Raw genomic sequence first — 71,272 nt, forward strand, 5'->3', positions numbered from 1 at the left:
AGCCACACCAACTATTCTGGTTGACCACCATAAACCCTTTTTTGGAAATCCATATCAGTTTCAAATTGGAGTTTTTAATTGAGTCGGCGCCTATATAGCTGACCATGAAAAAAAAACATTGCTCGAAAAACTCAATAAAATTTTAAAAGTATCAAATATGAGTTTCTTGTTTTTATTTGGTTTTTTGTATTTTTCTGGAATAAAAAACTTTCACAAATAATGAACAGTTTTTTTTGGTACAATATCATCAATAAAGACTTCTTTGATTATGTGCTCTCAATAAAGTTCTGACTGTGTTCGCTTTCACAAAATCGGAAATGGTAAGCAACTTTTTCCAAAAATCTTTGGAGCCTTGAATTTTTCAAGTTGTTTTCGCTTTAAAACAAAACAAGCCAAAGCCTTATTTTCGAGATTTAAAAAAATTAGAAAACAACATTTTAAAAAAAACAGAATTTACCCAATCTTCCAATTCAAACATAATAAACTTTTCTGACAATTGAAACGTACAAATTTGCGAATTTTCTCTCGCAGTTGTTTGTGAATTCAGGTGGTAGATCATTGATGATGTTTTGCTTCAGGACCCTACCTTTCCCAGTGGGTAGACTCAATAGCAACTTGTGATCACTTCTGTGGACCATACTCAGACCATTCCTGGCCACTAAATGGTTCGATTGGGGGTACCAGACACGCTCTTGTGTTGCCCACGAGTGGGTTGAGGAAAAGGACTCCTGTGTGAGAATAAAAGACGAGGAGAGGGGCTAAAAGATACTGTCACGGACATGCAGAGTATTATAAACGCATACATTGTGATAGACCTCCACCTTGTGGTAAACAACAAGTCATGTTTTTATAGTTTTTTTCGTGTATATATACATATATATATATATATATATATATATATATATATATATATATATATATATATAAATATATATATATATATATATATATATATATATATATATATATCTGATAGAGATACTCAATCTTTTTTCGAGCCAACATATTGTCCTTCTGTTTCATATCATTGACATGATTCTAGTGCATTTGATGCTATCTTTGTACATACGGGGTACTCAACACTCAGTTTAAAGTATCCATGAACCCCTAAAAAAGCACCGAGCATTTGTTAAAAGAGAGCTATGAGCAGACTTAAGGTCGACCGTACTGGATATGAAAAGACCATTGGTCGACTTATGAAAAGAGATTAAGTCGACGATATCAGATATGAACAGACTATTGGTGGACCAATATTGGATATGAAAAGACCGTTGGACGACTTATGAAAAGACTTTAGGTCGAATATCACGAAGGAAGTCGCACGTGTATTTAAGGTAGGGAAATTACCCCCCTTGTCAATTTTATAAGTCTTTCATAAAGTCGACCTCTCAACTGGGGTGTTCAACCTTCCCTGAAGAAAAGGAATATGATTTAAATCTGGATGCTAATTTTGTACAATTCACTAATTTACTAAGAAATCAAGATTAAGAGCCAGATTATAGGATCAATTCTTCATTGAGGCGTTCGCTTACATTAGGGAAGTAGGTCAATTTTTTTTCAAACCAGAGAACGCCATTAAGTTTATCTAAAGATCAGCCAAATGAACTCAAGCTAACAGAGAACTCATATCTTTTCATAATTATTTCTCATAAAATAAATTTTCTAAATACTTACAACAAAGTTCTGGATTCCGACTGCATCCTAGTTTGAGATATTTCTATCACAATTTTTTAATTTAAGAGCTCAAACTTTACAGCTTTTTTGTATCTTTTGGGTTCATCTTCGAGATAATTGTATCTGACAAGAGCATTTGCTTGAACAATTTTGAGAGATAGCCGAGATTGGTTGATCTGCACATTTGATTTCTAGCCAGACACTTTCTGGATCTTTGCTTCATGGTAAACAAGGATGGCGTTGAAGTTCAATTTTTTTCTCCTTATTTTGAAGCAGAATGTGCATCTCTTTATGGACCTCCGTACTTCACGATTTGATCCATTTAAATTAAACTGCTATTTTTTTTAACAAACCTTACAGAGAAAACTACTGTTGAACTTAATATCAAACATTCCAAGTATCCTAACTAGTTTAACTTCTCGAAATCAAAATTCATACTTTGTTAATCCGGACTGCAGTCACAGACAAATTTTGTAATTTATTTTGACCAGTACTATAATCGTGTCATATTTTAAACTTTTGATGGTAAGAACTGAACAAAAATTAAATTGTTACCGTTTTCAGCCTGCACCATTAAAATTGTACAGTATGCGAATAGACTTGCCATCAAACAAATTCTCAAAATTGAACCAAAACAGCCTACGATAGGAGCAACAGGGTCTGCATCGGCTCACCATAACCAAGAAGTTTTCTTTCCAAGCTCATTTATGGAATAATGGCAGCAAAAGCTCATATCAAAGAGAATAGTTAAATTACAAAAATAATTAAACAAATCAAGGAGCATGGCTTTATTTCAAGTAGTCAATATCTTCAGAGTTTTTTGTAGATTGGCATCCAAAGAATCCAAAAAAGAACCAAAAGCATCATTTTGTGTCCATAGCAGAGCATTGCAACCCATTAGCTATAGGCGTTTCGCATGAGGAGATATCAGTCCAGCGCCCGCCAGAACAGAGCCAGCAACCACAGCTACCTTTTTTTTATTTTTTTTTCGTTTTCAGCCACACACCAAAAACAACGTTTCTTTTACTAAATTAAACTTTTTTTTCAATTTTAAATGAAAAATGAAGCCAAAGTAAAAACAAGTTCAAAGTAGAGAGTGCAACCCATAGATAGTGATATCTAAACGGCAGCCCTTTCCCCAAGTATTTTTTTAAAAATACAACTCTTCAATTTTTTTCTCATACCAATTTGTTTTAGGAAAAAGTACATTGAATGTAATCAACTAGCGCTGTGTACGAAATTAGGTACATTTGTAGCTACGGCCTTTATCCATATAATTTATATATTTTCTTAACCTAGTCCCATGACATATCAGTACTGAAACGTGGTATTCCAATTGTATAACGTCGGCTCATAACTGTTTGTGCTTGAATTGAGCTGAAACTAAGACATTCATACAATCTTATAGTCAACTAACGTTCATGTTCTTAAGACAACGCCTGTTTTAGCATTGCAATTGTTCATAATGTAATAAAAAGCAAAGAGAAAATTTTTGAAGAAGCAAAAAGATGAGCACACCTCATAAAAATCAATCATGTTTTTGTGCGAACAGCAATGAAAAGTATCCAAAGTTTAAAAAAGATGCAATGCAAGATAAGCGTCTGTAAATGATAAAAAGAACATCAGAACAGAGCAATTATTGTTATTTGCAATTAGGTAATTATCTTTTCAGTTTTTCAAAAACAAATCTTTACATGAGTCGAATTCAATATCTTTTGCGTGATTACTGAACTAAAAATTTTTTATCTTAACATCATCGAAACAACCTCTGAACCACTCGGCGCAATAAAGACTAAATTAACCATATATCATATCAAATCCAAATAGAAGATCAGTTAGTTGTCTGGATAAATCTGGATTCTCTTAAAATGTTTACAATAGTTTTGGGTTGTTTGTTTGTGTTTGTTTCAGTAATCACCATGTTTGCAATATCAACTGGCAGCCCTGATTCAGAGTCAATAGGAGGAGTGGAAAAGAGTGACTACAAATTTGATGTTACAAACAGTCCAGTCAGAAATGAAAACAACACTCAAAAAGAATGTATTGTAAAAGATCTGTACAGTGAACAAGAGCAACACACTGTTGTCAATGAGTAAGAAAAACCTACTCAGCATTAAAAATTCATCAGACAGAAAACAACAAGTCTATCACAATTAGTCTGTTGTAATAAATTTAGCTGAAAGCATTCTAATAATTTCGAACTGTGGGATCAATATTTGAACAAATAATAGCCATAGAACATACCTGGGTTCATAATTCATAACTAAAAATGAGGAAATTAAAATCCAGGCAGATCGCATATCTTGAATTAGCCGTCAATGAACATTTAATACAAAGCAGACCGAGAAACGAGATTTCAAAATGCCTAGATCTGCTAAAATGTTTGAACAAGAATGTGTAGGTAAAGATCTCCCATTGAAAAGATGACTTAACAAAGAATATAATAATAATAAAATAGTAATAATAAAAATAATAATAATAATAATAATAATAATAATAATAATAATAATAATAATAAAAATAATAATAATAATAATAATAATAATAAAAAAACTAAAAATAATACTAATAATAATAATAATAATAATAATAATAATAATAATAATAATAATAATAATAATAATAATAATAATAATAATAATAATAATAATAACAATAATAATAATAATAATAATAATAAAAATAATAATAATAATAATAATAATAATCATAATAATAATAAAAATACTAAAAATAATACTAATAATAATAATAATAATAATAATAATAATAATAATAATAATAATAATAATAAAAATAATAATAATGACAATAATAATAATAATAATAAAAATAATAAAAATGAGTTCAACCAAACATAGTTACAACCAGCTCGGTAGTCTCCAGATTAGTGGAAAATCAAGTATCAATAATTAAAGTTTCTCAAAAACTTTCCATCCTGAAGGGCAACTTTTATATTTGAATCTTTTCACTGCTTCCCCCTCCCTTTCACTTTCACTTATCTTCGAAATTGACATGGATTTTTTTGTGTTGAATAGCTAGAAAAACTGTTTAGTTGAGACAAAGAATTAATGAATCGGGCTAATCTGTTGAAGGAAGGCTACTCTGTTTCCGAAGAGTTTTTCTGCCTTCAATAAAAAACTTTTCACTTGATCTGGTCTCTTGAAAACCAAATATTATTGAACAGTGGTCCATATGTAACATTATTAAGTTCAACCTGAAATGAGCGTCGTTTTTAGAGTATTTCGGAGCCTTTTCCCTCACAAAAATAATGTTCGCGCAAAAACGTTCGCCTCTGTGAAGTTCCTTATTTCCTTTTTTTTAAATTTGCTCTTATTCTCATTGCGAACCACGATATGTTGTAGATAATTGGCATTGGATAAAAAACTTTTTTCATCTGCTTTATTTACTCTCTAAAATTTTAAAAAAGCAGAACAAACAATTTTACGCTAAACTCAAAGAATTTGCTATTGTTTTTAGCAACTGCATTTCACTACTTTTTGAACCGGTATGCAATTTTTTTTGTCAGTAAACAATCGAGACCTGTGTTATTCTTTTTCTCAAAACTCATTAAAAACAGCCTTTGATTGCCCAAAAAACCAGAGCCAAAGTAAATTAGAAAGAAAATGAAAATAAACCCGATCGGCCCAGGGAAAAACCAATAAAATGTAAATCTCCAACTTGGTTACTAAATTGTGTAATGTTTACTTATTTATCAATAATTGCTAGCACACTTTGAGCAAAATTTTTCAATTTAAGCTCTCGTGGCAGCAATAAGAAGTCGCGAGATATCAATCTTTAGTATAGACAAATGCTGGCTTCAAATTTACAGTAAGACTCTTTGTGAAATTTTTTGACAGAATTCTGCCAAACTGGGGTTGTTTTCTGGAAAGAAGCTTTCAAATTGTCTCTAAATTGGGGGTGGATTTTTGTGTATCTTTTCTCTGAATAATTTGTTTAATTGAGGCCGAAGTGAGCAGTACTTTTGTAAGAAACGCTTTTATTTTCTTTTGATCAAATTCTTTTGATTTTTTCTCTCGTTGACGAAGTTGCAACCTCATTTTTTAGAGTCAGTCATCATCTATTCCACTATGCCGTTGATTCCTGAAGTTCTTCCTATTTATTTTGATATTTTAACAAACATTTTTGTTAGTATTGGGCTTAAAATCGCTGAAATGCACTGAAATTAAGCAAGATTTATGCTTAGAACTAAAGGGGTGACATAATTTTAACTCTTTTCAGGTAATTGCCTACAAATAACCATCCAAATAGTTTCAGAACTCCAAAGATCAAATTAAATTTAGAAATCTTACAAAAAACACTTTTAACTGTTGCACTTCCGATTTTGATAGTATAAAGCTGAAGTTCCGTCACATTAATTGAATGTGAATACTGTGATCAAATGTCAGAAAGTAACTCGGTCAATTTCAGAGTGCACCTAATTTTCAGTGTCCTATTTTTCAAGATTGAAACAATCGTAATAATTTTAACTCAGCGCAAGCAAGCTGTATATGTTGTTGTCCGATTCATGCGCGAGGAACAAAAACCGTTTCCTAATCCATTATATAAGCTGATCATCAATTTTTTTCACCCAATTTATAAGGATTCTTGTTTTTTCGGGCTACTTCTCACACGACCTAGTAATCATAACGATGAAAAATGGGTTCGCAAATTGATAAAAAAAAAACAATTATTTTTTTTTTTTGACCGAACACGCCAAATAGCAGGAAACTCACCAAGTTTGTCCAGATGGACTAGAAATTTGGTTTGCTATGTTTAGCTATGATGTGTTCTACCCAGACAAGACTTGTTCGAATGAATACCTTCGCTTGGATGCAACAGACAACTCCATCTACAAGTACATTGTGTTTCGCCATGTGGACAATTACGATGGCTGGAAAAACACCACGGTCAGTCAGTCTCAATCGAACCTAATGGGTTGGATATAGTGCGCTAGAAGTCTTATATCAACAGACTCGAGTGGGCTCATTCCACCTTCCAGACCCTGTAATTTCGAGCGCACAAAGGTCAGGTGTGCGCTCGAAATAATGGTCTGGACCAGGACGATTTCGAGCGCACACCCCGCCTGGGTGGTTTCCATTCTCGCTTTTGACTGGGTACTGTTTTTAAAAGAATAAATTACTGCGACTGCTTTTAAGAGTGTTAGGGGGGTCAAAGCAGAGGTAACTTCTGTGAAATTGGACCAGTACTGGATTCGAGCCAGCATATTTTAGCTGCAGCCTACCCAGGTTGAAGTCCCAGATCTTATAACCCAATCGCTTGCTACTTTTTGCTCCTCGAGCATGGTTCCAAATGTGCGCTGAACAAGTAGAGCTTTTGTCAGGTTATGTCAAACTTACCTTGTGCTCAATTTACATTAGGTTGCTCTTTTTTAACTTTCTATCACAAAGCATGAATAAATTGCTTCTCTGTTTTTCTTGCAAGCAACAAATGTCAAAAATCAGATGTTAATAACCGACTGCGTTAACCTGGATTTCAGTGTCCGTTGAATTCAGTAAAAAGATACCATAAATCCACCTCAAAGCAAGAACAGATAAAATTTGCTATATTCGTTATATTTGCCTAAACGCAAAAATAGGCACATGCGAACAGGTAGAATGCTTTAGTTCTGTCTTTCGCGTCAACAAAATGACTTTCGAAAGACAAAGGCGCAAGTTTCAAATTGCCAGATCCTACATTTTCAGAATTTCCATTTCATTTTTGATTTTCCAGATTTCCGAACTCGTTAAGGCGAAGAGTTGGTATTTCCAGCAAAGTTACGTGACTCCTGGAAAGTCAGTTGGAAACTCTGGCCTGTATCTCAAGCCAGGTTTTCTCAGGTGATTGCATCAGAGTCACGTGACATACACATCACAAGATATCTCAAATCACAAATTTTGCAAAATCAAATAAAAACAGCCTCAAAAAACTAACTGTGTTAAACAGAGTGAAGTGGAGAGAAAGTTTTCAACTACATTATCCACAATTAACGCGTCCCTTTAAAACTGTCTGCCTCAAGAAAATAAACTCTTGTTAGCCTGGTTTACAAAACCCTGTCTTCCGAGAACAAAATTAGCTGAAGTTTGTAGAAAACCAAATTTTGTACCGCTAATTTTAACAATTTGTCATTCTAGTACCTATTTCATTCAACCATCTAACACCTTCAATACCCCTCTGGCACTCACATGGGTCTGATGGAAGGTTTTTGTCTCTTGTTTTAATATTGACAACAGGGAACACATGTCAGTTCCCGGGTCGAGGTGTCACCGCCATTCAACGCAAAATTATGTAAGATAAGCGGTTAATGCGGAAATTTTTGTAAGATAAGCGGTGAATGCGGTGAAATTACTAAAATCAGGCGGTGAATGCGGTGAAAAAAAACTTTATCGCCTGGTAGCGCTGAAATTACATAAATTCACCGCTTCAAAAAAAAGTGTCCAAATTATGTAAGATAAGCAGTGAATGCGGTGAAATTACATAAATTCACCGCTCAACTTAGTGGTGAACTTACATAAATTCACCGCTTAGGAAAAATTGTTAAAGATGTTTGAGATCAGCAAAGAAAGCGGTGAAATTAATGGTGAGTGTGGGAGGAATTGTTAGATTTGCCTTCCCACTAAAACTACCCCTTAATCTTACATCTTTTTGACACTTTTTTCTAAGCGGTGAATTTATGTAATTTCACCACTAGAGTAAGCGGTGAACTTACAAAAATTCACCACATTTCAACGCTAAAATATGTAATTTCATCGCTAAAATTTGCAAATCTTACAAAAATTCACCGCACAATTAACAGAATTAAGTGAGAGATGGCGCAGTGGAAGAAGAAGTGGATGACATGCAGGAGGTCAGAGGTTCGGAACCTTGTAAGGGCGGTGAAATTACACATTTTAACGGTGAATTGTGGTGAATTTTTGTAAGATCACCGCTTAGTCTAGCGGTGAACTTACATAATTTCAGCGCATTCACCGGATTTCACCGCAAAAATACGTAAGAAATTTGCGGTGAAAAAACTCACTTTTCACCGCTTATCTTACATATTTTTGCATTTTTTTCTCGACCCGGGTTGTCTATTTGTGTTTAGATAAAGCTGAGAATCAACAATAAAGTGGAGGGCACTTACTCTGTACCTTATTGGATTGAGAAATATTCCACTCGAAAACACAAATTTCAGCTCACAGCACAACTCCTGTCAGTGAGAATAGTTAGTTGTCCCTTATGTAAAAAAATTGTACATTTTTGATCTTCGATTTCTGTGCCCCCCCCCCCCCCCCTCCCTCCCCTCCTTGCTCAGCTGTAATAATCATAAGGATTCTCAGATATAGAGACTGAAGCGACCGCTGGTAACAATGTTTCCTATTTCCCAAAGTACGCTCCTCTTTAAGCTCTCAGCTCATTTCAAACGTGCACCAAAGTTTCAATAGGTGGTAAATTTGATGACACGAAAATGTGCGCATATGTCGATTCAATTTCAAGGTCATTTAATCGGCGGTTATCTTATTCGCTAACGTATATTGAAGAGTTGCCGATTAACCTAAAATTTTCATTGTATTGCCTCAAATTGTCCATAGTTTCACAAGATCGAGCGCAAAAGTGGCCGCTATCTTATGATATACTCTTCCAAGTTCAGCGAGTCTCTAATACAAAAAGAAATTTTGAGCATTTCCCAATTCATAAGCTCATTTTATCATTTTAGCATCAACGTGCGCAATGTTTTTCTGCAATTTTGTTGCGTTAAAATTGAACCACATAAAATGCTGACACCTGGAGGGTACAGAGATACTAGTTATTCAGTTTCGATACTCCAACTAGGAAAGGTTTGAAAATTGGAGCTAAATGATTGTTTCAAAGGCCTCAATGTAGTTCTTTCATAATTCTCAGCAAACTCTTGAGCTCTTTCGACAGATTTTTGACTCACGTGTTGTGATTTTTGAAAGTGTAGATTCATACTACAAATCATATCGACTGAATTGAAAATAACAATTCGGCAGTACTACTGAATCAAATAATTTCGAGTTTTGTTATGAAATTGCACTTGCCTTGGGACTTATCTTTGCTCATTGTATTTTATAAAATAATCATGAGTTCATCTCTTATCGAAAAACGTCTCTAATAAACCTTGCCCTCATGTTTTTTACAGACTTTAATATATAACCAGTTTTTCAACTGCTCAAATCAAAACAAATGTGAGTTGATGTGAAACAAAAATTGTTTTATTTCTGGGCGTGAAAAAAATTTTTTGTAGAAAAATGACCAAAGAACCCGAGGACAAAAAAGTTTTTTTTTAAATTTTGAAATGCGAGAAGTCTTTAAGAGAGCAACTTAATAACATAAATTTGACGAAAACAGCAATCATTTTATTCTGATTAATTATTACTACCTTAATTCAGGCCAAATTTTTTCAATATTTGTGCCGCAATCAATAATAAAAATGAGTGGAAGTGAAAAAAAGCCTTTGTTTGTGAGTTTGCATGGTATTTTTTATTGATATATGACGAACAGAAAAAGATTCGAGAAACCGCAGACATAAATGTTTGTTTAAATTCGAAAAGCCCAGAAGAGAGCAATTCAGAAACGTAATGTTGAGAAAAAGAACAACCAATTAATTTTGACTCAGTTCAATGAGGCCAAAAACTAGGTTTAGCGATGTAGTAGGTTGATTATTTGCAATTAGAGAGAGACAGAGAGAGAGAGAGAGAGAGAGAGAGCAAAGGAAAAAAGGTTCAAATTTTTCTTCCGAAAATTAACAAAAGTTTGTCTGATTTGAAATCAACAATTCTGCAGTTCTAATGAATCAATTAATTCAGAGCTAAGTCATGAGATTGAATTTGGCTTGAGACCTATCTTTGCTCATTGTACTTTAGAAAACATTTATGAGTTCCTTTTATGTCGAAAAGCATATTTGATCCACTTTGCCCTCACTTGTTTACGGACTTTTACATATCACATTTTAATTATATATTTGTGCCGAAAGCAATATTAAAAAAGCGCTTAAAAGAAATAAAAACTTTTCTTTTTGGTTTGAAACGTATTTTGTTGACATATGTCTAACAGAAACGGATTCGAGAATCCGAGGACAAAAACATTCGTTTGAATGCGTTAAGTCTTGAAAGAGCAACTTAAAAATATAATGTTCAGAAAAGAGCAATCACAACACTTGATTACTTATTACGCCTCTCAATTTCAGTGAAAAATTTATTGCTATGTTTTACCATGATCTTGGCAAGTTCAATCAAGAGATTTTCTTGATACAGCTTGATGTACAAAGAATTTTTGTGCTATCAAGATCTTGGTAAGAAAATCCGTGTTTTATCAAGGCTGTCAAGATCTTGCATGTCCTGGCAAGGTGTATCAAGTTTCGTTTCACGGGTGTCAAATTTAGTCACTGAGAGACGCTTACTGGGAGGCTAATTTTGAATCAAATTCTTTGCTCTACCGTTTCCTTATGATAAAAACAAAAAACGAACAGGATTCGAACTGCAGTTTGTTTCGAAGATCTTGTCCTTGATAAACGGATCAAAATTCTTGGAATATAAAAGTGACTTTTGATGTTAAAAGAAATTGATGACAACTGTTTGCATGTTTCAGATCGAAGAGGGCGAGAAACTTGATTTGAAGTGAGTGGAGAAACAAGAGAATGTCACATGCGGTTGTCTGCTGTGAAATGGTGTGGGTTGTTCATCAGATTATATCAGAAAAATTTCAATTCAATTGGAAGCCAGAAAATATTTTTTCGCACAGCCACTAGCCAAAATGTGGGCAGCTAAATAATTGGAAAAAGCATTTTTCTTGTCATAGAGCTATTGGTCCTAAAGGCCTTACATTTCCTGTTTTACTAGTCGATTCACCGAAATTTGAAAATAAAGTTGTGAAATTTTAAGATTGAAGCTAGAAATTGGAAAGAAGAAAACTTGAAAGAAGTTTGAAATTCGAAATAAGAGAAAATCATTGATTTTAGACAAATGCTTGGAGATGATTGTCAATAGCACCCCGCCAAAATGAGTGAAAAGATACGACAAAATTTCAGGAAAAATGTTCATCGTTGTATGTACTTGAAAAATCATATGGCTTATATACATTATAAGGTAGCAAAACGAGCTTCTCAAATAGAATTAATCCAAAACAATTAGCAATGTTACAAATTCTTATCAGACATCTTTTTACGTGTATGCAGTTCTAATTAAATTTTTTCTCTCAATAAGTACGTTCATTTTCTAATCGGCTGGTTTAATTCTACGAACAATTTCTGACAAAACCATATTGCTAATAGCCTGTAGGGGGATGAATGGTCTTATGAGATCTGATAAGACGTTTGTGAGGTTTCACACGGTATAAAACTCCTCTTATAAGATCTTACAAGAAATAATTTTATATCTTTAATTTTCTTAAGAGAAGTTTAGTTTTTAAACCGGTTATTTTTTATTTTCATAGGAGCTTGACTACGTTTTACGGCAATATTGATATCATTGAAACTTGTGCTTTCATCGTGTAAGACCTAATAATTGAATTATTATCTTAAGAGATCTGATTAGTATGACATCGAAAGGTTCTCGTAGGTAAATATTTTTATGGTGTAAGACCAGATAAGATTGTACAGGATAAGGATTTTTTATCAGCGTCTTATCAGATCTTACACGATAAAAATTCGTAAATCACTGTTGTAATAATAATATAATTTTCTGTACAAATTTTCATTTCAAGTTTACAGGGACTGGGAATTGGTAATCATAAATTAAAATCTGAAGTAGTTTTTTTTGGTTTCGTTTCCTGCAGCAAATACTGTTTGATCCATCACTATTTAGTGGCAGAGTGAACTACATGCTCAATTGTTTTTGTTCAATCATTTTTGGCTTATCTTTTCTCTATCTTAGAGGTTAATGGTATAGCTATAAGTGTTGAACATAAAACCAGTGCATTTGTTGAAATTAAGAGTCATTTACAAGGAGGAGTTATCAATGTTCAAAATTTTAATTTCCACATTATTTTTGTTGAATCTTAACGGCAATTTTAACCATAAATTTCACTCACTTATGTTAATTTTTTCAGCACAGGTACTTTTTTTAAAGGGACGCAAGTTGTTTTCAAAGGAAAATAAATGAAATTCTAATTCTGACATAATTTTTAAATTCTTGTTGTCCTTCCCTTTAAACTCATTAGTTAAGGACTTCAGATTGAAAAAAAAGAAAGCTTATGTGAATCCAATCTTTTTTTTTTACTTCTTGTACACATTCACTATTTAGTTTTTTAAAATTTCTGTTGGATTGTTCAGTTTCTTTTCTGCTTAAACCAATAGTTATTCTTTGGTGACTACTCAGTAAAAGTTTCCTTCTTTTGTCGCTTATTGCCAATATCAGCACGTCTGATCAGCCGTCGGATGAAGAATAATCCAACCTAACTATTACGGATTCCGATTTTTAGTTTAGTTTCGTCATCAAAAAGCTATACTTTTCCAAAAGGTTTTAAGTTTTCAATCTGCTTTTTTCTTTCTTCCTGTTTATCGAAAACGCGTGTTTCGAAATTTATGAAAACCGTATGTTATATGATTTGAAAACGAAGTTTTTATATATGACTCATTAGATAAGTCCATAACCATGCATGACTGACTCAAACCTTATCTCGTGAATATAAAGGATGGTTGACCCCCTCTATCCAACTTGCGGTTTAATTGGACAACAGGAAAGATATTGATTTTTGGTCTCATTCCATGTTGTTTGATATAAGTTAATTGTTTAATGAACTACTTTTGTCTAGCTGACAAAATTGTATTCTACTTAATTTCATAATTGTCTTTCCGTTTAAGTTAGTTTTCATTGAGCATAACTGTTATGCCTATCATGTCGGTAATTTTACGAATCAATTAAAATTTTTAAAAAGTTTTGCTACTTTTTTCATTGTAGTCTCTGTGCTTCAAGTGTTCAGTTTGTGGAAATCTGAGTCAGGAATGTGGCTGATACTGGTTGGTAGATAATGTAAAAGACTCCTTGTTTAGTATGCGCTTAAATTTTGTTAAATTTTTTACATTTTTCAAAAGAAACTTTTAAATTTTTGAAGAGAGAGTTTTTTCCACTTCATTTTTGTTTTGCTTTAGAGACTAGTTGACTAATTTTTGTGCATTAAGTTGCTTTTTTCTGCTCTTTTGCTATCCTTCGTTAATTTTATTATTACTAAATGCTGTTCCTGAAAAAAAATCAGTTCCAAATTAACACACACACACACACACACACACACACACACACTTACGCTCACTCAAACAATTGGATGACAATCTTTTCTTCTGCTTTTCGTCAGATTTCAGTAAGATTTCTCTTCACCTATCAATTTATCCATCATGCTGCACAGAATGATGCTTCAGCTCATTTTTCCCTTTACTGTTGAACAAATTTTTATTTTGAGAAAACCCGGGTCACAATTTCTGTCTATCAAAATGAAAGAGTGGGCTGCAATGGGAGGATTTTTTTAGAAAAAGCAGCTGAAAACTCTTAAATCTTTTTGGGCAGCAATGGGATTCCAAGAGGGGTAAAATGATGTCAGGGTATCGAGGTTAAATTAACCCCTGTCTCTTACTTCTTTTTGGTATGTCAATGAGGATCAAATGATGTAAGAGTCAAGGATTATTTCTCCTTTACACCCAAACTCTTACATCGTTTAGGAGTTCTTGACAGTTCAAAAAGATGCTGGAGTAAGAGATTAATTTATCTTCTACCCAATCACTGTTACATCAGATTACCCCACTTGGCAGCCTATTGCAGCCAAAAAAGATGAAAGAGCTTTGAGCTGCAATTTCGTTGTGAACTTTATCATAGCATTGCCACTCTCACATCACCAGTCTTATTCATACTCTAAGCCGGTTCTCCTCCTCAGCTTCCAGACCATCATTGCATGCCCAATTCTTGACGTTCTACCTATATAAAAAATATTTGATAAATTACTCCTCTCTCAACAATTTATCGCTCACACTTAAACTTTTTTACCCACCTTGAAAGCCCAAAATCTAGGTCGGGCCTACTTTGTGCCTGCAGCACATTGCAGCCCACTCGCAATTTTGACAACTTCTCCGGCTAAATATGTGTATGTTTCCGAAGTTTACTCACTTGTAAGACACGCGGTATGTTTAATTTAATGAAGTTCTTTCGGATTTCTCTACTGTAGCTAAGAGCATTTATTTTGAGAGTTATGCGAAAAACATTTTAAAAAAATGACAGGTTTATTTGAAGCCCATAGAAATGACACTTTTCTAAAGAGAATGGTCTACATTTGACAGAACGAATTCCAGCCCAAACGAGAAAACTCGATTCTTTATACGGTAACAATAGTTTGTCAAACAATTTCAGATGCAAATTTTGTCTTTCTCCATCTCATGTTATCTATACTTTAGATCATACATTTTTCAACGCAAAACAATCATTAGTTTGATCGCGCTGGTCAACCAGAACAAAACGCTTGTTCACGGAAGTAGAAATGACATCAGTAGACGTAGAAACCCATGAATCTATTTGCTTTTCTTCACTGGGCTGTTCACTCCTTGAGGAATAAAAATTGTCTTCAACTTTTTTTACTTACAACGTGCGGACCGTTTCTCATACGGTTTAGACCGATCCCATTTTTACCTCATCAAATGGAAATTTACTCATTTACCGAAGCTAAAAAATGTCCTTTATACTAACTTTCTCCATGATTTTTTGTCTTTAGCATTTGTTGACACTCATGCCTTAATCGTCTTTCGAATCAAAACTTAGCGTTTTGCAAAGTTCAAAAGTCAATATCAATCATTTTGAAAATCGATCATTCTACATAAGCAAAAGATTTAAACGTCAAGATAATTATGCTTTTTCCTAAAGCCGTTTCAACTGATAAATGAACAAAATCTTGTGCAAAAGAAAGGAATTAATTGACGTAATTTATTTAAAATTGAACAGTATATCAGTAGATTTGTACAATAGCAGTTTGAATATCGTACTTTATTAAACAAATAGATTAAGTTTTTTTACTACTTATCCAACCTTATCCAACCTCAACCAATAGTTCTTTTCTTTTGAACTTAATTTTACTTGTCCTTGTTTGATAAGCGATTTCAGCTTCATTACCATGGATAGACGAGCTGAAACAGTAGAAATAATTACTGACAATAATCGGAAACCCAATGTGTTGATTGAAAAAAGAACCAAGAATATCTGTTTTGTCTTTGAATTTTTGTTCATATTTTTGGCTTCTAAAAACGACCGACAACCCCAAAAAACAACTGTCTTCTGTTTAAAATTGGTTCCATTTTTGCTTCTTCATTTTCTTCTTTGATGCCGCCATGCCAAATCTTGACTACATTTCATTGACAGCAATCTTCTTCCTGTTGGAACTGTAAACCGAGTAAAATCAATCCTGAAATTTTTCTCAAACTTTCCGACATTTTTTTTCAGCTTGTCTATAAACTCTTCATCAACCCCTTTGAACAATTATGCAAACACATTCCTGACTACTTAGCAAAGGAAGCAGGGAGTTATCATAAAATAAGTTACCTAATATTCAAGCTTGTAAAACCTCATTTCTCAGGGCGACAGATTTCCACGTGATTAGAAACTTTGTGTTTCTCTGGCCACAACACTTTTCTTTGTTTTTGGAAGTTTTTAGAGACGCTCAGAAACAAAGGAGCGTCAAATCTTGTCAGCAAAATTGTACTATTTTTCTTGCTTTCTGATTAAATTTTGGTTGGGTACAGTTTGCCAGATGACATCTATAGACGAGAAAAAGTGGAACACAGAATGTTAGTTTTGACTAATCTAAGTTACAAAATTATTCAGGTTTTAATCCTAAAAAACACACATTTGCAATTTGTGACTAAAGTCACCTCTTTTAAAGAAATATTTTTTAGTTCTGATTGATAATTCAGCACAACAAACAAATAAGCGTTTTGCAAGTGATAAGAATTCAAAATTGAATCAACAAACTTCGGCCGCATTTTGACACTAATATGACTATAATTTTCATTTTCGGTAGAAAAAGGAGAAAAAAATTGGATATCCTGCATGGTCATAAACGGTAAACAAAACAATGACGGAGGCCAAATGTCCAAGTATAATGTAGTCAGAGTGCAACTAAAGACTAAGAAAATAATCGTACTAAGAGAATAGTAGGGACAGTTAGAAATCTTGTTTGATACTTTTATGAAATCACAGAGATTTCAACCCGGGCTCCCTCTTGTCCAAACCCCTCCTCACTCGTTTAACCTCTCTCCGTACCCAACTCTAGGTCTAATTTGGTACTGACTCAGAATCCAAATAAGGTCAAATTTTTGTACTGAACTGATTCAGAGCTAAAGCTGAGTGAAAAAATCTGAATTATCTTCTGATACAGAAGAGTAACGAATTTCTCTTCGAATTTTGTTCTGATTCAGAAAAATTCAGAAACCATTTCACACTTGATTCTGAATCAGTACTAAATCATGAAAATTATCTGAATTTGTTCAGAATCGGTACTGATTGACATGGAACCTGAGGTAAGCCCCCTTGAACTGGCTAGCCCCCCCCCCCCCCCACTTTACAACTTCCCCTTCTTGGCTACCCCCCACATGACTACCCCCCTCGACTAACCCCTACCCCAGAAATGAATTCAAACACTTCCCCCCCCCCAAATTTTTTTGTCCCTGTGACCCCTACTTTTTACAAACCCTCCAACCTCCCAAACCCCCTACCTTCCATCCACCCCAGGTAGATCATCCCTCCAACCCCCACCCCACCTCGAATTCGTTGACAGTTGTGTACAATTTGCTTTAATCTGTTGACTGCAAAAGTTAATTTGCACCAATCCAGTACCCGGACCCTAGTCCCATAGTAAATCAGTACTGAAACATTGTATTCCAACTGTTTATCGTCGGCACAGTACCGTATCAGTGTATCCTAAGTCTATTTTGCTACCACATTATGTGCAGTCTGTTCGCATAGATACTTTTTTTTCTGAATATCCTCACGCTAGGGGCACAAACTGACAAGATCCGGGAAAAAATTAAAGAATGCAGTTCCGCACTATTTGCAAATAATTACAAACTACACGTAGACAACGAAATATTAAAAATATTTATGAATTATCCGTTATTCATTGCTTCTGTTTCCTCTTAATCGCTTTTCCCGACGTTTTCATCTTGTTTTCCAGGATCAATTTTTTTTTGTCTTTTCATGTGACATAATATTATCTGGGAAAAATTGTTTTACAGCTATTCACGTCTATTATTGATCATGAATTGTAAACTCAAATGTTTCTTTATTGAGTGATGTATTCGTCCTTCAAACGAAATACTGATCGGAACTGGAAGTAAATGATGACTCAGTACTGAGTCAGAGTCCAAATTGGGTCACATTTTGTACTGAAATGATTCAGTGCTAAATCTGTGACAAATTCTGAATTATCTTCTGATTCAGAAGATTAACGAATTTCTCTTTGAATTTTGTTCTCATTCAGAGAAAATCAGAAACCATTTCACAATTGATTCTTAATCAGTACCAATTCATGAAATTTCTCTGAAATTGTTTAGAATTGGTACTGATACAATTTGCTTTAATCTGTGGACTGCCAAAATTACTATGCACCAATCCAGTACCCGGACGCTAGTCCCATATTAAATCAGTACTGGAACATTGTTTTCCAATTGTATATCGTCGGCCCAGTACTGTATCAGTGTATCCTAAGAGTGTTTTTCTACCTCATTATGTGCAGTCTGTTTGCATAGATACTTTTTTCTGACATTCTGCACGCTAGGGACACAAACGGACAAGAATCGGAAAAAAATTAAAGAACGCAGTTCCGCAAATTTGCAATTATTTACAAACTGCACGTAGACAACGAAGTATTACAAATATTTATGAACTATCCTTTATTCATATTAAATTTCCAAGATTGACCACGGAAATGCTTCTGTTCCCTCTTAATCCGTTTTCCCCGATGTTCCCATCTTTTTTTTCCACCAGTATCAAATATTTTTTTTTCTTTTTTTTTTAAGGTATCACGTAAAATTAACTGGGAAAAATTGTTTAACAGCTATTCACGGCTAATCTTGATCTTGAATTGTAAACTCAAATGTTTCATCATTGAGTAATGAATTCATTCATCAAAATAAATTAAGAGCAGAAAAGGAAGTTAATGATATCACGAAGAAAAAAAATTTGAATTCTACTTTATCTCATTGTCAACGGTTTAGCTTAGGCACCTGTTGGTTTTCAAAAGAAGTTCAACATAAGCAGTAATAAATTTCCTTGCGAAGTTCACTGTCATACTTAGAAAAATTCTTTGAACGTTTTGACACATTATGATGAGGTAGACTTTAGGCGTAGTCCTAAAATGAACATTTTCGATGTTCATTTTCAGTTTTTGTTATAGAGACCAATTGCGTTTCCAGTACGTTACTATGAGAAAAATATACGTTTGATTAGGGACGTAAAACTATGGACTTGAAGCTGATAGTTAAGTTGTTATGATAGACCCGAATTAATTGCTCTCTAACTTTTTTGGTGGATTGTATCTCTGATTTGACTCTGTCCTTCTTGCCCTTCTTTCCCATCCACACCACTCCTTTTCCATATGTAGACTGGACCTTGTCATTCACTCGCAAGTCCACCTGAAAGTGTTCACTTAACCACTCAGGCAATTGTATACATGGTTAGAGCTTGACTCCTTTTGATTATTTGGGCCAGAGATTTGTGAAATGTCAGTTATTTATGGTTTTATAAGGCAGAGGACTTTAGCAGAATTTTTCAATCAATTGACCGGGACTGTTTTTGGGTTTGTATGCCCTTTCATACGTTCAGAACACGGTTTGGATAATAGTGATTTTTCCAATCATTCAGACCTAATTGTGTTCCAGTTTCTAAGAAGCAATGGATCAAAATTTGCCGGGTTGACCTTTCTTGAGAACTAAATCAAATAACCATAAAAGGTTCTGGCCATGCAAAAGTTCCTAATAAATTCTTGATATGGTTGCCAAAGTTTAGATATTTTGTTTCGTTGTTTTGGATTTCTCTACATTGACTTTTATGATTTTACATAGCACCATGAATATGTCTCGGATATCTTTTTTCCAAAATATATAAAGTTTTATTCTTTTTCGTGTGTTGTATTGATGTTTTCCCCAGTGCAATACTTATTTGTTTTAATAATTTTTCTAGTATTGCTGATATTTTTCATGGTGTTGCCAAGCTACCAAAATTTGGCGTTGATATGGTTACCAAGAAAATGTCATGGTGATCAACCCTTGTTTAACGTAGAAAAAAACTCGTTTTAATAGCAAAAGGCGCTAGGTTAATTTGACTCTCAAACTTAGTAATACTTTGAAGAGTCTTAATATTTTTTTCTGGATATTGAAAGATTTCTAATTACCTCATAAGCCGAGAAAGCGTAACTTATTGGCCTTTTGGCTGGTACTTCATAAAATTGTAATAAGATGCAATTACAAAAGTATGAGAAATAGCAGACTTTAAATGCATACAATTTCCAGATTTGCCTGATTGCGGCCAAAAACATACTTTGCTCACAATTTTTTCAAATAAATGGAGACGAAATTTGATTTTTTACACCTTTCAGAATAACTGGACTATGATATTGTTATACCGTAGTATCCCGTCCCCTAGTGTTTTCTACCTTCGAGCAACCTGATCGCAATTTTAAAACTAGTCATTTGAGAAATTAATCTAGCAACTAAAATTTTTTTTGATCGTCTTCTTGAAAAAAAATTGCGGATTTTTGACACCAGAGACAGGTTTTGGTTGATCTTCTATCAAAACTTAATATTATTCAAGCAAAACTTTCTACTGCTTAATTTTCTCAGTACATCTCTACCTGTACATTAAATTGGATTTTTGCATACGTTTCAAATATTTTTTAGCTGAATACATTTTGTGACTAAAAAAATCAGAAGTGTTAGAAGTGTCAGAAGTTGGCAGAGAACTTTTTGCAGTCTTTTGTGCCCATGAAGTAACTTTTATCTAGCAGTCGACATCATTTGTATTAAATAAGTCCCAAAGTTATTAATAGTAGATTTTGCAAATCAAACTTCTAAAACAAGCCAATAAATATAGAAAAATGCTGGATGCGGCGTAAATAATAACATTACCTCGCAGAGGTATACCCAAATCGTGTATGCCCGATGCGTGTATCTCGTGTTCGTTTTTACTATGTTAATACATTGAAAGTGGAACAATATTGTGGAAAATAGGTACTTCAGCAGAAACCGGCAAAACAGAAGGAAAATTAGTAACCCGTGTTCGCAAAGGTGTCCTAATCCTAGCCGAGAAATACAATTACAAACTTTAAAAGCTATTTTTTGCACGGCTTGTACCACGCATCCGCTCCATTTATGTATCAATTTTTCACACGCAATGTAGCTCGATTTCGCATATAATCCGCAATTAAGCCCAATTTATTGCGCTCTGAGAATAAAATTGATTATTAAAGCTTTAATACTACCTTGATATTACTTATCAACGAGTTCCTAGCTGGTTCATTTAATCTTCACCAGAACATAAACATACCGTCATAAAAGTTTTTTATTATTATTTCACGATATTTGAAACGGAAAACATAAATTTTTATTTGTCAGAATAATTTGTCACGTTGAAGCATGACGTACAAGAATGTAAGCATGCTAAAATTTCAAATTGTTTTTTTTTCGTTGTTCTGGTTAGATCTTCGCAAATTTAAAAGGCGGTAATTCAAGTACTGTTTCATTTTCACATGATGAGGAAGTAGTATTTTGTCACAATTTGAACCATTTTTTTATTTTTTAATCGATAATTCAAGCAATTTTGGACACTTTACAATTGTTATTTCGGTTAAATTTACGTTTAGTTTGAAGGTTTGTTCAAAATGACGTAACAAAGTACCTATCCAGACCACTTTTGACAATAAAAACGCCCAGTCAGAACAAAGTCAGTTATGGAACAGATATTGGCGGGTTCAAAATTGTTTACAAAAAGACACACCGCTTAGGCCAAAATCGGATATGAAACGGTTTCAAATTCTAAAAAAACTGAGGCAGACTTAAAAACTTGAAGATCCCAGCTTTTACCACGATATTGTTCATGAGAAGACCGCATTTCAAAAAGGATCACCATAGGGCTTGAAAAAAAGAAATAAGGCTTTTTTTCCATTGACAATTAGGCATTCGTTTTTGTAAGTTGTCATCCCTTTGTTCAATATTCTAACCAGGTCCTCAGTTTGCAATTTTAGAAAAATGTGATGTAAAAATTCTGAAAAGTTCTTGAAAAGCTGCAAAACCATCGGAGACGAATCCTCATTTCTACACTATTAGGGTATAGGCATGTCACGGTCATAAAACGAAGCGTGTTGTACAAGAGATATATAACATATAAATCTAAATTCAAATTCTGCATTATTGTCTAATGTTTCTCAAAAAGCCAATCTTTTTTTTAAGAATATGAGAATGTTATGTGACCCCCAAGGTTCAACGAGTTGTTGAATCGTGCCGATACTAATACTATTGTAGTATCTGCTTTCGATAAGTTTTGTGAAAGGCCAATGAATTTTGAATTGGGGTCAGTCTTCTAAAAGTTGTAATTGAGAAAAACTTTTCAAGGAACGATAAAACGTCATAAACAAGGGAAAAAGAAATTTTCGACTTCGATTCTCAATAGTGATCTCTAATTGGAATGTTTAAGAAGTTTAAGTGATTCAAACAATAGTTTGATATTTTTGTCTTTTTTCAATGTAAATACGATGCAAGCTGCGAAAAACGTATTAGTTTGACAAAGCAGGGTATGATGAAAAGACCATCTATTGTTTTGAAAAAAGTACACTTTTGGAGCAAAATAAAAAAAATGAGGCTTTTGTCTATGAACCAATTTTTCTACTTATTTAATCAAAATCATTCAAGCATTTTTTTAATCTGTTACCTAAGAAGCAATAAAGCTTTTAGAAATTGCTTTAGACATTATTAAAAACTACTTTCCTCAAATCAGCAATCATTGATTCAAGTCTGTTTAAAAGTTTTCTGAGAGCAGTCGAGGACAACATTCAAAACTCGAGGAAGTTTCTCGACCAAATATAGCTTTTGCAACGTAATTATTCAATGCCATGCGCGGGGGAATGTTTCAGAATTTGCGAAGAAACATTTTGAATACATATACGCAGTGCATGAACCCACCACATCCGCCCAATTCCACGCAAGACCTTGGATCTTCCGAGGACCACCGTAACATTTCCAAGATCCTGCTTGATATCCAGGTAACTCGCGTTTTTTTTACTAACAAAAAGTTCCAAAAACGCAGATAAACTGCCGCAAAAAGTTTTAATTGTGATGCAGAAGTGCAAAAAAAACTAATTTAATATAATTCCACTCCAGACACACAACACGTATTTATAGCCATGCTTACTGTTTGGTATTTCCATCCATCTGTATGACCAGGGTGAGATACTTCTATATAAGGAAAGAGTGGCTGTGATCCATCAAGCTTCAGAGCTATATGGTCGCATGCAACATCCAAAGTGTACTCGTCCAGTCTAAAGCAGGAAAAATAAAAACTTTAATTAAATGTTAACGAAACGATAATTAAGGAAATTGCCAGTTAACTTTAAGACAAAATCACAAAAAAAAACAATTCTTGCAGGAATGTGATCAAACAAAAATTTTGGCAGTGCAGGACAAAATTAAATTGGTTTTGAAAAAGAGAGGGTGTAAAATTTGATTCACATTAGCTCTGAAAAGGACCTTGAGACCCCGAAAAAAAAGACCCCGAGAAAATGGTGAGGCGCGACCCAGAAACTCAGCCAACAAAGTAACAAATGACGTCAGGCATTAAAAAACAAATGCGGAGCGTTAGAAATTGGAAAAATAAATCACCCTTTTAATTTGATGGCGCGTTATCAACGGGTCGTAACAGAACCGAGGAAGACGACGAATTGAACAAAGATAAATAATCAGACAAAAATATTCTCAATATCCCTTCGAGGCTATTAAACAGTTAGGACCCGGGGCTCGGTGTCATACTATATCAGTTCTGAATCATAAAAAAAATTTTCTGCCTTTCTGGCTGACCCTTTTTCTAATCATGCCAGGTTTTAGAAGTTAATGAACTTTTTCCAGAGTGACTCATTTGCTCATGCATTAGCAATTCTGATCAATTTCTTAGCATACGTTTATTTTGACTGGTTTTCTACTTGACAAAAGTAACACTCGAACGACTCACGATGAGCATTAGTAATTATAGTCTGGCTTTTTTTCTGTTTACGCGTAAGTACTGTCTAGCTTTATCTGCACATGAATAATAGTTAACCGCATTTGAGTCTTAGAGCATTTCAGCTCGTTTCTGAACCAGCACATTTCAAGAGTAAAAATTTAATTCAGTTTTGAAACATTGCATCTCCAGAATATTTTGAGTTTTTTATGTGCAGTTATTTTTCATTATGATTATTGTGATGTCACTGAGTTGGACCAGGCTAAATTTATCCCATGTAGCCTGAAACTTACTCATTTCCTAAAAATCGGTCTGAGCAGAATACTTTTTTAGATCATAACTGGTAATTACTATGGTAGAACACACACTCACGTACAAGTACCCACGCGGAAGTTCGAATCGCATATAAAACAAACCTTTTTGGCAGGAATTACGCTGAGCAATTTGTTTTTCATGCAGTAAATTTTACTCAAAAATCAAGACTAACCATTTTAAATTGTGACAATAACAAATTGATGCCTATTGGGTGATTCAGCGCTAATTTACTCTGTCACCAACCTCTGGGTACCGCCTAGCTTTCATCTGTACATGCGTAATTAATGCCTTGCCTTCCTCTGCCCATGTAATCGTCAAAAAAAATCTTCCTTTCAAATTTGAAAACTTGCTTTGATCTCGTTAAAGAGACTTTCAAAGAAACATTCGGGAAGTTACAGTGGATGAACAGGCTGTTGCTACTTCGTCACAGAGGACAACCAGGCACAGGTTATTATGCTCAGATGAGATGAAACAGATTTTTGATCTCAATGCCGTCAATCTGTCAAGTGAAGAAAGCCTCAAATACGCTTAGATTTATCTGGTTCAGTGCTGTTCGAAATCTGTTTTCAAGCTTCAGCACTGTTTTGAGACCAAAGTACACTCAGTAGCATCTCACAGAAATTTTCAATATTTTCTGCTTTTACTGGAAAACGTTGTTGGAAAGAACACACAAAGGACGCAATTTGGTTAAGCATTTTTTGGCACTTAATTTCAACGATATCGGGAAATACAAAAAATGCTGTGAAAACCTGTGAAGTTACTCACTCCCCTTTATCCCGTTCATTTTCGTTCTCATTGTCCAGCCATCCAAGTGTACAGGAGTGATCTTCATCATAACCCACTTTGAACAAATAATCACCCGACTTCGAGCCTTGGTCCCCAGGTCCTCTTCCAGTTCGTGTTCTAACTGCAGTAATCACTAAAAAAATTACTCTTCCGGAAAAAAACAAAAATGGTACCCTCAGCGCTTTAGAAGAGAACAAATTCACTGCCCCGAGCCCAATTATCTGAGTGAAATTTTCTGAGGACGATTTATCCAACACAGCACCCCGTATTTCTCGAATTTTTATTCGTTTAAATCTGTTCATTTTCTTAGAAGTGCAAGAAAGAGAATCCAATGCCCATGATGTAATTACCGAGAATAAAATTTTACCAAGAATAATTAAACATTATGTTCAGTCAATATTCCCGCCGATTTTCATCAAATATGCAACAATTACGTCCTGTAGCAGACTTCCACAATTGCTGGAGCTACAAAACAAAAAAAATGGACACAATCTAATCAAAATCTAAAGAGGGCTAATAGTACTTCCGTTTCTTAGTAAAATTAATTGAGAATTTGCCTGTTTTTTCTTCTTATTTAACTCGGCTATATGTTTTGAACACCGACCCCCATTTTAATCACATTTGTCAGCTTGTAGCTCGGTCTAAATAAAAACAGATTCCATATTTTTTAATTTAAACAAAAAATTAAAATCTAATCTTAATATTTGGCTCAATGCTTAAATTAATAGTTTCCTGGCTGTGGTTATAACCCGGGCTGACCATCCAGAGTTTTTCAGTACTGAACCTGAGTATCTCCATATTATCTTGCAAAACCAATACTGAAACAGCTTATTTACATCAAAAAAGTTGGTCATTATGCCCAGAAAAAAAACAGAACAACTATTCAGACTGTTCAGAGTAATTTCAGAGTAAAAACAGCGCATTGAAATTTTCGAAAATATTGAAATATGGTGAGCATGTCAGAAAAGCATGCAAAATTCATGCAGAATGCATGCATTTCGCTGTAACGACACGTTACCAGTTAAAACAGCTACATACGTACTACATACGCACTACATACCGTGTGCATACTGCTACTTTCACTGATACTGGATATTTCGGGATCCGTCTGGGGCGCGTTCGGGGTGCGTTCGGGGAGCGTTCGGGGTGCGTTCGGGGAGCATTCGGGGTGCGTTCGCAACCAGAGCAGGTATATTCTCAACCTTCCGGGTCACTTTACAGGTGTACTTACGATGTCCCGGATAACTTTACAGGTGGATTTACGATGTCCTGGGTCACTTTACAGGTGTATTCACGATATCCCGGGTCACTTTACAGGTGTATTCACGATTTCCCTGGTCACTTTTGCACACTCAATCGGCGAGGTGTATTCACGATGTCCCGGGTCACTTTACAGGTGGATTTACGATGTCCTGGGTCACTTTACAGGTGTATTCACGATATCCCGGGTCACTTTACAGGTGTATTCACGATTTCCCTGGTCACTTTTGCACACTCAATCGGCGAGGTGTATTCACGATGTCCCGGGTCACTTTACAGGTGGATTTACGATGTCCTGGGTCACTTTACAGGTGTATTCACGATATCCCGGGTCACTTTACAGGTGTATTCACGATTTCCCGGGTCACTTTTGCACACTCAATCGGCGAGGTGTATTCACGATGTCCCGGGTCACTTTACACGTGTATTCACGATGTCCCGGGTCACTTTACAGGTGTGCTTACGATATCTCGGGTCACTTAAAAAGGTGTGTTCAAAGGGGGTGAAGTCGTGGGGGTGAATTAATTGTAGTGGGGGTTGTGGGGATGAAATAAGGTAGGGGGGGGGTGAATTAAGGTGGGGGGAGTGGTGAAGTGCCCAGAATGGACAAGGGACAAGGTCAATCCTAACTTGTTACCCAATCAATCTTAAATCTGTGATTAATATCCGCTTTCATCTTCTCAGTCGACTTTTGTAGCGCTCCTATTTTTCTTTTTTTTTCAGTGAACGAGTATTTTTTTCGCTTTAACTAATTTCACGGCTTGTTAAACATTGTGCGTGTAATCTTGTAAGTTTTAGCATCCTAATGCTCCACTACGTAATGACAATAAAATGATCGCAAGTTAAAAGTATTTTTGTACAAAAATCTATTTTATTGATATTGTTATGGGATGCAACGGCGGCTATTTTCCGGCAATCTGCCGGGTATGCTTGAACTTTTTTCTTTTGTTTTCACATTTTTAATAGCTCATTTGATTTGTTGTCATCATTATTGCATATGTTGCTTTTGAAGTTTGGCTTTAAGTTTACTTCTATTCGCCATTGCTGTAATTAACTTCTATTATTGTTGTAGTTTGCAATTAATGCTATGTTTGTTGCAATTGATGCCATTTTGCAAATTTTCAAAGTTCTATGTTCGCCCATTGTAATTTGCAAATCTTGTATTTGCCCCTGTGTTTAATCTTTTCGATGTATATTTACTTCTTTTACATCGTGTTTTCAATTAGCAAATGTTGTCAGCCTAAAATACATTATTTTTAACCTTGCGTGCGCCCGTGTGTGTATCTGCTTTTTTGCGTGTGCAGTTTTTGCATGTGTATGTGTGTGTGAATGTGTGTGCATGTGCATGTGTGTGTGAATGTGTGTGCATGTGTGTGTGTGCATGTGTGTGTGGTGGGATATGCCTGTGGTGTGATGCAGAATGGTGTAGATATGCCTGTGGTGTTATGCAGAATGGTGTGGATATGCCTGTGCTGTGATGCTGAATGGTGTGAATATGCCTGTGGTGTGATGCAGAATGGTGTGAATATGCCTGTGGTGTGATGCAGAGTGGTGTGAATTTGCCTGTGGTGTGATGCAGAATGGTGTGAATATGCCTGTGGTGTGATGCAGAATGGTGTGAATATGACTGAGGTGTGATGCAGAATGGTGTGAATATGCCTGTGGTGTGACCGACAATCGGCGCTGAAACAGAAAAAAAATGTATTTTAGGCTGACAATCAGAGCTCAAACAGGTTCAGAACAGAATGGTTTTAGGCTGACAAGAGGTATACAAAAATGTTAATTAGACAGATAATTGTATCAAAATAGTAATGGACAGATCAAAATCAGGTAAAAAACAGAGTAACAATTTTACTCTGAAATATAGATTGATCAGTCTATATTTTGACATGAACAGAATCTGCACAAGGGTACTATATACAGTCTATGTATTTACACTGGTTCAGTACTGGAATACTCTGGATGGTCAGCCCGGAAATAGCTTTGATAAAAACTTTTTTATTTGGAATATTTGCATAGTTTGTGTGTTTTACCATTAACACTGGAGACGGGTCTCATTAGAGCTGAACGCTGAATCAATTCATCATAAGTTTTTTGATGAGTTATTAGCTGTTATTTTTTAATGAATTGTAATCTGATTTTTAGCATTTTTTGACAGTTATTGTCTTCCTTCGACCGATCGTAAGACAAAGTGTGGATAAGAAAAGATCTCAATGACTTCCTGTAGAGTTAGCAATGGACTTGTTTTAGGAATTATGTTGATAACTAATGTTCTTCTTGACTTAAAACTATTTAATTGGTTTTTTGTTTTTTTAACAAATATAAATTTGTTTTTCTTATCTTTGCGGTTTTTCCCCTCTCCTTTCCTTTCTTTAATGGTTTGAGCTGATTTGTTCACACACAATTTTTTTTCGAAGAAAATTATAGTGTTTGAAAAATTTCTGTCATTCTTTAGAAGACAACTAAATCTAAAATGATGAGTGGGGTCAGAACTTCAAATGCAATTGCAATTTAGTGAGTGCCCTGTTTTCTTTATGTTCGTTAATTCTGTATGACTCTCATGTGGTCATCTTTTTAAATAAGATAATCCTTTTAAATCATACAATGGAAAATTTTTTATTCAAAAAAGTATCATCTCCTGAGAAAAAGACAAAGAATGACCGGATACTCTTTTCAAGGTTTCTGTTTTTCAAACTTTTCCCCTACAAAACTGTTTGTAGGATAGAGTCCTACGCCTAGCTTAAGACGTGTTTTAAAACGTGTTTTAATTGTCATCAAATTTGTAGGAAATTATTTTGAACAAAAAACTAATTTTTTGAGGTCACTTCATTCTGATAAGATGGTGACAAAAAACTTGAGCGAGATTGATTCTAATCAGAGGTCATTTTGAGCCGGAATCGACAAAGTAGCCTACTTCAAGAAGTGGAAATTTAACATACAGCAATGATTAACAGGACAAGGTTTCCTTCTGGTGTACTCTGCGCCAGGGAAGCAGAACTCCTTAGCCCTCTCCTGATCTTGTATCTGTACACAAGTGTCCAGAGTGACATTGAACTCATGTGCTATACAGAGCCTGTCCTGGTAGTAGACTGGTCTCTTGTCTCCCCATGCCTTTTCACTGCCACAGAACATATCACAGCCAGGCTCTCCATGGGGTTCACCCCACTCGGACAGGTAGGGATCTGCAATCACCATGACAATGACTTTTACAAATTTGGCCAGAAAATCCATCAAGAATTGGTTGAACATCAAACAAATCGGGTGAAATTTTACAGCCGGAACCTTGATTTTTAGTGATTGGTTTCTAATAGCGGACTTCAATGCATTTCGTGCTCCAGTTAGTCATTTTCACCTAAATTTTTCGGAAAAGTTTTCTTGGGGCAATGAAAACTGCCACTTCAAGCTTGATTTAAAACAAAACAGAAACCTTGATTTACTGCCCAAAATGAGAAACATTTTAACATTTCATTTTATTAAAGCATACTTCATGGGACAAAGTTTCAGAATTTAAAACCTAAAAAATTGAGCGAAAACCTAATCGAAATACGATAAAAAAATTGTTTAAATAATTGCAGGTTAATATTTTATATTTTCCTACCCCTTCCACACCTCACTTCTGCCCGTACGTAGTTATGCATCCCACCCCTGCCACTCCCTAATTGATGAGTTTTCTTTTGTATTCAGCAAACCTTGAATGGAAAAAAAAGGAAGATCAACAGACCTGAGATTAAGAACAAATAACTTACCCGGGCAATGTTGTCTATCCTTAACACCTAAACAAACAGTCTTTTTTCATTCACTCAAACTAAAAATATTTTCTGAAGAAAAGCATTATCTTGATATATTGAAAATATTTGGAAAACCGCAGCGAAGTGTTGGCTTTGATGGCGCATTTCGTCATAAAATATCGATAAGAAATTAATTTTGATTAATATTAATATTAATTGCACCATGGCTCGAACTTGCATTCTATCAAAAATGCTCTTATGAGGTTCAAATTTTAATGCAATGATTCATGTTTTCTATAACTTCTACATCTATATAAGATATAATGTTGGTTAAAGCGTGTATTTGGATAAGAGTGTTCGTATAAATTTTAAATGGTCATAGTAAAAATTTTTATATTTTACGTTTATTCCGGTTAATATTTCTAGGCACGAGTTTGGGTGCCAGTAAGTGAACCTCCTGATTTTTATGAAGATTTGTTTTATGTTCGTAATAACTATTCAATCACCTTTTAAAATAATTTTCCTTTTCTCGCTGTGAATGTATGCGTTTTTACCACTTTATTACCATTGAAAATTTTTCTCAAATATTAGCTCATATTGCTCTGAAAAAAATCTCCCTTTAAATTTTAAATATTTTTGATACTATCTAAACTGAAATATGATATTCTTAATCTATTCTTTTATTAAGGTTTGAGAAGAGGTTCCTGCTTCCGCTAAATTGAAAACCTAGCCTGCGGACTTATGGAGAGGGCTCGATGAAAACGGAGAGAAACAGCCATTTCGAAACAATAATACCTGCTGTAACCACACAGAAAAATTCTGAAAAGTCTTGACTTCAAATCATGAGAGACAAGTATTTGAAAACAACTTGAATTAGAAAATCAGAAAAAATACCAAACTCTTACATAACAAAGGCTCAAAAATAAATGAAAAAAATCATTTAGGCAACAATGTTAGGCAACAATTTAGGCAACTAACTTAGACAAAAATGTTGAAAGCGTTTCAACTCATTGGAATTTTTTGGTAACTCTAAGAAAAAGCTGTTTTGTAGCAACAAAATTCCCTACAAATAGAAACCGTTAGTAGTTACTCAATACTGTTTCTCAGATGTATCTGTTTCCGGATCATAAGTTTTTTAAAGGAAATATCATCGTAAAATTATCAAAACTGAACACAAAATTTTGTGCAAAAGAAGATTGGAAAAGAAGTGCCACAACGAACAGAGTTACAAAATTGTTCGAAGAAAAATAGATCTGAAACGAAAAGTTACCGTAGTTAAAAATTTGCACGATTTTTACTTACCATTTTGATTACTGCAAAACAATAGAAAAATCGACCTACTACTCAACCAACTGATTGGTAAGTTACATGTGACATCACATCGTTCATAAAGATACCGTATCATTTTATAACAGCTATAAAAATATAGAATTATGAAAACAAGTTTATCTACCAACAATTAAAGTTTTCTGTTCTCATGACTAGTGAAACTTTTCAACTGACTCTCAAACACTTTTACTGCTTTTGAGAACAACAAACATTTTTCCTGATATTGAGAAAAAATTTCAACTGAAGATTCTTTGACGTAAGTTTTGTAACAATTGAAGCTCAGTTTCAGGTTTGGGCCGCATTCGACTACTGTAATAAAGTCAACACTTTCAGCAACTACTTTTGTCTGTGTGATTTTTTTAAACTCCTGCTTTTTTGTGTGAATTTTTTAAAGAAACTCCTGCTTTTTATTTTGAGACAAAATCTGGCCAAAGAAAAGAGACTGTAAAATAACCTGGTATATTTTTTAATAATTAAGAGATTAATACCTTTAAAAAAACCTGATTTTAAATCATTTTCAGCTTTTCTGGCTTCTAAGAGAAATTTGGATCTCAAAGATGCCTTAATTGTATAATAACAAACTTTTCAAAAGCAAGTCTGAGTATAACCGAGCTTTTTCACGATGGAGACGACAAATGTTTTTTTTTTTCCTAGCCTAACGCAAAAAGGCCCATTCTTATAATGTGTAGCTCAGTCTGAGAAAATTTTTGACGAAGATTTTACTTTCAAACACTAGTGAGACTCCTGAAATTCCCGTTGGTTTTAAAAGATTAGCTTCTAACAAAATGAAAGTTTTTTTTCTTTAATTTCCAGATCAACATATCAAATAATGCACTAAGCTTTAAGACGGTGTCGTTTCAAATTTTGTTTCGTTGACTTGAGTAAATATTATCAGTTAGTTCGCTAACGCTGAAAAAGGTAAGGTACGTTGGAGCACCCCGATTTTTTGCAATATTGACTGTAACCATTTTTCTAATTTTTTTCATAAACATTTTGTTAGCATATTATCCATTGTTCGGATGAAGAACCTGATTATAGTTACTTTTCGGAGAGTCATTGATTCTTTCAGTTTGATTCTCATCAAGCGTCATCCAGTCGAGCATTTAAGATGGGAGAAAACCACTTCATCATACATTTGCATTTTTAACGTTTTCTTTCTCATTTATCAGAAGCAATGTAAATCATATCATTTATCATACACCTCAGAGCTGGTTCGCTTCAACAAAGAATTTGTACACACAGCGCGTAATCATTGAGCGTAATATATTTTCTTTATTTTCTTCATTTTATTTTTCTGTCATTTACATGTTGGGGTACCATATTAAAAAAAAACAACCCTGATCCCAATGTTCCAGACCAAAGTCGCCACTGATCAGATAATTTTCAGACCATTCTTCATTCATTGACGCTGTTGAAGATTTTCAAAACAAAGTAATTTTTCTAGACCCTTGATGCGCTCAATGGTGTTCTGATCAGGTCATTTTGGTTGGTATGACCTCAACCTGTTTAATTTGAGTGAACCTGGACATTTGAAGTGTTCATCTCTCCCATCGAAACAGTCAGTCTTCCCATCACACTCCTTCTCCTTAGACACACACATTCCATATCCACATCCAAATTCATTCCCATCTGACTCCCCTCTCTCCAAATCACAACCTCAAAATTAAACTCTTCACCAGTTTTCATTTTAATCTTTCCGCATAATTTTCAGCCTAATCCGCTCATCTACACTCATATTTTTATAGATGATGTTCATAAACCTGCAGTAAACGTAAGACTAGCCTTGATGTTATTTTTAACCCCAGAATTAATTCTGTTCATTTTTGGTGTATCTTTTCAGTTCACCTATTTCAATTTGAGAGGTCAACCATGTGAAAAGAGTGATAAATATGAAGTGGTGGTAATTTTCTAACTTTATTTACTTGGTATACTTATGGTCTTTTCATCAGTAGAGTCACTGTCTTTTTTCTTTTCTTTCAAACCATTTTTTATTTTATATGGTAGTCAGCCAACAGTGGCAGATTTCTCCTGATAAAAAAGGTGCTCCCGATTTTTCAGAGGATAATTATCTGTGCATTTGAAAGCAGCAGTCCAACATAACACAGTTAATTTTGAGATAACAAAAATTTAAATTTGAGTGAATTTAGTTGGACCAAATGAAAAGATTTATTGGTCAATTGGCACGAGATGTAATAATTTTGCCAGCTCAGATCCCACAAAATTTAAACCTTCGTCTATGAAAAGGTACGATAACACTAGCGGGGACGTCCAATATTGACTATTATTTTATGCTTCAGGATTTAGTTCAAGTCGAGTCAAAATATTTTCATGGATCCAGCCAGGGTCTTTTCATAACAAAATGAGGTCGAGCGGGGTCATGCGTCGAACAATTTCTTTTAATAGGTTGAGCATTGCATTTTTGGATTATTAATGGTTATGAAATCTTTTTTTCTCTATGTACGCCCAAGCAACTATTAAAAACACGAAACAAGTGTTGCAATAGGCGAAGCAATTTCTGTGGCAGTTGCGATTTTGAATTTGGAAAAGTGTATCCTTAATTTGAATCAGGTGACCCAGGAAGGCAGAATTGCAATCCTCTTTGGCTGATTGGAATTAGTTCGTTCAGCTCTAAAAATCATCATATGGACAAAAGCAAGTTTAGTTCGGAGTCGTTTTTTTTAAGTTGAGTTGAATCTAAAAAGATTTCTTGCTGCATATATTTATTTAAATATTATTTTTTAAATATTATATAAATAATTTTTATTTTTTAGGTAGATTTGGACGGCTAAATCTTTTGACTAGATTATTTGGACCAGTCGTTTTTGAATGTGAAGGTAAATTTTTCAATAGGAGCTAGAACACCCTTGGTCTAGCTAAAAATAGGGTCAAGATTTGGTTCAGCCCACAAACATGATTTGAGTGTAATTCCGTCGCCAGTTCTTGGGTCGAGAGACATCAATTCGAATACCTCAACTGAGTTGACGTACATTTATGGGAATTATAAGTGGAGCATAGTTTTTTCACACTACTGTTTGGTCCAGCATGGTCTCTTCATAAGCCGAGATCTAAAACTGCGCTTGGTCGCTTCTGACAAACTTTTCAACATGCAGAAAAAATTTGCATTATGAAGATGATTTTTTGCAAACTGCTAAATTAACGAAAGCAAAATCTACGGTTAACTATTACCAATGGCGGAAATTTCATAAACAACAACAACCTGGTCAAGAATTCTTGATTCGCAAGAAAATTTCGATGAGCCATCGACATCAACATTAAAGTCAGACGAAAAACCGAATCGAAATTTGTACAATTTTACATCGAAATTTGTACAATTTTACATCGAAATTTGTACAATTTTACATTGAAAATTCGCAAATTGTAAACGAATATTTAGTCAAAGCAGAAGAGACGAAACCTCTGAACTCTGAGACCTCTAGTTTAAACGACATAGACGAAGTGATAGAGGTTTTCAACTTGCATTTTCAGATCGGGGACTAAATTACAATCTACGCCTCACACTAACCAAATAGTGGACAATATGTTGTACTTTTTTAATGATGAGGTTGAGATTGGTCGTCTGTTTGAGTTTGGATCCTATATGGGAGAGATACAACTTTTCTATTAACAGCTAGTTGCTTCGCAATATGGATGAACCAACAGCAATTTTCACAGAAACATTTGGAGTTCATATTCAATTCTGGCCATATAAAACCCAAATACTTTCAAATGGAGTGGATTTATCTGGAATTCTTAAAATAATGGTTTTCGAAGATGATCGGTCAGAAAATCCCAAGAAACCTTGGCAAATGTTACAAAATAGAGTCTCTCGAAGCTTAACAAAACACCTCCCGCAACTGCAGCTAATCATATTAACTGTGTTGCAGGTTTTTCTACAGTTTCGTGGTTCTGACGAGCTTTTGTCTTCCGATTACCTGAAACAGATCTTTAAAATTTGCTTTCGTAGCCCACAACTCAAAACACAGAACTTACCCCAATGGCCTAAAATATTAAATCGGGTTCGGCTCCTGGTTAAAAAAAAGCTTCTGAGCTTGAGTTTAGAACCGTTTTGACGAAGCAGAAGCAAATTTTACTAGATTATACAACCTTCTCACTCTCTGGACGACGCATGCAAATTTTTTTCGTTGTTGAAACTTGATTCAATGTTTGAACTGACTCACTGCGAAAGTAAACCTCAGACAATGATCGAAAACTCAAATAAAGCAGGCAATAAACATATTGACTACATTTCAACACTGCAAATTATTGCGTCTTTGTACTCTATGAACCTCAGAAAAGAGGAGCCGCTGATATTTCTTCACTGGAATCTGACCAGCGATATCCTCCCTCATTCAGAAAATGGGCAACTAAAGACAAATCAGCAAGCGGCTCTCAAACAACGAACATTGATTTCCAAATAGACTTGAGCGCACAACCACAAACAATTTTGAGAAATTGTGGCGAAACTTATTTGATAGCAACAGTTCAACCTGGCACACGTAAAACACCTCTTCTATTGGCAAAATGCAAGATAATGACAGAAAACGATTCAATTGAGCAGATTCTGTTTATTATTTACAATCAGAGGAAAATACACTTCAGTTGCTGGAAAAACTCTTGAAGACAATGTATCACGGCATCTCGTGCAGTAAACTCAACATTATTGAAATGAACAGAAAATGGTTGAAAGAACCAATAGACGAATGTTCATTGACAACAGCGGTCAATTCTTGCTTATGAAGGGCACGCTTTTTGATGAAATAAAGAAGAAATTTCATATCTGAATGAGTTGTGTGACCAAACAGAAAATACTGGATGAAAGTAGTAAAAGTTTTCTTCGCTTCTTATTTTTTGATATCAATCAATCCACTATTACTGTTGTGTAATCAACCGAGTGGAGAAATAATGGTTAACATGTAACAACTTGCATGTTTCTTGCAAAAGGTGAATAACTTGTAAGAATTTACAAGTCGATTGGAAAACTTGTAAGAACTTGCAAGTCGAATGACTAAGTTGTGAGTTTCTTGCAAGTTCGTTCCTGTTGATTTCGACTTTTGTTGGTTAATTCAATTTAACAACCAGCCGTTTACCGTAGAAAGCGTGTGAGAGTTAGTTAATGTTTTTTTCAGGTACTCGAAATTGATTCGCTCGGAGGAACAGTTAGAAGTAATACTTTAATCAAGAATTTTTAATTCGGTTTATGCCCTAACGGAAAATGAGTCTCAGATTATTTCGGCGCTAAACTAGTATATTTCAATAGTAAAAAATAAAATCTGTTGTGAAACATTGCATCTCCAGTTTTTCGTCAAAATGATTATATTGAGATCAAAGAGTTCGTCCTGGCTAAACATATCCTGCATAGTCTGAAAAGTACCCATATCACAACATAATAATGTCTGAGAAGTCTGAGCAGAACATTATCATAATTGTGTAGCTTATAACTGGTATTTACTATAGTAATATACAAACAATTTATAAATAAGGTAGTTTGTTGGCATGTTACCAAAAAACCCATTTAGCTTAGTGGTTTCGAATTCATACGTATTTTAAATGTTGCGAGTATGCCTGCGCAAGTTCGAATCACAAATGACGGGAAACTTTTTGACGGGAGTTAGGCCGAACGTATTTTTCTTTCATGCAGTAAACTTTACTAAAAAACCAAGACTTGCCAGTGTAAACTGTGACATGAACAATTTACTGGCCACCCTAACATACCAAAAGATTCCAGACCGATTCAGCTATGATTATCAGTGACATCAATCTCAGGGAAGTTATTGCAAACTTTGCTATTGCAACCTAGCATAAGAATAAAAATGCGTTTACACTACAACAGTTTTAACCAGTTGTAAGCAATAAATGTATGAACTCATGCTGCTCAGACTTTACTTTGGCGGATGACTCATTTTCAGACTAAACAAGATAAACTTCGCATGAACGTACACTGTGACCTCAATTTAATCATAATGAAGAAAAGCTAAACATAGACAAAAAAATAACATATTCGAGAGATGCAATGCTTCAGAATTGATTCAGGTTTGTACGTCTTGAAAAGTTCTGCTGATTTATAACAAATTCGTTTGCGATATACAAAGAATACAGTCATCATTCATGTATACCGCGCGAGCTCCAAAAGGCTGAAAGCCTGTGTGAGGGGCCGCTTTAGAGCTTCTTTTCCCATATTTTTCCCTTGACTTTGTATTTTTTGAAAAAAAAATCGTCAATTGCAAATACTTGTTCTAATGCTAGTGAAAAACGTCAATGAACCCAGTTAAATGAACCAATTACCAAAACAAATTATTAAAAACTTCCGAGTCTAAAATGTAGTTGTCCCTAACTTTATGAAGAAAATCATTCAACTTTTGCTGCTCACAATCAATTGCTTTTCTTATTATTGTTTCGTCAAACTGTGCCAGAACGTTGTATAGTAAGCGAACTCTGACTGATAACCGTTTTCTGTTTTGCTTAGTAAGTTTATGAATGGTAGGTAAACTTTTTAGTCTCTTTGTATCATTTAATGACTTTTCAACTTCACGTATTTCTAAGAACCTGTTGACTGATTCATGTGGATGGGTTCTGCGTAGGATTGAAACCAGTAACTTAAATACTTCATATACGTGTAGTTCAAAAATTGAGGCTATTGCGTGCTTTTTTCTTGTCGTGCGAACCTCGTCTGATTTCTTTAATTGAAAGACTATTCTGAGAAAAAAATTTTGTTGTCTTTGTAACTTTGTTAAGATCGACTTGGTTGTGGTTCCATAAATTAATATTCCGTATTGGTAACGAGGTTGAACATATTGTTTAAAAATTTTAACTAGAAGGTTTTTGTCTAGAAATTTGCGTGTTTGATATAAAATAGTTATGAATTTTGCGCATTGTTTTTCGATAAAATTTACATGTTCTCTGAAGTCAATTCGATAGTCAATGAGGACGCCAAGATATTTCACAACTGTTTTGGCTTGAATTTCAGTGTTATTCCAGGTTAAATAGTCTGATTGTTCAGCTTTTTTTCCAACCAACATGAACTGTGTTTTAGCTTCGTTCAGTGTAAGTTTGTTGTTTCTCATCCATTCCGAGATTTTATTTAGCTCCACTAGATGACTGTTTTCATTATAATCCCCAAAAGTCTTTGTGTCGTCTGTAAATAAGGTAATTTCACAATTTTTGACAATCGTCGGAAGATCATTGATGTACAAAAGAAAGAGAAGAGGTCCTAGGACGGATCCCTGGGGTACACCATGTGTAATGTGTCTCATATTTGATGAGTTGTCGGAGAACTGCACAAATTGCTTACGGTTGGAGAGAAAAGAACATAGTAACCGTCCTACTTTACCTCTGAGACCATATCTTTCACATTTAGCTAAGAGCAATTGATGATCAACCGTGTCGAAGGCCTTTGATAAATCAAGTAACGTGCACTGGAACGGTTTATGCTGTTGTTTACGTTCAAGTAATGCTTCAAAAGTTTCGATTATTGCGTCGACCGTTGAACGCTTACTTAGAAAACCCAACTGCCTCCCTGACAATACCTTATGCTTTATAAGAAAATCTAAAATTCTTTTGTGCAACAGTTTTTCAAAGAGTTTGCCCACAACTGGTAGTAAGGAGATTGGTCGATAATTTCCGGCTTCATTCTTTGGTCCCTCCTTATGAATGGGTATCACTACTCCAATTTTAAGTAAATCTGGGAAACATTCTTCCTCGATGCATTTGTTGAAAATTTGACTAAGCTGTTCTGAAATTGTTGGTGACGCAATCTTAAGAAAAAAATTTGATAGTCCAAAAGTATCTAGACTTTTCTTGTTGTTCAAATGTTTGTGTTCATTAAATACTTCTAGTTTGTCTGTTTTGCTTAGAAATAGTGATTTCTCATTCCTGGGTATGCTAGAAATTTCAAAGTTGTTTTTGAATTTTTTTGCCAAGTTTGGTCCTATTTCAACAAAAAAATCATTGAGCATTGTTGCAGATATATCTTTTGATGGATCATGGTTAAGGCCTAAGCTCTTTCCGTTTGTCAAATTTTTAATAAACTGAAAGAACTTTTTGTTGTTTTTGTCATTTTCTTTACAGAAAATTTTTGAGTAAAATTCTTTCTTTGATCTGCGAACCAATTCTTTACATTTGTTGCGCTGCCTTCTGAATTTTTCTTTGGTCTCTTCAGATTTATCATCTAAAAATTTTTTCCAAAGCTTGATCTTCTTAGAGCACTGGTTTTTCACTTCATTAGTTATCCATCGCTTCCCTCCACTTTGTGGTTTTATGTTTTTTTGAGGTATTATTTCCTCGAGTACTTTTTCCAATAATCTTAGTAAATTTTCTAACATCTCCATGCTAGTGAGTATATTTTTTGGGAACGGGTCAATTTCAATTTTTTCTCGAATTTTGTTATTTAATAGGAGTTTTGTTTCTATTTTTTCTAGTTTTTTCCAATTTCGCGAAATGAAACTCTTTTTTTCGCTGTCTTTCTTTGTGCTGATTGATCTTGATTCTATGATGACACCAAAATGATCACTCGCTGACGAATTATGAACATGTGTTTGAACGGTAAAATTTGAAAAAACTAGGTCAATTGTTGATTGGCTTGATTGTGACACTCTCGTAAAATCTGTAGGGTTGTTCGCAAGCTCAAATCCTAAAGCCTGTAGATTCTGTAAAAGATTTTGTTTTCGGTCTGACTCACCAGCGATGTCTATGTTAAAATCACCACAGACAATATGCTTAGTATTGCTTTCTTCTTGGATTTCAAATAAATGGTTCATAAGAGTGTCAACAAACTCAAAAGCGTTCATTTTTGGTGCTTTATAAATTACAGTAATAAGAATTTTTTTCCATTTTGGAATATTTGCTTTAACAGTTAAAATCTGTAAATTTTGGTGACTAGTTTTTTTGATGGTAGTAATATAGTTTTGTTCCGTACTAAGGACTGCCACACCGCCACCCCTTTCAGATTTTCGATTGCATGTCTCAATAGACTTCCACCTGTCTTGGCAGAAGATGTTGAGGTTTGAATACTCACGCAGCCATGTTTCTGTTACAATTAAAAATTGAGGCTTAATATTTAAGTTTTCAAGCTCGATATTGAGTTCATCAAAATTGGCTCCTAGTGAGCGAATGTTTTGCAAGTATAACAGTTTCTCCATTTCACGTTGATTTGACCTAACTGCTGTTTTTCTAAGATATGATTTTTTGCAAACTAATTTTTGATTAATAAAATTGAATTTTTTTTAAAATATATTATTTTAAAAGAGAATTCCTAAAATGGCGTCAAAAAAGGAAGTTCTAAGTCATCGTCTACTAAGCAAAGAGTCGAGTTAGATCGTTCTGTTCGCAGATTTAAAAAAATAATAGCGGAAGCAAATTGACATTTCAGCCTTCTGAGTAGAATCACATCCAGCCTGCATGCCAATTTTAGAACTTTAAACTCGGATCTGTTCTTGTTAATGTTTTTTGTGCAGTGGAGTTCCAATATAATAATATTGGCACACTTTAATTCTTTTCTTCCTATGTTTTCAACTTTCAGCGTAGAATCGCTTCCAGTTGCAAAAGATTTTGTTTAAATTTCCAATCGAAGCGTAAAAAAAAGCCTATTTGGCCGTCAGAGAAAAATCACTTCCGGCTAAATAGGTTTTGCATTTTTTGAGAGAGAAAAAAAAGATCTTTAGAAAAGAAATTTAGGAGGGGAAAACCAGGGGGTAGGAAAAAATAGAGCTAACTAATTGAACAACCTTCTGCGTAAAATCACATCCAGTTGCACTACTAGCTCTAGTTTTGGTGTATTGGGATTAGTTTTTACGAAAATTGTTGGCAAAAAAAGCTCTAAAGAACCTCAAACAAAAAGTTTCTTATTTAAAATTCATCAAGTCAGTCACGAACAAAAAGTTTAGCACTGGATTAGGCATCGTTTACATAACGCTAGCGTATGAGATTGCTTTTTTCTGCATATCAGATTTATTTGCAGATAATATCATAATTTTATCGACTTGGGTTTCCGAAGACATGTTAGCAGCTTTAAAATTGCGTTTGAATGGGTTAGCACTAGTTGATGTAGCATTACGTGATTCAACATTATTCACAAAGCAGTTTCTGATGACAGGTTTTTGCAACTTGTATATATCATCAATATTTCTTACTTGCACAAATGTTTTTTTATTTCCCGTTGGATCCATGTTATCACAGCATAGTACAGAAATATTGCACTTATAGGATGAAGTTATATAGCCCATTTCTTCACATAGTCTTTTGATCAACGTCTCTATTGGTGGCAGTCTTTCATTAATGTATATAAATTTTCCATTCAAGTGGTTTTTTGGATAGAAGTTATTTTTTGCATCAGCACGAAGAAGTTTGCGTTGCTTATAAACATGATCCTTTTGCGCAAATTTGATGAATTTGATAATGACTGGAGGCATCAAATTATCAGGCAACTCACTGCGAGAGGGAAGAATATGGTAGGCTTTTAGCTCCGACTCATAAACATCAACTTTCAAAAATTCCTTAAAAAATTTTTGAATATTTACAAAAAGATTGTCGAATCGCGTGCATCAAAAGGAGGGTTTTTTATTATAACAGAGTCTTTACTTGAATACCGTTCTTGTTCCCGGAGTCTTTCATTTATGTCCCGCGTAAGATTTTCAAGTTTAGCAAACCTTTTTTCGTCTAATTCCGATTTTTCTTTAAATCTTACTGCCAGTTCCCTGTTGGCATGTCTTGTGTTCTTATCCTCCACAGCGTTGATGAGCTCCAACATCTTGCCATCCAGTTCAACTCTTGTGCTCTGCTCCATCAATCCACAGCAGTTTTTGATAATCGAGATAAAGTTAAATAATCCAAAAAAAGGAAGCAATAATTTTGTCTAAAAAACGTTAATTACGGTCGCTCACAATGCTTGGAAACTCAATAAATACTCAATGTAGTTAGCTATTAGATGCCCCTTTGCAGTTAGGAATCAATGGGTTGGTGTTGTTTTAACAGAAAAAAGAAACAATTTAAAAGATTGATAAGTTAAGTGTTTGCTGAATAGCTATAGCATTTAGCAGTTTAGCGGTCAAAAGCGCAATTTAAGCGAGCGACATCATCACCGCTGCAATGCTCTAACCCTAAAGTCTGCAATGCTCTAACCCTAAAGTCCTAAAAGGCTCTAAAATAATCTTTTCATTGAGAATTGTGTTTAATTCGATTATCTCTTCTTATTTGGGAAGGCTAATTCTTCATATGCTTCCTAATTTGTTCTCGCGTGTCTCTCAATCTCATTTGACGCATTGTTAACCCTGACATTTAGGTGCTGCATACATTTGTCCAGATATGGCCAGCTGTGACCACACTATCTGTTCGCTCATGATCAAGCCGAAGATTGGAGTTGAAACTTTTTTTAAGCACAAAGCTTCCCAATACGGAATGGTTTTGCATGTTTTTTTATTGTCCCTTCAAAAGTCTATTTTATTAGGAAAGATCAACACAAAATCAGTTGAAGTGAATATTTGACACTATTGGCAATGATAGTGTGCATTTAGTCTTCGTAAATAGTAAAAAAAATATTTGGCCCATTATGAATCGGAAATCCCTGAGTGATCCATGAATTCTTACCAATCCAAGAAGAAAACAAAGTATAAAATTATCGTTGGCATATGTTGCTGATAGGGTGTTTTCATACAATCCTCTGTTAAATTGTTATGAAAAGTATTCAAAGACATATTTGATAAAAATATTTTGCAACAACCCTCAAATAAAATATCAAGTGCAAAAATTATTGAAAAAACAGTGGTTTACGACAATTCCCAGTTATTACTTTTCTTTGGTGAAAGGGTTTTCTAATTGAGTAGACAATTAAACAAACTCACTACGTTTTTCTCATTTTTCAGTACATCTATGTGCTCTGTGCTAAACAACTTGAATTGGTTAGCAGAGATCATAGATATTCAGCAGTGTTCTTTGCTTGCCGATATACATACACACAAACACACACACACGCACACACACACATATATATATATATATATATATATATATAAAATAAAATTTTATATATATATATATATATATATATATATATATATATATACAGGGTATACATTATACTTACATTTGAAGTTTGGATTGTCACGGTCGAGACATGATTCACAACTGCAGTTTTCTTTGCACACATGTTCAATAGGTACACAATAAATGTCTGAAATACAGAAAACAACTCAATGTGAGTTTTAGAAAACAACTCCTTGTGGCCTTCTCGAATTCAGAGCAAAACTTTTTTTTCGGATAGGCTTTCTGTTTTATATTGTTGCTCATTATAAAAGTTTCAACTTGTAAGAATTTTTAAATCAAACGACGTTTTCGAAGTTGAAAATTGTGATGACCTTTTGTTGTCTCTATTTTTTTCTAGGTGACCTTGTATTAACATAAATTCTGGGCGCCAAAATATTGCTGTTAAGTCTGTTTCAAAATTCAAGTATGAACATATTATACATAAATGATGTTGAGCATCAAAGTTCCAAGACTTATTCAATTTTCTTTTACAGAATTCCATTTTTAGACATTACAAATTTCCAATATCTCTGCAGCAGATGACATGTTGTCCCTAAAGAAATTCGTTGAAATCAATGAGTTTGGCAATTAACTGGCATCTATTTTAGCAGACCATTATTTCAAATCGTCTGAAGTTAATGTATTCATCCTACATATAACAAAATCCGACTGAATTGCTGATAAAACTTCCGCTTATATACAGAAAAAGAATTGTCAATCACAACATTGAACAACAACCTCACATTATAATTAATTTCCAGTAGAAATGTATTAAAAATATATTTTGAACGTTCGTTGGAGGTCAAATCTTTTTCAGTTTGACCTCCAAGTGGCAAAAATACATTGAAGTCAACAGGCAGCAAAAATGGTTTTCGTAATCAGCTAGAGAAAACAGTAATATCCTCGAAATTAATGGCAAACAATATGCGATAAACATCTTGGAAAAGTCACTCTCTAGAAGAAAAGCAGAACAGCCTCCACTCATTAAATATCAAGAAAACATTATAATAAATTTAATCTTCGCATTGTTTTTCTTCTGAAACGAAAGAAAAAGAAAAATATTACTTGCTGTTTTTGAAGAAAGAACTAAAAACATTCCACGAGCAGTTTGCTGCAAAATGTTTTTGCCAATCGTCGATGAAAAAAAATTGTAACATATATTTATCACCTCTGAGCAAAAAAAAATCAATCCGTTGATTCTGCTACAATAACTTTGAGCCTCATTGGATTCAAAATATACAATTTGTTTTTTATTAGTTTGTCTAGAAATGTTTGAAAGCTGCAAGTCGGAACGCTCATTTTTTACAACATAATTATGCTCAATTTATACAAATTCGAATAAAGTTAAGCTTTCTAAAGGTTGTAAGGCACCGTTTAGCAGACCGTTTTTCAAATATAAGTGGTTTTTTTTCGACAATTTGGTAATTATTTCCCAGCAAGTTGCTTTTCTGCCGTTTGATTGGCGCGAAGAACATCTTTCTGATATCTTGCTCAGTCTCTTATTTTTGTCGTCACTTTAAAATTTTTGTCACAACTACTTAAAAATATCAGTTGTTTGTCGACCTTCTTTTTAGCTTTCAAAAACATTTTGTATGATTGATAACCACTATTAAAGAGAGTGAAAAAATTAAGAACTCAATGTTAGTTTTTTTATTATTCAACCACCGATTTTCTTTTTTTTGTACTAAATCAATACTATTTTCTCTTGAAACTTTCATCTGCCTATTTGGAAACATCATTTTCGGCGCAACGGAAAGAAACATGAAATTTACGTATGTCGATGTCAATAAAATATCATCGCTAGTCGAGACTGGAACGCTATCTTGCGTGAATGTGACCAGTTTCTGACAGATAGATAGTTAACTTCTAAAATTTTACCAAAAAATAGAAAATAATGCGAGATCCTGTCAGAGCACGGTTGATCTTCTAGAAGCCGTCAGAAAACACCTTGCAGAATCTGACAGAGGAATGACAATCTTGCTATATTCTAACACAAAAACGATTATCTTGCAGGATTCTGATAAAATTAAAAGAAATGGGTTTAGCTGCATTTCATTTGGTTCACAGCATTCAAGAGCATAAAAAAATTTTAGTAAACCTCAAACAGTGGTTGATGAAAATTTTCTTTATATGATGAGATTTACTCTTCAACATTTTAGGTGTTTATTGTGCACCTAGAGTACTCGGAGTATTTGTTGTGTATCATGATGAAAAATTGAATAATTAACTAAATAATTTTTCCCAATTCTGTTTTTCAGCTATGACGATAAGTCTGAAGTGATTATCGCAAATTTACAACACAAGATCAACCAGCGTTATATTGTTGAAGTGAATTTATTAAATGGGCAAATAGCTCACGTAAAAAACTAACGAAGAACCCGTTTTGAGAACTTTCAGCTGATCGGAATATCACCCGGAAAGTGCTATCTTGTGCAATGTTGACGGAAGAAAGTTAGCATGCAAAAATCGGGCATACAAATGGTTTTATTGTGGGAATCTGGCAGAAAATTAGTTATCTTGTCGGTATCTGGAAGAAAAATGATAATAGTGGAGAACTCTTGAATCAAAAATGGTAATTTTCTTTGAATCTGGCAGTTATCTTTACTAGAAAGTGCATCACCTTGTAAGAATCTGTCAGAATCATTCACATTCTTAGAAGATACTCATCCATTCTGGATTGGGGATTATATAAAAAAAATCATGATGGTATACCAGATTTTTGTAATTCATCATTGTGTTCCTTCGTCGTATTTTTTCCGCAAGAGAGATGGGTATCGTTCAATGCTCCGGCGGTAGTAAACCAGCAATCTAAAATCATCAAATTGTTATTATCAACGTTTCAGAAAATCAAAACTACAGAAAAAAAAGTTTATTAAAACTTCATTTCACAATTTGAGCAAATCAGGGGATGGAAAATTTAAGAAAGAACGTTACCAAAAACTTCTAACTGTTTCTTTAGCGGCCTTTCGACTGTAGTCCATGTATTGTCTTATTTTATAAAAGAGATGAATTTTTGTTGTTATTAGTTGTTACTCATCATGGAGGCAATTGAGTAAACATTTTAGTTTTATCCTAAAAAATAACCAATATAATATCATCTCTTTCAAAAATTTTTGCAAAAAATACAAGATAGACCACCTTGTAAAATATACTAACTAGATTTCAAAACAGGGACCTCTTCTTGTCCTGAAACAAAAAATCACTGTCTAAAATGAAAATTAAGAAATTAAAAGACAAGAAAAAGAAAAGCTATCAAACGGCAACTGCAATTTAGAGGTGTTTTCAGGCAGCTGATTGTTTTGCAAGTGCTTTCAACGCCAAGGTCACGTTAGAAAATCGTAATCTACTAATAATTTCTAGTAATTGAGTTTGCTTCATCGCAAAGCTTGGGAAATTCCACTTGTCATAAGGATTGGTAAAATTTGAAAATCTTGACTCACCACTAATTTAACTCAACTGCAAAATGTTTTTGCTGCTTTTAAAGTGAAAATATGGGTTTTCACCTCACTCACCCCAGATCAGCAGGAGACCTGTACAAAAAAAAGATATAAATTTAATTTACAACCAACTAACTAAATCAGTCAAATGGAGCCCTCAAAACTCACCAGCAAAAAACAGCAAAATGTTTAGCAATTTTGATACCATTTTAATCAAATTTCTATCGGCAGTCCAGAATATTAGTACGGTATTTTTGTAAATTGATGAAATTATTGTTTTGTTTTATGATAGCCTTGTATGAACAATATGTAAAAATATGCAAGTAGGGTTTTATTTGCTTATTATTACAGTTAACCAATTGGTAAACAGTTGCATATTTAGTCTACGTTTATTTTCCAGCATAGCTGAATTCGGAATCTAACCTCATATTCATATTGACAGAAATCAGCGACCACCTCTAGTTTTTGACATAATTATGAACAAGAACCGAAATACAGCATGAAGCCGGATCTGAGCCACATAACATTTCAGCACTGAATCATAGTAATTCCATTATGATTTTTACTCTGCCAAGAGTTCTGATCATGCCACTTATTAGTCATTTCATGGTAAAATTCATAATAAAATTCTGAATTTTCTCTTAACATGATGACCTTTTTTCAAAAAAAAACTATGTACAGGATGCGCCTTTATTCTGATTTTAGTCTGCGCATTATGGGAATCAGCTTTGATCGACTCATTTCTAATGGTTTTTGATGAAAAACGCTATTGGCAATGTAATAATCAAATTGTTATTAATTGACTTGCTATTAACATACTTCGGAAGTATTATCTAAGAAAAATGTTCCAATAACATTTAAATAGTTTCTTTGAGACTGTTTTCCAGCTAATTTTATGTGCTAAGGCTTTCTGAGTTTATACCGCACATACTCGGCTAACAAAATACCCTCCGGTCACTCTGATTTAGTACTGAATCGTTGACTTACTATTGGAATATACTGATTCAGTACTGAAAGTCTATGACACTCGGGTCCGGGAAGTCACACTGCTGATATGGAGAGCAAAGACATTTTAATGATCATTATCTAGAAGTTTCACTGGTATTGGAGGGTGAGATAGAAATTGAAATAGGCGTTGATGAGCTCTTAGAATAATTATATCAACTATCACAAATTACATTTAAAAAATTTGCATGATGCAAAGCTTGCTGCAATAAATACAATACCTTTCGTAATATTTTCCTTTATAAAACAAAACATCAGCTTTAATTGGCATTTACTTTTAGAGAAAGTTAATTTGATATAGTCGAATCCAGACAAATGCTTTCCTCATTAGACAAATCCGCACCGAACAAAATGTTCTGTTTCATTTTAGATTCAGAGCTTTACTATTGAGATATAAAAGTCTGGTTCATTCCATTTTTCTGTCCAGTCAGGCTTGGCCCCATCCTGGTTTTGCAATCGTACACCTAAATCAAATTCATTACACGACTGATACCAAATGGTACTGGGTAAAAATGCTGAGCATGATCGCTGTTTTTCGCACACATGTATTAAGATCATGAAAATAAGCGAGTGCAAAAATTTCTGTCACGTTCAAACGCTGGTTTATACGTAACCACGAAATGACATAGAAATGGTGAAAATTGTCGCAAAAATGGTGGCACGACAATATTGCGAAATGTTGGCCAGGAGTTCTTGAAAATTCATAGATAACAACGTCGAAACAATATATCGCCAAACCAAAAATTTGACCGAATAAATTTTTATGCATTATCCGCATCAATATGTTTTAAGATGAGCTTTATCAGCGAATGTGGGCAACAATGAAAGTAGATAAAACTAGTTCAAAATCAAACAAAAGTGAATAACTGGGTCACATTTATCTACAATACTTAAATTTTGGCAATTTTGGATAATTGTCGGAATTTTGTCACTATAGTCTACAAATAACGGCAATGGCACACAGTTACAGCAACCATATTCCAGCTTTGTACTTTCCACAATTACAGTATATAAACTTTTTTTCATTTTATGTAAATAATTTCCAAAATTTGAAGTTGATTTTACAGCTTGAGACGCTGTGTGAACAGAGTAAAACTGAACAGTTTGAACTGCTGAAATTCTCCTTAGAATCTCACCTTGGAAAATGCTCGCCTTGGATCAAACATGCTCAGCAGTCAGTATCAAACAAACTGTGTTTATCTTAACCCGGTATGTTTGATGCAATTCTTTATCTGGTATCTCGAACACAATTTATTATTTTTTACTGAGAAAATTAGATTTTTTTAAAAAGAAACTGTTATTTTTTTCCGTTTCATTGCGTTGCAGCTTTCGGAAAAAGGGAAATCACCCTCCGCAAAGAGATTGAATGTACTCTATTTTGAACAAGTGATGGAGGAGCATTACCAAAAAAAATGTCTACACCAAATTACTGATAAACACTAAGGAAAAGATGATATACTAATAAGATTCAATTTTTCGTTTAGAAAGCCTCAGTTAAATCTCCCCCAATTGTGAGCTCATGGGATTGATTCAATCCTTCCACATTCAAATAAAAGCTTCCTGTACAATTATGTTTTTGATTTTATGCTATAGATAGAAATTCTTTTGATCATACAGATCTCCACTTGAACGTACCTCTTATTGGTGAGGTTAGAGGGGCACGCAGATAACGCAGCTGTTTTGAATATCAATTAAGTGTTGTCTGATTATGGGTGTCAAATATACGTAGTAAATCAGCTCATATAAGTAGTGTAAATTACCCGCCAAAGCTTGATCTGGATGTGTGAAATTAGCTCGAAATTAGTTCATGTGCTTTCTCACTCTTAACTTTCGGAGTCATGCTGAAACCCCTCCTTTCGAGCTAGGCTTCACCAAGAAGATATGTACGAAAATGTGAGTGTTTTCTTATTCCAAGCGATTTTGTCAAAATATCTGCAGGCATGTTTTCTGTAGTCAAATATGACAGTTCAAGTTTCTGTTTTTCTACCAGTTCTGGCACAAAGTGCAGTTTTATGGCAAAATGTTCAGTTTTTCCATGATGCATAGAATGTTTACTTAATGCAATACAAGCCTGATTAATGACAAAAATTTTCAGAGGTAGTTTACAGAAAATTCCTAAGTCCTCTAGGATTCCACTTATGTGGATGACTTCTTTACTCGCCTCAACAACAGAGTTAAATTCTGCTTCAGCAGTTGATGTTGCTACAGTCTTTTGGGCCTTACAACCCCAACTTATTGCTCCAGACGACTCACTTAACTTAATACAAAAACCTGAAAAACTCCTCCTATCTATGTTCCCTGCCCAATCAGCATCAGAAAAATTCAACAAATCCAGACCCTTTGTCTTACGGAAAGTTAAAGTCTGATTCACTGTTCATCTTAAGTATCTAAGAACACGCTTGGCTGCTTTCCAATGAATTTCTCCGGGATTTTCAACAAACGAAATTAGAGCATTATCAGCGAAACAAATATCGGGTCTAGTCGACAAATCTAAATAGAAAAGACAACCTATCAATTTTCGGAAATTAGTTTTGCTCATTCTAAGTTGCTCCTCACTCTCCTCCTGAGGACAATCACTTTTTGAAAGTTTACAATTTTTTTCCAATGGTGTGCCAATTGGCCTACAACCGTTCATTTTGAAAGTTTCTAAAATTTTTTCTATTTAATTCTCTTGGCTAATTTTTATTTCCGATGAAATCCTCTCATTTTTCATTCCTAGAAGCCACGTCAAATCTGAATAATCAATAGTTTTAAATTTTTTGGAAACTTTAGCGTGAAACCAATCGCAAAAATTTTCAGAAATGCCACAAACTATTAAGTCATCTACCCACAAGCAAAGGAAACCAATTATTTTTTCATCCTGCTTTTTTATAAACCAAGAATCGTCACGAAATGAGTTAACAAAACTTAGTGTAATCAAGAAAACCTTCAAAGTCAAAAACCAGTTTCTTTCAGATTAATTCTTACCATACAAGCTCTTTTTTCAATTTAGAATTAAATAGTTTTCCATTTTCATCGAAAAGTTCAAAACCTTCAGGTTGTTTAATGACTACATCCTTCAATTGGAGCATTTAAATAAGCGGTTTTTATATCCAATTGTTTTAATTGATAATCGTTAGAAACATCCAGACACATCAAAACTCTAATGGTTGAAAGTCTAGTTGTAGGTGAGTATGTTTCACAGAAAACCTTTCCGGAAACTTGGTTTAAACCTTTTGCAACAAAGCGAGCTTCATAGTGACATATAAAACCATCAGGATCGAATTTCAAAGCAAAATGCCATCTAATTGTTTCTGGTTTTTAATCACTTTTCACTGAGGACCAAACATTGTTTTCAACCAAAGAGTCGTACTCATTTTTCATTGCTTCAAACCAATTTGGATTTTGCAAAGCCTTATCAACATTTTTTGGAAGCAAAGGATCGATAGCCAGTTGAATAAAAAAAATAAACTTCATTTGAATTTTTATCAATGTCTTTGACTAACTTTTGTGTTTTCTTCTGTTTAAAGTAAAATTCATTTTCATTAAATCTTTCGTTTCGTGACTTTTGGACTTTGAGTTCTCCTTTTTTCGTCTTCAAACCCAACCAATTTACATTTACTGTTATCAGAATTCCCAAAAAAATTCCTTTTTTTGAGGTTTGATCTAATTTTTTATCGAAATGGTTTTTCAATATGCACAAATGCCACACAACCAAAACTTTGACGAAAGATGAATTAGGTTTTTCATTGTACACCATTTCAAAAGGTGTTTTCTCAAGAGCTGAATGCAAAAGCATGTTTTTGACGTAAACAGCTATGTTCAAAGCATACGTCCAATATTTTTTGTCCAAGCAAGCGTTGTCTAAGAAACAGCGAGCCATAGCAACAGAAGTTCCCCAAATTCTTTCAATTTTTCCTTTTTCTTGTGGAGTATTTGGAGCAGAGTTTTCAAAACGAATTCCTTTGTTCCTACAATAGCGCTTAAACTCTTTTGAAATGTATTCTCCACCTCCATCAGAAACTAAAGTTCCTGGTTTTCCAACTTCAGCACAAAACTCTTTAAACTTAACCAAGACCTCGGCTCTTCTTTTCATGAAGTAAACTTTTGAGAAACGACTGAAACTATCTAAAAATCCAATGGCATAACAATGGCCGTCAACAGCTTCGGGAGAAATTATTCCTAAGACATCTGTATGTACAATGTCCAAATTTTTTATTTGCTCTTGCCATGCAATCTCTGGGAGCAAGCTGCTTTTACAACTTATTTAACTCACAAACTTCACAACACTCAATTTTTGAATCACCTATTTTCATACCCTCAACAAATTCTGGCACACGTTTCAAATCAGAAAAATTGTTATGTCCCATCTTTGCATGCCACATTTGTAAATTGTCAACATTAAAGCAATTTTCAATGGAACAAGGAAAAGTTTTCCACACAAACAATCCGTTTTCAACTTTAAAGAGAAACGGGACTTTATTAAAAACAAGTTTCAGTTTTTCACCGAAAGAAACATCAACAACCGTTTCTCTAAGTTTGGAAAAAAAAATTAAGTTTTTGAGTTATCAGGTACAACAAAAGCATCTTTTAAAACAATTTTTATTCAATTCTTCATTGCTATTCTTAGCAAAAAACTCAACATCCCCTTTTCCTAATATTGCGGAGTGCGTTTTGATGCCATTGTTAACTATGCCAGAAAAATTTTCATCCAGGCTAGCAAAAGAACTTTTATCTTTAATCACGTAGTATGTTGCGCCAGAGTCAATGATAAAATCTTGATGTTCATTACAATCTCACTCGAGACAAAGCTAAAACCTTACTCTTCTTGTTCATTCAAAACTAAATTTTGGCTTTCTTTCGAATTATTTCTTGTTCATTTTTCATTGCCTGGGATTCAAATTTTTTGTAAGTGGAACAATTTTTGGCAATATGTCCATCTTTTTTGAACTTAAAACAAGTTATTTTTGAATTAAGTTTCTCTTTGTTAGGTCCCGATCGTTGTGTACGACAAAATTTTGCAAAATGCCCCTCTTGTGACAATTCAAACAAGTTCGATCATTGGTAAAGAAAACGTATTCTGATTTGTCTGTATTTCCGTCTTTGCGTTTCTCACTTTCAAAATTTATCAAATCCCGTTTAATTTCATCCAAGGTCTTATCTTGACCAAATTTTACCAGAGTACAAAAACTTTCAAATTCACGAGGAAGTCCCTTCAAAAGTATTGAGACAAACATTCTTTCATTCATTGACTCATCGACTTCGGAACGGTTTAACTGCATGGAAAGGTTCAACTCGGAAAGCTTCAACTCGGTTTAACTCGGCTCTAGTAATATAGTCTACTATGCTTTCATTATTGTATTTTCTCAAACTTGTTAAATTAGATATTAGTTTTTGTAAACGCGGCCTCTCAAAACTTTTAAACCTCTGACACAACACGCTCCAAGCATCAGATCCTTTCCCCCAATATGGTTGCAAAAATAAAACTGACTTCTTGTCGAGGCACTGAAAAAGTTCATACCAAATCGCCATCTGTTTTTCGTCAAAAATTTCTTTTCCCTTTCTATCGGCCGCATCAATTTGCTCCTGTGAAGGTCGTCCCCTCAGCGTAGGTATAAACTCCCTATATTCTACAGTGCCGTCAAGAAAGTTAGTCAACTTTTTTGCATGCCATATTTGCAAAATGTCAATATTAAAGCAATTTTCAATGGAACAAGGAAAAATTTTCCACACAAACAATCCATTTTCAAAATTAAAAGGAAAAGAAACTTTATTAAAAACAAGTTTCAGTTTTTCACCGAAAGAAACAGCAACACCCGTTTCTCTAAGTTTTGAAAAAAAATTAAGTTTTTGAGTTATCAGGTACAACTAAAGCATCTTTTAAAACAATTTTTATTCAATTCTTCATTGCTACTCTTAGCAAAAAACTCAACAACCCCTTTTCCTAATATTGCGGAGTGCGTTCTGTTGGCATTGTTAATTATGCCAGAAAGATTTTCATCCAGTTTAGCAAAAGAACTTTATCTTTAATCACGTAGTATGTTGCGCCAGAGTCAATGATAAAATCTTGATGTTCATTACAATCTCACTCGAGGCAAAGCTAAAACCTTACTCTTCTTGTTCTTTCCAAAACTAAATTTTGGCCTTCTTTCGAATTATTTTTTGTTCCTTTTTCATTGCCTGGAATTCAAATTTTTTGTAAGTGGAACAGTTTTTGGCAATATGTTCATCTTTTTAGCACTTGAAACAAGTTATTTTTGAATTAAGTTTCTCTTCGTTAGGTCCCGATCGTTGTGTACGACAAAGTTTTGCAAAATGCCCCTCTTGTGACAATTCAAACAAGTTCGATCATTGGTAAAGAAAACGTATTCTGATTTGTCTGTATTTCTGTCTTTGCGTTTCTCACTTTCAAAATGTATCAAATCCCGTTTAATTTCATCCAAGGTCTTATCTTGACCAAATTTTACCAGAGTACAAAAACTTTCAAATTCACGAGGAAGTCCCTTCAAAAGTTTTGAGACAAACATTCTTTCACTCATTGACTCATCGACTTCGGAAAGGTTTAACTGCATGGAAAGGTTCAACTCGGAAAGGTTCAACTCGGTTTAACTCGGCTCTAGTGATATAGTCTACTATGCTTTCATTATCGTATTTTCTCAAACTTGTTAAATTAGATATTAGTTTTTGTAAACGCGGCCCCTCAAAACTTTTAAACCTCTGACACAACACGCTCCAAGCTTCAGATCTTTTCCCCCAATATGGTCGCAAAAACAAAACTGACTTCTTGTCGAGGCACTGAACAAGTTCATACCAAATCGCCATCTGTTTTTCGTCAAAAATTTCTTTTCCCTTTCTATCGGCCGCATCAATTTGCTCCTGTGAAGGTCGTCACCTCAGCGTAGGTATAAACTCCCTATATCCTACAGTGCCGTCAGGAAAGTTAGTCAACTTCAAAACATACATTCGTGCCTCAAACTGTTCGGAAAATAGACAAAGTCTTCTTCTTTACCACTAAACAAAAGTTTATCAATTGTTTTGCTATTCTTGTTTAAAAGGGGAGCCATTATTGTGTGTTAAGAAAATTTTGAAAATAAAACTTAAACGTTCAATAAAGTAAAATTAAAGTTTTTAAAATTAAATCTATCCGTACAGTCTATCGAAGAAACATCTCAAACCACTAAATTAAAGAACACGAAACAGGTCTTTGTTTATTCAGACCTCAACAAGTTTCCTATTTTCTTTTCAACAAAACTAATTTTGTCCTAATTTTAAAAGCACAAGTATTTTAGGTTTTGGAAAAACACGAAGTTAAAAACGTGTTTTAAAAGAAAAACTATTGACTACTAGACAGTCTTCATTTATGAAACCTTTTGACCTTTACTTAAAAATTTATTAACAAAGCAGAGTCTGCAAAACTATACAACGTAAATTTTCTTAGAGAGCAGTGCTTTTCAAAAGCTATATGAGAAATTCTGTCTACCTGGTATAAAAGGTGACCGATTTTGTTTGAGAATGTAGTAACCTTGACAAAGTTGGAGTGGACTTTGACCAATATAGCCACTGATTCCCCCACTGCGACTAAGCACAATGAGGACGGATCCTCCAGATAATTTCTCAAACACTAGCTTAGATTTTTCTCTTACGCATGGGCCAACTTTCGCAAAATTCTTTAAGCAAGCTTTCTATGCATCTTGTTTTACTATGCTGCTACTATATTCAAACATATTGCAGGTTTTCATAATGTTTCGAATGGTGTACACAATGTTACATGCCCTGCAGGGACTCTGACCAAAATCGCTTTTACAAATTCAATCGTTTTTACAGATCGATTCACCCATTTTTAAGAAACGGACTCCTTTAATCGACCTCATTTTTGTTACAACCGACCATTTTTTTTGTTAAATCACTGGAATTTTTAATTTTATGAATATCAAGCATAAAAGTAATTCAATAAATCAACAGTTTCAAAGTTTAACCCTTTCTCTCTCTCTCACACTTTCTTCTCTCTCTCTCTCTATCTCTCTCTCTCTCTCTCTCTCTCTCTCTCTCTCTCTTTCTCTCTCTCTTTCTTTCTGTGTCTTTATCGTTCTCCTCTCTTTCTCTCTCCTTTTCTTTCTCTGTCCTTGACACTCTTTTGACCAGGACATCTCTCTTTCTCTGTCCCTTTTTGTAACTCTATCTGTCCCTTTTTTGTAACTCTGTCAAACAGGCAGGCCACCCTTTCTCTTGTCTTGTCTCACTTGTCAGTTTTCTGGGCCCATAACCTATTGGTGAGGTTAGAGGGGCACGCAGAATACGCAGCTGTTTTGAATATCAAATTTTTGTTGTTTGATTATGTTTGGCAAATATACGTAGTAAATCAGCTCATATAAATACTGTAAATTACCCGCCAAAGCTTGATCTGGATTTATGAAATTAGCTCAAAGTTAGTTTATGTGCTTTCGCACTTTTAACTTTCGGAGTCATGCTGAAACCTCTAATTATATTTTGCCTTTTTTTACCTATGAAAACGAGCAGCCACATTTTGAAGATTATTATTTTAGTAACAATGCTGATTAATTTATTTAACATTTTAGAGCATGTAGATACTTAACCTTAGGGTTATAGTCTGAGTAATTTACATGTTTCAAAAAAAAGTAAATGTTTTTTTGAGCAACAACATGCGTTAGATACAAATGTGAGTTGGCTATGAATAAAATAGTGGCTATAAGTTTGATCAAAAGATAATCAGCACTGGGGATTTTTATCAAAAATATCAAAAGTTCAATTTGTCCACAAAAAATCTATGTTTTGATATACAAATAAACATCATTTCAACACGTCCACCTAATTTGACATCTTTATTTGAAAATTTATTATTGGCCAATGATTCAAAATTTGACAGAGCTGGTCAGCAAAAAAAGCAGTGTTGATCTAATTATCTAATACCAAACATACTTTAAACCATAATTCGATTTAAACTGAAGCAAATTAGTTCAACACTATAGAAACGATTCAAGTTTTAGATAAAACGTGGATATTAGTGAAAAAGTGAAAAAATATTGTCACTTATGTCCTCAGAGTGTAAAATTTTCTAAAAAGGTACGTTCGACAACGTCAAAAAGTACATTCAGAAGTACAACAGTCCTTTGGTCAGATGTGATGTTTTTGGTGCTAGGAATATCATCTGCTGCTGTACGTTATCTTTTAAGTATAGAATTTCTCAATTTGATTAGGAAGATTTGCATCAATTTTCATAGGCGGAAAAAAGGATGATTCTTTGTTTAATCAAAGCAGAATCTAAAAGAGCAAAATTATGCTTACAATTGACTTGTGTGCAATGTTGGTTGAAACCGGCAAAAAATTGGTAATCCAGGCTAATTTGCCATATGATGGCGTCTTTGTCGCGTTCAATTTTTCCCACGTTGCTGATAACTCTTATACCCCAAGCTAATGTGCCAAATTCTGTAAAGTAAGGTGCTTTATAACAGCAAAGCCTCTATAGCAAAGTGCGTGCTTCAAGTTCTAAATGGATGGAATAAAAGGGGCGGGGAGACGAACGAAACAGAGAAATCCGTAACTTTTTTGGTGTCACATTATGAAATTTTATTTTCTAAATAACAAACCAGGAATAACACAAAATCACAAAAAACAACACATCAAAAATCCAATTGTACAACAAGCAACACACCCGGGCCGAGGTGTCCACCGTATTCCACCGTTATTTAGCGAGAATAAGTGTGTAAAACAATTTAAAGTCTAATTCAATGGTGTTAATGATAGAAGAAGAGTGTAAAAGAAGAGTGTAAAATGAAGTTTCAATGGTGTAATCAAAATAGTGTAACAAAAAGTTTTAACTGTGTAATCAAAATTGTGTACAAAGAAGTTGTAAAGTTGTAATGCAAACAGTGTAGAAACAAGTTAATCCACTCTTATTCCACCTCTAAATCTTAAAATTACACCAGTAAAATTACACTTTAAATTGGAATTCCATCCTCAATAAGGCGGGCACTGACGGTGTAAAAACATTTTTTTACACTCTTTACACTTTTCCTCCGTTATTTTTGGGCAAAATTCTCGGCCCGGGCACAGAACACGAAGAAATTTAACGGGTACACCAACAGACTACCCAATCAGAGACACCCATCATTCTAGCCAATCACTTGAACGGTAAAACTTTCTTCTCAATATTTTTTATACGTCACCAGTACACCAAGTTCATGGAAAAAAATTAACTTAGTTTTACTTCCTGTGTGGCAAAACCGCTTGGGATGGTAATTGCATCGGGCCCATATATGACAAATGCTGAGGGGCCGCGATATGAGAAAAAAAGGGTAATGCCTAGTAATGGTGTAACCCTTGTGCGACCATTTCTGACAGTAAAAACGGTTTTGAATAACCAGCTGTTATATTATATAGAGAGTTATTCTGTTAGATCATGTAGGAATATCCAAGATTCAGATTTGGGTACTCTTCTATGCACTCCCAGGTTGAGGTCCTCGTTCAAAAGTCCTTATGAAAATACCCATCCAGACTATTTTTGCTTATGAAAATACCCAGGCAGACCAAAAATGCCTATGATCCAGACTTTGCCTCGTTCAAAATTTTGGTGCGTTTATGTGCTCGTTCAAGAACTCTTATGAAAAGACCCGTACAGACCAAAATGCGATATGATCCAGACTTTGGCTCGTTCGATTTATGAAAAGACTCAGAAAGACCGAAAAAGTTTATGATCCAGACTTTGGCTCGTTCAATTTATGAAAAGACAGGAGCTAAGACATACCGACAAAAATGGCGTACGAAACGTCGCTATTTGTTGGTTTCATCGGTTTTGCTTGTATGAAGCGTGGGTTTTTTCGGTTTCGTAGAAGTAATCCGTATTGGTTGTGAGAAGCGTCGGATAATCGAAATTGCCAGTTTCAAATTGCCAGTTGTAATAAAGTCATCGTCCTATCATCGTAGTAGTAGTAGTAGTAGTAGTAGTAGTAGTAGTAGTAGTAGTAGTAGTAGTAGTAGTAGTAGTAGTAGTAGTAGTAGTAGTAGTAGTAGTAGTAGTAGTAGTAGTAGTAGTAGTAGTAGTAGTAGTAGTAGTAGTAGTAGTAGTAGTAGTAGTAGTAGTAGTAGTAGTAGTAGTAGTAGTAGTAGTAGTAGTAGTAGTAGTAGTAGTAGTAGTAGTAGTGGGGGACAAAATCCAACCTCACCTCCACGTGGTGTCCCCTGGGGGTAGGTCATGTGCTGCGGCTCTCCGCTCACATGGTCGAGCTAACGAGGCACTGGTCTTCTAGTTTGTGGCGCAACTAGTCGTATCTCAGCCTTTAAACACCAAAGCAATGAGTACAATCAATTATGGCCCCGAGTCCCGGGTAAGGGGTGCTAAGAATCTCCCGAGGAACCAACTCAGAATTGCAACTTTAAACGTCAGAACACTGACCTAAGCCGGATCTTTAGAGGCTTTGAAAATGGATCTGGCGCAATACAAGTTGGATATTCTGGGAGTGCAGGAGACGAGATTGCAGGAGCAAGAAATTGATCTCGGAGACCACAAGCTCTACCTGTCTGACTCGTGGTTGTCTGGTGTAAAGTCGAGACAAGGAGGAGTGGGCGTTGCTGTAAAGAAGTCATTGATAAACAGCATCGTAGAACAAGTGGCTCTAAGTGAACGTATTTGCTACGTCAAGTTCGCGGCTCGGAGGAGAGCCAATCTAGCTGTTGTTGTCTGCTACGCATCTACGAATGAAGCTAGTCTCCAAGAGAAGGATTTGTTTTGGAGTCAACTTTCAGACCTAGTTTCCAGCTTCAAACATAGGGAGCGTATTTGTGTCATCGGTGACCTCAATGCAGAGCCTGGACACCAGTTGAATGACACCATGAGCTGCAGAGGCCCGTTTGGAATGGGTGAAGAAAATGAAAACTCGGAAAAGTTGTTATCATTTTGCACTTCACACAAATTGCTCGTAGGTGGTACATGGTTCCAGCATCGACAAGTGCATCGGTACACCTACAACCCTCCCGATCCGAGTTATCGAAAAAAGATGCTGGATCACATTCTGTTTGCAGAGAGATATAGAGGATGTCTGACGAATGTGAGGACCAGAAGAGGGAAAACCACAATTACCGATCATGAACTGGTCATTGCGGAAGTATCTATGAAACTTTTGTCTAAAAAGCCATGTTTCACGCCCAGAATCAGTTCTGCAAAGCTGCAAGATGAAACAACGCGTGACTTATTCACGCAGGAGGTCAAGTTACATCTTGATAAGAGCGGCGATTTCGAGAATACAGAGCAGTCTTGGGACAATTTTCGAAAAGCCCTGAACCAAGCAGCAGTGAAATGCCTCCTTCCGGACAAGCGAGTGAACAAACCTTGGATTTCTCCAGATTCTCTGGAACTTATCCGGAAACGAGCTGATCTACAGTTGAAGAAACACAGCAGCGCGGTGGCGTTGTTAGAGTTCACAAACTGCTGTAAGGAAGTCAGAAAAGCTCTACGTGCAGACAAACGGGCATGGCTTGAACGCAAAGGCCAAGAAGTGCAGAGCTTTGCGGACAGAGGCAACTTGAAGGAGGTTTTTGGGGCATCACAGCAGATTTGCCGAAACTGGAGTCCCCAGTTGACCAAATTAGTTTCAAGCACTGGCGTCAACTTACGGACGAAAGAGGAACGACTTGAACGCTGGACGGAACATTTTAGTCAACTCCTGAATCCCTCAACATCCAGTTGCAGTACGAGATTGGATCCCGAAGAAGCAGCTGAAAGCTTGTCGATTGACCTGAGCCCAATTCGATTTGAAGAAGTGCTTGAAGCTGTCCGCAGGTTGAAGAATGGCAAGGCAAGTGGACCCGATAACATTTCCTGTGAGATGTTGAAAGCACACAAGGGTATTGTCGAGTGGCTCTGGGACATCATAGATAAATGTTGGTCGACGGAAGTTCTGCCCGATGACTGGAAGGTAGCAGAAATTGTCCCATTATACAAGAGTAAAGGAAAGAGGTCAGAGTGTTCGAACCACCGAGGGATCTCTCTGTTGTCAGTACCAGGCAAAGTGTTCGCTTCCGTTATTCTCAATCGATGCAAAGATTCAGTGGATCGCGTCTTAAGGGAAGAGCAGTGCGGCTTCAGAAAAAGCAGAGGATGCGCCGATCAACTCTTTGCCCTGCGTCAAATAATAGAGAAATCAATGGCGTTTCAATTGGATATTAGCTTTTGTTTCATAGACTTTCGAGCGGCATTCGATTCTGTCGATCGTGAGCAGATGTACCAGATAATGAAACACTATGGTCTTCCGCAAAAAGTGATAAACATCATAAGAAACAGCTATGATGGATTCAAATGTCGAGTCAAAGCCGAAGGTGAGAAAGGACGCTTATTTGATGTCAGAACGGGCGTTAGGCAGGGTGATGTGTGGTCCCCAATCCTCTTCGGCCTTGTCATCAACTACATTTTGGCTAACTCGGTGCATGGAGGATTAGACATTGGGAGATTGGTGGCTGACTTAGATTTTGCTGATGATGTTGCTCTCGTGGGGGTCTCAGACAGTGAGGTGCAAGAAAACCTACATCGAATCGAGGCCCTTGCGGAAGCCGCTGGTCTGAAGATTAATGTGGCCAAAACAAAGAATTGAAAAGCTTAGCGGAGGCTAAGCCAGCGTTGGTAGCTTCACAACAACAATCTGCGGTAGCAGATTCAGAGTCGCTAGAAAATGAGAGTCGGTCAGTGGTGGCTGACAAAGAGTCTTTAAGATGTCAGAATTGTCAGCGGCAATTCAGTACAGTTACCGGACGCAAAGTGCACCAAACAAGATTCTGCAAAGCCGGTTTGTCAAAGAATGTCGTCGACAAGTCAAAGTTCGAGCAACTAGAGGCGAGCCTTACCTGTGACAAGTGTGAAAGAAAGTTCAAAACAGTCAATGGCCGAAAAGTTCACCAATCGAGATACTGTGGCAAGCCTAAAGCAGTTGCCACACGCGTGTTTTCCTGCAAAGTACAAGATGTTCTCGGAAACGAGTTTGAAAACATAGAAGCGTTCAAGTATCTCGGATCATATGTCAGCCTCAAGCATGGAGACCTGCAGGAAGTCAATTGCAAACTTGCAGAAGGTAGACAACGGTTTGCTAACTTCCAAAATCTCTGGAAGAGCAAGCAGCTCAGCGTGCACCTCAAGTGCAATTTGTACAAAGCACTCGTTTTATCAGCCGTGCTGTATAGCTCAGAGACTTGGACTCTTTCGAAATTAATGGAGAGAAAACTTGAGAGTTTCCACTGTGGTTGTCTTCGGAGAATTCTACGTGTGTCATATCTGGAGAAAGCAACGAACGAAGAAATTATGTCAAGATCACGAATGTCCCAACTATCCACGATGATCATGCTCAAACGGATAAAATGGTACGGACACATCCAGAGAATGGAACCAGGAAGATTAGCCCGCAGTGCCTTCGATTGGGACCCGCCCGATCAATACGTCCATGCTAGACGCGCTCCTGGGGGACAACGGAAAACGTGGATGAGTCAAATCGAAGGAGACTGTGTACGAAACAAAGTATCGTTCACCAGATTGCAGGAGAAAGCAGCAACCGGGTCAAAGAATGCCTTCAACAATTTCGTCGTACAGCACTTCACAGAATAACCAAACAAATAACTCTTCTTGTTTTGTTTGTATTTGTTGCCAACCGTGCCTTTATTTCATATTTGGAATTAAAGTGTTGAAACAGTAGTAGTAGTAGTAGTAGTAGTAGTAGTAGAAGTAGTAGTATTAGTAGTAGTAGTAGTAGTAGTAGTAGTAGTAGTAGTAGTAGTAGTAGTAGTAGTAGTAGTAGTAGTAGTAGTAGTAGTAGTAGTAGTAGTAGTAGCCTTTTCTGAATTTGGGCAATTTCTTCGACCATTTTCAGAATAGCCGTGAAAAACATTTTACCCAAATTAAGAAGACCATTTTACGAAAAACTTCCGCCTCCCAAATTCAGAAGAGGGTTGCCCAAATTCAGAAATGGATTTTTTGACCAATTTCGGAATTGGCCCGGTGCCCATTTTCCTACTCCACTCCTACTACTCCTTGGAATTTGGGTAAGTGTTATGGGGATGATGGCCGAATCAGAAATTGGGCTAAAAAGAGTTGTGAAACAAATAGGAAAACCAGGAAAACACATAGACTTGCGAAAATATTTGCTAACCGCCAGTTTCCTCCAAATGTCAAATTTTTGCTTCGAAACTCAGTTTCCCTTGATAAATTGCCTATTTTTAGAACAAATTATTTGCAAAAAACATTAAAAAAATCCCCAGTGGGCCATTTGGCCCACTGGGGTTTTTATTTGACCCCCCATCCCAAAGCTCTTTTGCGTGCGTCATTTTGCGCTAATAAAAAATTCCAGGCGTATTACGGAAAGACAGCCGTATTTCGTTTTGACGTGGAGAGCCGTGAAAAAAACATTGTTCCTATTCAAATAAAACAACGTTTTTTGCGTTGTTTTGGAAGTTCCGGCTGCAATTGGATTTGTCTGGTATTTGTGAGTATGAGGTGTTTCGTTACATTAGCGTTTCATGCATTTGGCGATTTGCAAAGTTACTCTTTTCACAAAAGTTTTCGAAAAACTTTTCGTTGAGATCCTTTTTTGAAGAACTGTTTGCACTATGTCACTGTTTTATCTCAAACATTTTGGCTTTCCAGGAAAACAAATAGACTTGCGAAAATATTTGCTAACCGCCAGTTTCCTCCAAATGTTAAATTTTTGCTTCGAAACTCAGTTTCCCTTGATAAATTGCCTATTTTTAGAACAAATTATTTGCAAAAAACATAAAAAAAATCCCCAGTGCGCCATTTGGCCCACTGGGGTTTTTTTTGACCCCTCATCCCAAACCTCTTTTGCGTGCGTCATTTTGCGCTAATAAAAAATTCCAGGCGTATTACGGAAAGACAGCCGTATTTCGTTTTGACGTGGAGAGCCGTGAAAAAAAATATTGTTCCTAATAAAAAAACAACTAAAAAAACAACGTTTTTTGCGCTTTTTTGGAAGTTCCGGCTGCAATTGGATTTGTCTGGTATTTGTGAGTATGAGGTGTTTCGTTACATTAGCGTTTCATGCATTTGGCGATTTGTAAAGTTACTCTTTTCACAAAAGTTTTCGAAAAATTTTTCGATGAGATCCTTTTTTGAAGAACTGTTTGCACTATATCACTGTTTTATCTCAAACATTTTGGCTTTCCAGGAAAAAAAATGGCCTTGAGAGAAGATGTGCTAACCGCCAGTTTCCTCCAAATGTCAAATTTTTGCACCGAAACTCAGTTTCACTTGATAAATTGCCTACTTTTAGAAAAAAAATTATTTGCAAAAAACATAAAAAAAATCCCCAGTGGGCCATTTGGCCCACTGGGGATTTTTTTTGACCCCTCATCCCAAACTTCTTTTGCGTGCGTCATTTTGCGCTAATAAAAAATTCCAGGCGTATTACGGAAAGACAGCCGTATTTCGTTCTGACGTGGAGAGCCGTGAAAAAAAATATTGTTCCTATTAAAAAAAACAATGTTTTTTGCGTTGTTTTGGAAGTTCTGGCTGCAATTGGACTAGTCTGTTATTTGTGAGTTTCAAGTGTTTTGTTACATTAGCGTTTCATGCATTTGGCGATTTGTAAAGTTACTCTTTAAATTTTTCATTGAAAAATTTTTCAATGAGATCCTTTTTTGAAGAACTGTTTGCACGATATCACTGTTTTATCTCAAACATTTTGGCTTTCCAGGAAAAGAAATGGCCTTGAGAGAAGATGTGCCAACCGCCAGTTTCCTCCAAATGTCAAATTTTTGCACCGAAACTCAGTTTCACTTGATAAATTGCCTACTTTTAGAAAAAAAATTATTTGCAAAAAACATAAAAAAAAATCCCCAGTGGGCCATTTGGCCCACTGGGGATTTTTTTTTGACCCCTCATCCCAAACTTCTTTTGCGTGCGTCATTTTGCGCTAATAAAAAATTCCAGGCGTATTACGGAAAGACAGCCGTATTTCGTTTTGACGTGGAGAGCCGTGAAAAAAAATATTGTTCCTTATAAAAAAACAACTAAAAAACAACGTTTTTTGCGTTTTTTTGGAAGTTCTGGCCGCAATTGGATTAGTCTTTTATTTGTGAGTTTCAAGTGTTTTGTTACATTAGCGTTTCATGCATTTGGCGATTTGTAAAAACACTCTTTTCACAAAAGTTTTCGAAAAATTTTTCAATGAGATCCTTTTTTGAAGAACTGTTTGCACGATATCACTGTTTTATCTCAAACATTTTGGCTTTCCAGGAAAAGAAATGGCCTTGAGAGAAGATCGGCTAACCGCCAGTTTCCTCCAAATGTCAAATTTTTGCACCGAAACTCAGTTTCACTTGATAAATTGCCTACTTTTAGAAAAAAATGATTTGCAAAAAACATTAAAAAAATCCCCAGTGGGCCATTTGGGCCACTGGGGATTTTTTTTTCACCCCTCATCCCAAACCTCTTTTGCGTGCGTCATTTTGTGCTAATAAAAAATTCCAGGCGTATTACGGAAAGAGAGCCGTATTTCGTTTTGACGTGGAGAGCCGTGAAAAAAAATATTGTTCCTTATAAAAAAACAACTAAAAAACAACGTTTTTTGCGTTTTTTTGGAAGTTCTGGCCGCAATTGGATTAGTCTTTTATTTGTGAGTTTCAAGTGTTTTGTTACATTAGCGTTTCATGCATTTGGCGATTTGTAAAGTTACTCTTTTCACAAAAGTTTTCGAAAAATTTTTCGATGAGATCCTTTTTTGAAGAACTGTTTGCACTATATCACTGTTTTATCTCAAACATTTTGGCTTTCCAGGAAAACGAATGGCCTTGAGAGAAGATCGGCTAATCGCCAGTTTCCTCCAAATGTCAAATTTTTGCACCGAAACTCAGTTTCACTTGATAAATTGCCTACTTTTAGAAAAAAATGATTTGCAAAAAACATTAAAAAAATCCCCATTGGGCCATTTGGCCCACTGGGGATTTTTTTTTCACCCCTCATCCCAAACCTCTTTTGCGTGCGTCATTTTGGGCTAATAAAAAATTCCAGGCGTATTACGGAAAGACAGCCGTATTTCGTTTTGACGTGGAGAGCCGTGAAAAAAAATATTGTTCCTTATAAAAAAACAACTAAAAAACAACGTTTTTTGCGTTTTTTTGGAAGTTCTGGCCGCAATTGGATTAGTCTTTTATTTGTGAGTTTCAAGTGTTTTGTTACATTAGCGTTTCATGCATTTGGCGATTTGTAAAGTTACTCTTTTCACAAAAGTTTTCGAAAAATTTTTCGATGAGATCCTTTTTTGAAGAACTCTTTGCACTATATCACTGTTTTATCTCAAACATTTTGGCTTTCCAGGAAAACGAATGGACTTGAGAGAAGATCGGCTAACCGCCAGTTTCCTCCAAATGTCAAATTTTTGCACCGAAACTCAGTTTCACTTGATAAATTGCCTACTTTTAGAAAAAAATGATTTGCAAAAAACATTAAAAAAATCCCCATTGGGCCATTTGGCCCACTGGGGATTTTTTTTTGACCCCTCATCCCAAACTTCTTTTGCGTGCGTCATTTTGCGCTAATAAAAAATTCCAGGCGTATTACGGAAAGACAGCCGTATTTCGTTTTGACGTGGAGAGCCGTGAAAAAAAATATTGTTCCTTATAAAAAAACAACTAAAAAACAACGTTTTTTGCGTTTTTTTGGAAGTTCTGGCCGCAATTGGATTAGTCTTTTATTTGTGAGTTTCAAGTGTTTTGTTACATTAGCGTTTCATGCATTTGGCGATTTGTAAAGTTACTCTTTTCACAAAAGTTTTCGAAAAATTTTTCAAGGAGATCCTTTTTTGAAGAACTGTTTGCACGATATCACTGTTTTATCTCAAACATTTTGGCTTTCCAGGAAAAGAAATGGCCTTGAGAGAAGATGTCCTAACCGCCAGTTTCCTCCAAATGTCAAATTTTTGCGCCGAAACTCAGTTTCACTTGATAAATTGCCTACTTTTAGAAAAAAAATTATTTGCAAAAAACATAAAAAAAAATCCCCAGTGGGCCATTTGGCCCACTGGGGATTTTTTTTGATCCCTCATCCCAAACCTCTTTTGCGTGCGTCATTTTGCGCTAATAAAAAATTCCAGGCTTTTTGCGGAAAAACATTGCTTTAGGGAGAAAAATACCTGGAGAAACGAGTTTCAAGGATTCTATGTATTCTGTCATCCTGTGGTGTATAAATAGGCGTCCAATGAGTTAAAAATTATATTTATGAACTTCTTCAATGTGGGAGATTAAATTAAAACAATAAATTTGCACTTTCTTTCTCTAAACTTTTGCTCTAGGCAGCAAAAATACCTGGAGAAACGAAATATTTTCAAGTTTTCTATCTATTCTGTCATCCTGAGGGTATTTTTGACCAATTTTAAGATCGACATTATTGCAGTATATAGATTTTGGGAGTTTTTTTGTATTGAAAATTGGGCGAAGATAATAAAACAGGCATTTTTTGACGGCTTTGAACATGAAACGCCTCTTTGAACGCTTAGATCCAAAAAAGGCAAGATAGAACTAGTGATTGTTTTTTTTGAAAAGGTAACAAATATTGTTTTACATTGCTTCATATATAGCTCATTCTAAAGCTCATAAAATAGGACTTGCAGCCATTTTTTTTACTTTTATGAATAAAAGCCTCAAGGGTACCTAAATTGGCATCAAACATAAAAGAAAAATCGAGTCGTTTATGACTTGGTAAATATTGGCTAAGTCTACCCATTTTTTTTAATAGTACAATAGCTCTATATAAAGTTTCGAAAAGATCTTGTTTACAAAATTGCGCGATGATAATATAACATGCGTTTTTTGACCGCTTTGACCATGAAACGACCCTTTGAACGCTTAGGCCCAAAATAGACAAGATTCGATGTTTGTTTGTTTTACTCAGAACGTAACAAATATTAGCTCAATTTGCGTTCTTTATAGCTCATTTTAATGCATTTTAGATAGGCTTTGCAGTCGTATGTTTTATTTTTTGTAAACGATTGCTTCAAGGGTACCTAAAGTGGCTTCAAAGATAAAAGAAAAATCGAAGCTATTATGACTTGGTAAATAGTGGCTGAGCCGCCCACTTTTAAGACTGGTACAATGACCCTATATAAAGTTTTGAAAAGCTCTTGTGTAGAAAATTGCGCAAGGAAAAAGAAACGGGCACTTTTTGACCGTTTAGGTGCGTTTATGTGTCCTAGAAGCACTGGTCAGCGAGTTGAAATTTCGATTTGTATATGATGTAAAATTTCTCAACGAATAATCACTCAAGTGAATTGATATATAGTCCACTTTGAAGACAAGAATCCCTTTGTTGCAGCCATTAGCTAATTGGGATCGTAGGAGGGCTGTAAGTATCACTTTTTTTCAAAACTGTCAATTTTCGTGCTGATTTCTAAAAATTTTTGTAAAAAGTAAAGATATTGGATGTTAATTGAATAACTAAGCAAATGAAACACATATCGTTGCAAAGCTCCTACATTGTAGTTGACGTGGACATATTTGATTGTGTCCAAATTTCGCCTAGAAGATCTCAAGTTCAGGATTGATTAGAGAAAAGCAAATTGAAATATTTTTGATTTATAAATTTGTAGTAAATTCTAATACTTATATAAAAGCAGAACCATTGGTTCATGTTTTTTTTTTCAATGCCATTTGCAGACAAATCTGCTAAGATTATAAAAATTGCACTTTTGGACCATTTAGGTACGTTTAGAGTACCTAGAGTATTTTTATATAAGCGGATTGGAATTGGAATAATTTTCCATACCCAAATTCAGAAAAATTTCGCTGATGCAATCAAAAGCTCTAAATATCACCAAAAACGTTTTTTACAGATTTTTTTTTACTTTAGCCTCATCCCGGTAAAAATAAATACCTGATCGCTGCAAAAAAACGAGGCGTAGAACGAATTAAGTCAGTGTCAGTGATCATTCAAAAATGAAAAATTCTAGGACTTCCTTGCAGAAAAATTGTTTCAATTTGCCCCCTTCTAGAACTTGTAGGTCTGTTTTTTTAAGGAGACCATCACTGCATTACAGCAGCAATCAAAGCAGCTTTTTTTAAAAGTTAAATAACTATTGCTTTGAAATGGCCTCAAGTTTTCTGATGAACGGTCTGATTTCGAAATTGACATCAACACAACTTCTTAAAAAAAACTGTCACTGGCATTTTTTTTATGGCCGCATTTGTCTCCGGCACGTGCCTAAAATCTCGACTTTCAAATGAGTTGTTTTAGTGGCAAATTCTCATGGGTTCAGGAGAAATGCTGAAGTGGCCAGACTAAGGGAAACTTCCGCCTCCCAAATTAAGAACGCTTTTTTTTCAACCCTTTTTTCTCAAAATCAATAAGATCATTTGTTTCAAAACTTTGCATATGAGTTTGTTGTACTAAAGGGAAGGCACATGCAAAATTTCAGGTTTCTATGATGATTTTTGCCAAATCACTTATTTTTGGATCCTCGGGTTCTGCAGGTGAGGTCTACTAGTACAAACCTGAATCAAAAGCTGAAAAAACGGTCGTTTCTAAAAAGACTACGCACTATCTTGCAAATACCAAATATGCTTTAAAGTACTACGACAGGACACATATCAAAAAATTTTTGCAAAAGAACGTGTATTTGCGGAGAAAATGCATTTTCTGGATTTCGCAGTTTTTGTGATGTTTGGCCGCTTTTGGTACCCTACTCCGCTCGGTTCATAAATCCTCGAATATTCAATTTAAAACCATCAATCAATTTGCTACGGATTGTGCGTGAGCCGTAATTTATTCAGAATGCAATTTTTTTGGAAAAATTGTGAGAAAAAGTCAAAAAAATTACCAAAATTTGCAAAAAAAAATTTGAAAAATTTTCGATCAACTTAAAAATGGTCATATGAACTGTTTTTTCGGGGCTTTTTTCGATTTTTGAGCTACAAATACGTTGACCTATCACGTTATGGCATGTGTTTTGGACCCGGAACGCGTTTTCATTGTTCGCGGGGGTATGCTAAATCCGTGGATTTGGTGGTCCAAATTCAGAAATGCCGTAGTAGTAGTAGTAGTAGTAGTAGTAGTAGTAGTAGTAGTAGTAGTAGTAGTAGTAGTAGTAGTAGTAGTAGTCTACTCATTGACAGAGAGGTGCTGGTGGGCAAGAAGAAGAATGCGGGCTGGTTCGAGACACTAGCTGGTGAGAAACTGAGACTGAAAAGTTCAGCGGAGGCTAAGCTTGTGACAGTTAGCAGAGACTAGAGGTCAGTGGTTGCTGATCTAGTGTCTACGGCAAATAACAGATCATCTGCGGTCTCTCTTGACGATAGTTGTGTATGTTCAGGTTGTAAACGTCGCTTCGACACTGCAAGAGGCTGCAAAGTGCATGAAGCCAGATTCTGCAAGTCTAAGAATTCGAAGAGGGTCGAAGACAGCGCGTCAAAGTTTGTTGGGCTAGAGAAAAGCCTCACTTGTCAGAAGTGCACTAGGAAATTCGCAACTGTGAAAGGCCGACGAATTCACGAGTCACGATACTGCGGCAGAGAAAAGGCTGGAAGATCTCGCATTTTCTCCTGCAATGTCCACGATCGAGATTGAGTGGAGTTCGAAAATGTAGAAGCTTTCAAGTATCTTGGTTCTTTCGTGAGCTTGCAACATGGTGACCTAAAGGAAATCAGTGCCAAGCTGGGGGGAAGGGAGACAGCGATTTGCGAGCTTTCAGAAGCTTTGGAAGAGCAAACAACTTAGCATTCCCCTCAAATGCAAGCTATACAGAGCTCTCGTGTTATCAGTGGTCTTATATAGCTCTGAAACGTGGACCATGAATAAATCAACGCAACGGAAACTTGAGAGCTTTCACACCAGTTGTCTGCGAAGGATACTATGTTTTTCATATCTGGAGAGGGTGACAAATGAAGAAGTACTGGCTAGATCACGTATGTCGACACTTTCTGCAATGATCATGATTAAACGGTTGAAATGGTTTGGCCATATCCTGAGGATGAAAGACGATCGTCTAGCGCTCCGAGCCTTCACCTGGGAGCCGACAGAAAAATATCGATATGCTAAACGAGCTCCAGGGGGTCAACGCAAGACGTGGATGGATCAACTTGAAGAAGATTGCTCAAGGAACAACATGAGCTACATCACCTTACGACAGAAGGCGAAAAGAGAGTCTAAATCCCGCTTCAACAGTTTTGTCGAACAGCATTTCCTGGATTAAATAAAGCCAAATAAGCTCAAATTTATATGCATTTTATTAACTAGTTTGTACTTATTGTCAATGTTCCTTTATTTCTTTATGGAATTTAAGCGTTCAAACAGTAGTCGTAGTAGTAGTTGTAGCCGTTGCGGTGGTCGAAATTGGAACGACTTCACCCCACTTTTAACCATGGCCTCGGGCGATCTTATGCACAATTTCGATTTGCCCATTTCGGACCTAAAAACACTATGCACCGTTTCGACCCAAATGTCTCTTTTTTGACTTCAATTTTGTTGGACAATTTCCACATTGCAGACGTTCTCTTTTTGACCAAGTACTACCTATTTAGTCAAAAAAGAGCAATACGGCCAACTGATTTCAACTCAGTTGATCTCTACTAAACGGTTTAT

General features: G+C 35.2%; 2 protein-coding genes across 3 annotated transcripts in view; one reads left to right on the forward strand and one right to left on the reverse strand.

The window, feature by feature from the left end:
- The window catches only part of LOC142348271 (uncharacterized), an 87,872-nt gene extending 84,147 nt beyond the window's left edge, over positions 1-3,725 (forward strand). For both annotated transcript variants that reach the window (XM_075399565.1, XM_075399566.1), the window contains 2 exons: positions 579-827; positions 3,586-3,725. In XM_075399565.1, the coding sequence (XP_075255680.1) occupies positions 579-736 (158 nt within the window). In that variant the 3' untranslated portion in view covers positions 737-827; positions 3,586-3,725. The remainder of the gene's footprint in view (positions 1-578; positions 828-3,585) is intronic.
- Positions 3,726-15,603: 11,878 nt separating this feature from the next.
- LOC142348372 (uncharacterized) lies at positions 15,604-47,014 on the reverse strand. Its single transcript, XM_075399695.1, has 12 exons — positions 46,879-47,014; positions 46,786-46,803; positions 46,430-46,459; positions 45,986-46,081; positions 43,335-43,421; positions 32,783-32,917; positions 29,951-29,977; positions 29,144-29,386; positions 24,924-25,077; positions 23,043-23,169; positions 19,160-19,273; positions 15,604-15,772 (listed from the first exon to the last, which is right to left on the reverse strand). Exons 1-12 carry the CDS (start codon positions 46,916-46,918, stop codon positions 15,755-15,757), a joined length of 1,089 nt encoding a protein of 362 aa, XP_075255810.1. The 5' UTR covers positions 46,919-47,014; the 3' UTR covers positions 15,604-15,754.
- Between the last annotated feature and the right edge of the window lie 24,258 nt (positions 47,015-71,272).

This window comes from Convolutriloba macropyga, chromosome 10, assembly GCF_964194025.1.
Source record: "Convolutriloba macropyga chromosome 10, txConMacr16.3, whole genome shotgun sequence".
Lineage (NCBI taxonomy): Eukaryota > Metazoa > Xenacoelomorpha > Acoela > Convolutidae > Convolutriloba > Convolutriloba macropyga.

What these genes read in the sequence shown, in the direction of transcription:
- LOC142348372 (XM_075399695.1), bottom strand. Translation starts at nt 46,918, where the DNA reads ATGGTATCAAAATTGCTAAACATTTTGCTGTTTTTTGCTG. An exon ending in TTGTCCTGTTAATCATTGCT is followed by an intron (nt 25,078 to 29,143) that starts GTATGTTAAATT and finishes TAATTTTTTTAG; the next exon opens with TGATTACTGCAGTTAGAACA. An exon ending in AATGAACGGGATAAAGGGGA is followed by an intron (nt 23,170 to 24,923) that starts GTGAGTAACTTC and finishes TTCCTGCTTTAG; the next exon opens with ACTGGACGAGTACACTTTGG.